We start from the raw sequence: 69,473 nt of genomic DNA on the forward strand, positions 1-69,473 counted from the left end.
CCAGTATCCCTGTCTCCTTCCCCTATACATATCTACCTCCATCACTCCAGTATCCCTGTCCCCTATACATATCTACCTCCATCACTCCAGTATCCCTGTCTCCCTATACATATCTACCTCCCATCACTCCAGTATCCCTGTCCCCTTCCCCTATACATATCTACCTCCATCACCCCAGTATCCCTGTCCTCCTATACATATCTACCTCCATCACTCCAGTATCCCTGTCTCCTATACATATCTACCTCCATCACTCCAGTATCCCTGTCCCCTTCCCCTATACATATCTACCTCCATCACTCCAGTATCCCTGTCCTTCCCCATACATATCTACCTCCATCACTCCAGTATCCCTGTCTCCTTCCCCCTATACATATCTACCTCCATCACTCCAGTATCCCTGTCCCCTATACATATCTACCTCCATCACTCCAGTATCCCTGTCCCCTATACATATCTACCTCCATCACTCCAGTATCCCTGTCCCCTTCCCCTATACATATCTACCTCCATCACTCCAGTATCCCTGTCCCCTTCCCCTATACATATCTACCTCCATCACTCCAGTATCCCTGTCCCCTTCCCCTATACATATCTACCTCCATCACTCCAGTATCCCTGTCCCCTATACATATCTACCTCCATCACTCCAGTATCCCTGTCCCCTATACATATCTACCTCCATCACTCCGGTATCCCTGTCCCCTCCCCTATACATATCTACCTCCATCACTCCAGTATCCCTGTCCTTCCCCTATACATATCTACCTCCATCACTCCAGTATCCCTGTCCCTTCCCTATACATATCTACCTCCATCACTCCAGTATCCCTGTCCCTATACATATCTACCTCCATCACCCAGTATCCCTGTCTCCTTCCCCTATACATATCTACCTCCATCACCCAGTATCCCTGTCTCCCTATACATATCTACCTCCATCACTCCAGTATCCCTGTCTCCTTCCCCTATACATATCTACCTCCATCACTCCAGTATCCCTGTCCCCTTCCCCTATACATATCTACCTCCATCACCCAGTATCCCTGTCCCTTCCCCTATACATATCTACCTCCATCACTCCAGTATCCCTGTCCCCTATACATATCTACCTCCATCACTCCAGTATCCCTGTCCCCTCCCCTATACATATCTACCTCCATCACTCCAGTATCCCTGTCCTTCCCCCTATACATATCTACCTCCATCACTCCAGTATCCCTGTCCTCCTATACATATCTACCTCCATCACTCCAGTATCCCTGTCCTCCTATACATATCTACCTCCATCACTCCAGTATCCCTGTCCCCTCCCCTATACATATCTACCTCCATCACTCCAGTATCCCTGTCCCTTCCCCTATACATATCTACCTCCATCACTCCAGTATCCCTGTCTCCTTCCCCTATACATATCTACCTCCATCACTCCAGTATCCCTGTCCCCTATACATATCTACCTCCATCACTCCAGTATCCCTGTCCCCCTATACATATCTACCTCCATCACTCCAGTATCCCTGTCCCCTTCCCCTATACATATCTACCTCCATCACTCCAGTATCCCTGTCTCCTTCCCCCATACATATCTACCTCCATCACTCCAGTATCTCCCTGTCCCCTATACATATCTACCTCCATCACTCCAGTATCCCTGTCTCCTATACATATCTACCTCCATCACTCCAGTATCCCTGTCCCCTTCCCCTATACATATCTACCTCCATCACCCCAGTATCCCTGTCCCCCCTATACATATCTACCTCCATCACTCCAGTATCCCTGTCCTTCCTATACATATCTACCTCCATCACTCCAGTATCCCTGTCCCCTTCCCCCTATACATATCTACCTCCATCACTCCAGTATCCCTGTCTCCTATACATATCTACCTCCATCACTCCAGTATCCCTGTCCCCTTCCCCTATACATATCTACCTCCATCACTCCAGTATCCCTGTCCCCTATACATATCTACCTCCATCACTCCAGTATCCCTGTCCCTATACATATCTACCTCCATCACTCCAGTATCCCTGTCCCTTCCCCTATACATATCTACCTCCATCACTCCAGTATCCCTGTCCCTTCCCCTATACATATCTACTCTCCATCACTCCAGTATCCCTGTCCCCTTCCCCTATACATATCTACCTCCATCACTCCAGTATCCCTGTCCCCTATACATATCTACCTCCATCACTCCAGTATCCCTGTCCCCTATACATATCTACCTCCATCACTCCCAGTATCCCTGTCCCCTTCCCCTATACATATCTACCTCCATCACTCCAGTATCCCTGTCTCCTTCCCCCCATACATATCTACCTCCATCACTCCAGTATCCCTGTCCCCCCTATACATATCTACCTCCATCACTCCAGTATCCCTGTCCCCTATACATATCTACCTCCATCACTCCAGTATCCCTGTCTCCCTATACATATCTACCTCCATCACTCCAGTATCCCTGTCTCCTTCCCCTATACATATCTACACTCCATCACTCCAGTATCCCTGTCCCCTTCCCCTATACATATCTACCTCCATCACTCCAGTATCCCTGTCCCCTTACCCCTATACATATCTACCTCCATCACTCCAGTATCCCTGTCCCCTATACATATCTACCTCCATCACTCCAGTATCCCTGTCCCCTTCCCCTATACATATCTCACCTCCATCACTCCAGTATCCCTGACCCCTTCCCCTATACATATCTACCTCCATCACTCCAGTATCCCTGTCCCCTATACATATCTACCTCCATCACTCCAGTATCCCTGTCCCTATACATATCTACCTCCATCACTCCAGTATCCCTGTCCCTTCCCCTATACATATCTACCTCCATCACTCCAGTATCCCTGTCCCCTTCCCCTATACATATCTACCTCCATCACTCCAGTATCCCTGTCCTCCCCCTATACATATCTACCTCCATCACTCCAGTATCCCTGTCCCTCCCTCATATCTACCTCCATCACTCCAGTATCCCTGTCTCCTTCCCCCTATACATATCTACCTCCATCACTCCAGTATCCCTGCCCCCTTCCCCTATACATATCTACCTCCATCACTCCAGTATCCCTGTCTCCTTCCCCCTATACATATCTACCTCCATCACTCCAGTATCCCTGTCCCCTTCCCCTATACATATCTACCTCCATCACTCCAGTATCCCTGTCCCCTATACATATCTACCTCCATCACTCCAGTATCCCTGTCCCCTTCCCCTATACATATCTACCTCCATCACTCCAGTATCCCTGTCTCCTTCCCCCTATACATATCTACCTCCATCACTCCAGTATCCCTGTTCCTTCCCCTATACATATCTACTCTCCATCACTCCAGTATCCCTGTCTCCTATACATATCTACCTCCATCACTCCAGTATCCCTGTCCCTTCCCCTATACATATCTACCTCCATCACTCCAGTATCCCTGTCTTCCTATACATATCTACCTCCATCACTCCAGTATCCCTGTCCCTTCCCCTATACATATCTACCTCCATCACTCCAGTATCCCTGTCCCCTATACATATCTACCTCCATCACTCCAGTATCCCTGTCCCCTATACATATCTACCTCCATCACTCCAGTATCCCTGTCTCCTCCCCTATACATATCTACTCTCCATCACTCCAGTATCCCTGTCCCTTCCCCTATACATATCTACCCCATCACTCCAGTATCCCTGTCCCCTATACATATCTACCTCCATCACTCCAGTATCCCTGTCCCCTATACATATCTACTCTCCATCACTCCGATCCTGTCTCCTTCCCTATACATATCTACCTCCATCACTCCAGTATCCCTGACCCCTTCCCCTATACATATCTACCTCCATCACTCCAGTATCCCTGTCCCCTATATATCTACCTCCATCACTCCAGTATCCCTGTCTCCTATACATATGCTACCTCCATCACTCCAGTATCCCTGACCCCTTCCCCTATACATATCTACCTTCATCACTCCAGTATCCCTGTCCCTATACATATCTACCTCCATCACTCCAGTATCCCTATCCCCTATACATATCTACCTCCATCACTCCAGTATCCCTGTCCCCTATACATATCTACCTCCATCACTCCAGTGTCCCTGTCCTCCCCTATACATATCTACCTCCATCACTCCAGTATCCCTGACCCCTTCCCCCTATACATATCTACCTCCATCACTCCAGTATCCCTGTCTCCTTCCCCTATACATATCTACCTCCATCACTCCAGTATCCCTGTCCCCTTCCCCTATACATATCTACCTCCATCACTCCAGTATCCCTGTCTCCTTCCCCTATACATATCTACCTCCATCACTCCAGTATCCCTGTCCCCTTCCCCTATACATATCTACCTCCATCACTCCAGTATCCCTGTCCCCTATACATATCTACCTCCATCACTCCAGTATCCCTGTCTCCTTCCCCCCATACATATCTACCTCCATCACTCCAGTATCCCTGTCTCCTTCCCCTATACATATCTACCTCCATCACTCCAGTATCCCTGTCCCCTTCCCCCTATACATATCTATCTCCATCACTCCAGTATCCCTGTCTCCTTCCCCTATACATATCTACCTCCATCACCCAGTATCCCTGTCCCCTTCCCCTATACATATCTACCTCCATCACTCCAGTATCCCTGTCCCCTATACATATCTTACCTCCATCACTCCAGTATCCCTGTCTCCTTCCCCTATACATATCTACCTCCATCACTCCAGTATCCCTGTCTCCTTCCCCTATACATATCTACCTCCATCACTCCAGTATCCCTGTCCCCTTCCCCTATACATATCTACCTCCATCACTCCAGTATCCCTGTCCCCTTCCCCTATACATATCTACCTCCATCACTCCAGAATCCCTGTTCCCTATACATATCTACCTCCATCACTCCAGTATCCCTGTCCCTTCCCCTATACATATCTACCTCCATCACTCCAGTATCCCTGTCCCCTATACATATCTACCTCCATCACTCCAGTATCCCTGTCCCCTTCCCCTATAATATCTACCTCCATCACTCCAGTATCCCTGTCCCCTTCCCTATACATATCTACCTCCATCACTCCAGTATCCCTGTCTCCTTCCCCTATACATATCTACCTCCATCACTCCAGTATCCCTGTCCCCTATACATATCTACCTCCATCACTCCAGTATCCCTGTCCCCTATACATATCTACCTCCATCCTCCAGTATCCCTGTCCCCTTCCCCTATACATATCTACCTCCATCACTCCAGTATCCCTGTCTCCTTCCCCTATACATATCTACCTCCATCACTCCAGTATCCCTGTCCCCTATACATATCTACCTCCATCACTCCAGTATCCCTGTCTCCTATACATATCTACCCCATCACTCCAGTATCCCTGTCCCCTTCCCCCTATACATATCTACCTCCATCACTCCAGTATCCCTGTCCCCTATACATATCTACCTCCATCACTCCAGTATCCCTGTCTCCTATACATATCTACCTCCATCACTCCAGTATCCCTGTCCCCTTCCCCTATACATATCTACCTCCATCACTCCAGTATCCCTGTCTCCTATACATATCTACCTCCATCACTCCAGTATCCCTGTCCCTTCCCCCCTATACATATCTACCTCCATCACTCCAGTATCCCTGTCCCCTATACATATCTACCTCCATCACTCCAGTATCCCTGTCCCCTATACATATCTACCTCCATCACTCCAGTATCCCTGTCCCTTCCCCTATACATATCTACCTCCATCACTCCAGTATCCCTGTCCCCTTCCCCTATACATATCTACCTCCATCACTCCAGTATCCCTGTCCTTCCCCTATACATATCTACCTCCATCACCCAGTATCCCTGTCCCCTATACATATCTACCTCCATCACTCCAGTATCCCTGTCCCCTATACATATCTACCTCCATCACTCCCATATCCCTGCCCCTTCCCCTATACATATCTACCTCCATCACTCCAGTATCCCTGTCTCCTTCCCCCCATACATATCTACCTCCATCACTCCAGTATCCCTGACCCCTTCCCCCTATACATATCTACCTCCATCACTCCAGTATCCCTGTCCCCTATACATATCTACCTCCATCACTCCAGTATCCCTGTCTCCTTCCCCCTATACATATCTACCTCCATCACTCCAGTATCCCTGTCTCCTATACATATCTACCTCCATCACTCCAGTATCCCTGTCTCCTTCCCCTATACATATCTACCTCCATCACTCCAGTATCCCTGTCCCCTTCCCCTATACATATCTACCTCCATCACTCCAGTATCCCTGTCCCCTTCCCCTATACATATCTACCTCCATCACTCCAGTATCCCTGTCCCCTATACATATCTACCTCCATCACTCCAGTATCCCTGTCCCTTCCCCTATACATATCTACCTCCATCACTCCAGTATCCCTGACCCCTTCCCCCTATACATATCTACCTCCATCACTCCAGTATCCCTGTCCCCTATACATATCTACCTCCATCACTCCAGTATCCCTGTCTCCTATACATATCTACCTCCATCACTCCAGTATCCCTGTCCCTTCCCCCTATACATATCTACCTCCATCACTCCAGTATCCCTGTCCCTTCCCCTATACATATCTACCTCCATCACTCCAGTATCCCTGTCTCCTTCCCCTATACATATCTACCTCCATCACTCCAGTATCCCTGTCCCCTATACATATCTACCTCCATCACTCCAGTATCCCTGTCCCCTATACATATCTACCTCCATCCCTCCAGTATCCCTGTCCCCTTCCCCCTATACATATCTACCTCCATCACTCCAGTATCCCTGTCTCCTTCCCCTATACATATCTACCTCCATCACTCCAGTATCCCTGTCCCCTATACATATCTACCTCCATCACTCCAGTATCCCTGTCTCCTATACATATCTACCTCCATCACTCCAGTATCCCTGTCCCTTCCCCCTATACATATCTACCTCCATCACCCCAGTATCCTGTCCCCTATACATATCTACCTCCATCACTCCAGTATCCCTGTCTCCTATACATATCTACCTCCATCACTCCAGTATCCCTGTCCCCTTCCCCCTATACATATCTACCTCCATCACCCAGTATCCCTGTCTCCTATACATATCTACCTCCATCACTCCAGTATCCCTGTCCCCTTCCCCCCCATACATATCTACCTCCATCACTCCAGTATCCCTGTCCCCTATACATATCTACCTCCATCACTCCAGTATCCCTGTCCCCTATACATATCTACCTCCATCACTCCAGTATCCCTGTCCCCTTCCCCTATACATATCTACCTCCTTCACTCCAGTATCCCTGTCCCCTTCCCCCTATACATATCTACCTCCATCACTCCAGTATCCCTGTCCCCTTCCCCTATACATATCTACCTCCATCACTCCAGTATCCCTGTCCCTCATACATATCTACCTCCATCACTCCAGTATCCCTGTCCCCTATACATATCTACCTCCATCACTCCCGTATCCCTGCCCCCTTCCCCTATACATATCTACCTCCATCACTCCAGTATCCCTGTCTCCTTCCCCTATACATATCTACCTCCATCACTCCAGTATCCCTGTCCCCTTCCCCCTATACATATCTACCTCCATCACTCCAGTATCCCTGTCCCCTATACATATCTACCTCCATCACTCCAGTATCCCTGTCTCCTATACATATCTACCTCCATCACTCCAGTATCCCTGTCTCCTTCCCCTATACATATCTACCTCCATCACTCCAGTATCCCTGTCCCCTTCCCCCTATACATATCTACCTCCATCACTCCAGTATCCCTGTCCCCTTACCCCTATACATATCTACCTCCATCACTCCAGTATCCCTGTCCCCTATACATATCTACCTCCATCACTCCAGTATCCCTGTCCCCTTCCCCCCTATACATATCTACCTCCATCACTCCAGTATCCCTGACCCCTTCCCCTATACATATCTACCTCCATCACTCCAGTATCCCTGTCCCCTATACATATCTACCTCCATCACTCCAGTATCCCTGTCTCCTATACATATCTACCTCCATCACTCCAGTATCCCTGTCCCTTCCCCTATACATATCTACCTCCATCACTCCAGTATCCCTGTCCCTTCCCCTATACATATCTACCTCCATCACTCCAGTATCCCTGTCTCCTTCCCCTATACATATCTACCTCCATCACTCCAGTATCCCTGTCCCTTCCCCTATACATATCTACCTCCATCACTCCAGTATCCCTGTCTCCTTCCCCCTATACATATCTACCTCCATCACTCCAGTATCCCTGTCCCCTTCCCCTATACATATCTACCTCCATCACTCCAGTATCCCTGTCTCCTTCCCCTATACATATCTACCTCCATCACTCCAGTATCCCTGTCCCCTTCCCCTATACATATCTACCTCCATCACTCCAGTATCCCTGTCCCCTATACATATCTACCTCCATCACTCCAGTATCCCTGTCCCCTTCCCCTATACATATCTACCTCCATCACTCCAGTATCCCTGTCTCCTTCCCCTATACATATCTACCTCCATCACTCCAGTATCCCTGTCTCCTTCCCCTATACATATCTACCTCCATCACTCCAGTATCCCTGTCTCCTATACATATCTACCTCCATCACTCCAGTATCCCTGTCCCTTCCCCTATACATATCTACCTCCATCACTCCAGTATCCCTGTCTCCTATACATATCTACCTCCATCACTCCAGTATCCCTGACCCCTTCCCCCTATACATATCTACCTCCATCACTCCAGTATCCCTGTCCCCTATACATATCTACCTCCATCACTCCAGTATCCCTGTCTCCTATACATATCTACCTCCATCACTCCAGTATCCCTGTCTCCTTCCCCCTATACATATCTACCTCCATCACTCCAGTATCCCTGTCCCCTTCCCCTATACATATCTACCTCCATCACTCCAGTATCCCTGTCCCCTATACATATCTACCTCCATCACTCCAGTATCCCTGTCCCCTATACATATCTACCTCCATCACTCCAGTATCCCTGTCTCCTATACATATCTACCTCCATCACTCCAGTATCCCTGACCCCTTCCCCCTATACATATCTACCTCTATCACTCCAGTATCCCTGTCCCCTATACATATCTACCTCCATCACTCCAGTATCCCTGTCTCCTATACATATCTACCTCCATCACTCCAGTATCCCTGACCCCTTCCCCCTATACATATCTACCTCCATCACTCCAGTATCCCTGTCCCCTATACATATCTACCTCCATCACTCCAGTATCCCTATCCCCTATACATATCTACCTCCATCACTCCAGTATCCCTGTCCCCTATACATATCTACCTCCATCACTCCAGTGTCCCTGTCCCCTTCCCCCTATACATATCTACCTCCATCACTCCAGTATCCCTGACCCCTTCCCCCTATACATATCTACCTCCATCACTCCAGTATCCCTGTCTCCTTCCCCCTATACATATCTACCTCCATCACTCCAGTATCCCTGACCCCTTCCCCCTATACATATCTACCTCCATCACTCCAGTATCCCTGTCTCCTTCCCCTATACATATCTACCTCCATCACTCCAGTATCCCTGTCCCCTTCCCCTATACATATCTACCTCCATCACTCCAGTATCCCTGTCCCCTATACATATCTACCTCCATCACTCCAGTATCCCTGTCTCCTTCCCCTATACATATCTACCTCCATCACTCCAGTATCCCTGTCTCCTTCCCCTATACATATCTACCTCCATCACTCCAGTATCCCTGTCCCCTTCCCCTATACATATCTATCTCCATCACTCCAGTATCCCTGTCTCCTTCCCCCCTATACATATCTACCTCCATCACTCCAGTATCCCTGTCCCCTTCCCCCTATACATATCTACCTCCATCACTCCAGTATCCCTGTCCCCTATACATATCTACCTCCATCACTCCAGTATCCCTGTCTCCTTCCCCTATACATATCTACCTCCATCACTCCAGTATCCCTGTCTCCTTCCCCCTATACATATCTACCTCCATCACTCCAGTATCCCTGTCCCCTTCCCCTATACATATCTACCTCCATCACTCCAGTATCCCTGTCCCTTCCCCTATACATATCTACCTCCATCCCTCCAGTATCCCTGTCCCCTATACATATCTACCTCCATCACTCCAGTATCCCTGTCCCCTATACATATCTACCTCCATCCCTCCAGTATCCCTGTCCCCTATACATATCTACCTCCATCACTCCAGTATCCCTGTCCCCTATACATATCTACCTCCATCCCTCCAGTATCCCTGTCCCCTATACATATCTACCTCCATCACTCCAGTATCCCTGTCCCCTATACATATCTACCTCCATCACTCCAGTATCCCTGTCCCCTATACATATCTACCTCCATCACTCCAGTATCCCTGTCCCCTTCCCCTATACATATCTACCTCCATCACTCCAGTATCCCTGTCCCTTCCCCTATACATATCTACCTCCATCACTCCAGTATCCCTGTTCCCTTCCCCTATACATATCTACCTCCATCACTCCAGTATCCCTGTCCCTTCCCCTATACATATCTACCTCCATCACTCCAGTATCCCTGTCCCCTTCCCCCTATACATATCTACCTCCATCACTCCAGTATCCCTGTCCCCTTCCCCCTATACATATCTACCTCCATCACTCCAGTATCCCTGTCCCCTTCCCCTATACATATCTACCTCCATCACTCCAGTATCCCTGTCCCCTTCCCCTATACATATCTACCTCCATCACTCCAGTATCCCTGTCCCCTTCCCCCTATACATATCTACCTCCATCACTCCAGTATCCCTTCCCCCTATACATATCTACCTCCATCACTCCAGTATCCCTGTCCCCTTCCCCCTATACATATCTACCTCCATCACTCCACTTCCCTACCTTGTTATCTTTAATGCTACATTGATATTGATTACTGCATTGTTGGTTTTGGAACTTGCAAGAAAGGCATTTCACTATACTTGGACAGGTGACATGAAAACTGGAAATCTTATGTTTGGGGCAGATTCAATACGTCACTGAGTAACGAACTGCCTCCTTATTTTTCCAGCATGGTGGCGGCTGCATCATGGTATGGGTATGCTTGTCATCGGCAAATACTGAGGAGTTTTTCAGGATGAAAAGAAATGGAATAAAGCTAAGCACAGGAAAAATTCTAGATGAAAACCTGGTTCAGTCTGCTTTCCACCAGACACTGGGAGATGAATTCACATTTCAGCAGGACAATAACCTGAAACACAAGGCCAAATCTACACCGTAGATGCTTACCAAGAAGACAGTGAATGTTCATGAGTGGTCGAGTTAGTTTTGCTTGAAAATCTATGGCTGTCTAGCCATGATTCCCAACACCTTGATAAATGGTGCACAATTCAGGTGTGCGAAGCTCTTAGAGACTTACTCAGAGAGACTCACTGCTGTAATCGCCGCCAAAGGTGTTTCTGTCTAACCTGTACTGACTCAAAGAGTTGAAAATTCATGCAACAACTATATTTTAGTTATATAATTCCTAATAATCTTTAAAAAAATATATACATTTTTTGTTTTTACATTGACAGAATATTTTGTGTACATTGTTGAGAAAAAAAGTTCAATTAAATCCATTTGAATCCTTTGTAACATGTCAAGAAATCCAAGGGGTCTGAACCTGTTCTCTAGATGGATTCTATATTCTGAACCTGTTCTCTAGATGGATTCTATATTCTGAACCTGTTCTCTAGATGGATTCTATATTCTGAACCTGTTCTCTAGATGGATTCTATATTCTGAACCTGTTCTCTCGATGGATTCTATATTCTGAACCTGTTCTCTAGATGGATTCTATATTCTGAACCTGTTCTCTCGATGGATTCTATAATTCTGAACCTGTTCTCTAGATGGATTCTATATTCTGAACCTGTTCTCTAGATGGATTCTATATTCTGAACCTGTTCTCTCGATGGATTCTATATTCTGAACCTGTTCTCTCGATGGATTCTATAATTCTGAACCTGTTCTCTAGATGGATTCTATATTCTGAACCTGTTCTCTCGATGGATTCTATATTCTGAACCTGTTCTCTAGATGGATTCTATATTCTGAACCTGTTCTCTAGATGGATTCTATATTCTGAACCTGTTCTCTCGATGGATTCTATAATTCTAATTAAAAGGTATTTAAAGGCATTGCTGAAGACACATGTACTGAAAACCCCTACTGTATGAAAAATCCACAAGAAAATCTGTCGCCCAGCATTGTGTGAGGGTTTTCAGCGGTTTAATTAAATGTATTCAGAGAAATGCACGTTACACACCTTCATAAGTTAAGTCTGAATACCAACTACTGAAATGGGTATGAAAGGCGTCCTAAGTCGGAATCGGACTTTCATGAATCGGAAATATTCACTTCCTGAATTGACTTCATTGAAAAGTGAATTGACCCCAACTCGGATTCAAACGCATAAAAGGTATATGATAACTACACTGAACAAAAATATAAACACAACATTTGAAGTTGTGCACAAATTAGTTTTACATCCCTGTTAGTGAGCATTTCTCCTTTGCCAAGATAATCCATCCACCTGACAGGTGTGGCATATCAAGAAGCTGATTAAACAGCAGGATCATTACACAGGTGCACCTTGTGCTTGGGGGACAATAAAAGGCCACTCTAAAATCTGCAGTTTTGTTACACAACACAATGGCCACAGATGTGTCTCAAGTTTTGAGGGAGCGTGCAGTTGGCATGCTGACTGTAGGGAATGTCCACCAGAACTGTTGCCAGAGAATTGAATGTTCATTTCTCTACCATAAGCAGCCTCCAACGTCGTTTTAGAGAATTTGGCAGTACGTCCAACTGGCCTCACAACATCAGACCACGTGTAACCACGCCAGCCCAGGACCTCCACATCCAGCATCTTCACCTGCAGGATCGTCTGAGACCAGCCACCCGGATAGGTGATGAAACTGAGGAGTATTTCTGTCTGTAATAAAGCCCTTTTGTGGTAAAAAAAAACTCATTCTGATTAGCTGGGCCTGGCACCCAAGTGCGTGGGCCTATGCCCTCCCAGGCCCACCCATGGCTGTGCCCCTGCCCAGTCATGCAAAATCCATAGATTAGGGCCTAATGAATTTATTTCGATTGAGTTAATATGAACTGTAACTCAGTAAAATTGTTGATATTGTGTTTATATCTTTGTTCAGTATACATAGGGTGAGTCCCAAATGGCACCCTATTCCAGATATAGTGCACTACTTTTGACCTAAATGGCACCCTATTCCAGATATAGTGCAGTACTTTTGACCCAAATGGCACCCTATTCAAGATATAGTGCACTACTTTTGACCCAAATGGCACCCTATTCCAGATATAGTGCACTACTTTTGACCTAAATGGTACCCTATTCCAGATATAGTGCACTACTTTTGACCCAAATGGCACCCTATTCAAGATATAGTGCACTACTTTTGACCCAAATGGCACCCTATTCCAGATATAGTGCACTACTTTTGACCTAAATGGCACCCTATTCAAGATATAGTGCACTACTTTTGACCCAAATGGCACCCTATTCCAGATATAGTGCACTACTTTTGACCTAAATGGCACCCTATTCCAGATATAGTGCAGTACTTTTGACCCAAATGGCACCCTATTCAAGATATAGTGCACTACTTTTGACCCAAATGGCACCCTATTCCAGATACAGTGCACTACTTTTGACCCAAATGGCACCCTATTCCAGATATAGTGCACTACTTTTGACCAGAGCCCTGGAAGACAATAGGGTGCCATTCCGGAGGCAAACACACTGCGCTTCATCTTCAACTCTGACTGAGAGACAATCTCAGCTCCTCCTCCCTGGCACTCCTATCCAATCGGTGTGTCTCTGACTCCAGCACAGAGGGGATTGGTTGCTGCGAGACCAACACCAGAGAATCAGTCAAGTCTTGACGAAGAGACACCAGCCATTGGTTGTTCCTGGAGGAGTGTTGGATAAACTCCACCCTTTCCCGGTGGTCGAGGACGAGCGTCAGCTGTAGTTGGTGTACCTGCGAGGTTTGGGAACATTTAACGTTTAAATAAAGGTGAATCGTTCAAAACACCTTGATAAATGAATAACCACACCTGAAATGACACCCTTACAGGATTCGCGGTCAATAGTTACGATCTATAATGATCAGACGCCGCGGTCAATAGTTCTGATCTATAATGATCAGACGCCGCGGTCAATAGTTACGATCTATAATGATCAGACGCCGCGGTCAATAGTTACGATCTATAATGATCAGACGCCGCGGTCAATAGTTCCGATCTATAATGATCAGACGCCGCGGTCAATAGTTCCAATCTATAATGATCAGACGCCGCGGTCAATAGTTACGATCTATAATGATCAGACGCCGCGGTCAATAGTTCCGATCTATAATGATCAGACGCCGCGGTCAATAGTTACGATCTATAATGATCAGACGCCGCGGTCAATAGTTACGATCTATAATGATCAGACGCCGCGGTCAATAGTTACGATCTATAATGATCAGACGCCGCGGTCAATAGTTCCGATCTATAATGATCAGACGCCGCGGTCAATAGTTACGATCTATAATGATCAGACGCCGCGGTCAATAGTTACGATCTATAATGATCAGACGCGCGGTCAATAGTTACGATCTATAATGATCAGACGCCGCGGTCAATAGTTCCGATCTATAATGATCAGACGCCGCAGTCAATAGTTATGATCTATAATGATCAGACGCCGCGGTCAATAGTTACGATCTATAATGATCAGACGCCGCGGTCAATAGTTACGATCTATAATGATCAGACGCCGCGGTCAATAGTTACGATCTATAATGATCAGACGCCGCGGTCAATAGTTCTGATCTATAATGATCAGACGCCGCGGTCAATAGTTACGATCTATAATGATCAGACGCCGCGGTCAATAGTTCTGATCTATAATGATCAGACGCCGCGGTCAATAGTTACGATCTATAATGATCAGACGCCGCGGTCAATAGTTACGATCTATAATGATCAGACGCCGCGGTCAATAGTTCCGATCTATAATGATCAGACGCCGCAGTCAATAGTTACGATCTATAATGATCAGACGCCGCGGTCAATAGTTACGATCTATAATGTAATGATCAGACGCCGCGGTCAATAGGACACCGTTCTGAACTCCGATGAGCCCTTTTAAGGGAATTGGATCCAGATTGGGACACGAGCCACGGTGGGTGACCTACCTGGTCCTCCAGCTTCTTCACCTTGGTCCGAAGGCGTCTCAACTCCTCTGTTTCCAGACCAACCAAACCCCTGGATTCCTGCACAACAGAAAGGAGTTAACGCTCTGTCTAAATTCAGCACATTTCAGGGGATTTTTTTCCCTCTCCTCCTCACCACTGAGTAAGCCTCCGTACAGATTTACCACTCACATATTTACACAAGTTATTTGGGATGCAAAGTGATTTGTAGATGAGTTATTTGGTGCAGTCTAACCGCACTGTAATAGCAGATTGACTTGTAACTGTTAATGATATGACAACAACCAGAGTAGTTAGTAGACGGGTAACTAACCTGTCCTCCGTCTCTGCTGGACGGGTTTATGACTAACCTGTCCTCTGTCTCTGCTGGACGGGTTTATGACTAACCTGAGCTCTGTCCTCCGTCTCTGCTGGACGGGTTTATGACTAACCTGAGCTCTGTCCTCCGTCTCTGCTGGACGGGTTTATGACTAACCTGTCCTCTGTCTCTGCTGGACGGGTTTATGACTAACCTGGGCTCTGTCTCCGTCTCTGCTGGAGGACTGGGACAGCTCACGACGTGACGATCCTCTCTCCGTCTTTTTAAAACAAACCACAGCAGAAGCGTAATTGTAAATAGTAAGGTAACTGTTCTGAATTATCCAAGTCTTGGGACTTAAAATTAAAAAAAAAAAAACATTTTAAAACAGGCAAGTGTGGAAGGCACCTCTTTTCTATTCGGGATCCGAAATCAGGTTGAACTGACGTTTTGGTTCTGCAGGTAAATAAGGTGAGACTGATCAGAATACCTGTATCAGCAGCTCTCTGAGGCGTTTCCTCTCGGTCTTCAGTCTGTCAGCTCGTTGTTCCAGTTGTGTATTCCTCCTCTGTAGCCGTCGATGGTCCAACTCTAGCTGGGCCACGGACCTCTGCAGGACAGACAGACGGTCCTGGACCACAGGGTCCATCTCTAGCTGGACCGCGGACCTCTGCAGGACAGACAGACGGTCCTGGACCACAGGGTCCATCTCTAGCTGGGCCACGGACCTCTGCAGGACAGACAGACGGTCCTGGACCACAGGGTCCATCTCTAGCTGGACCGCGGACCTCTGCAGGACAGACAGACGGTCTTTTACACCAGAGTCGTGTAGTGAACTGTACAGCACTACTGTCTCCTGTATGGACAGACAGGTCTGACAGGTACTCACCAGACACACACTGAATTGCTGCTCACAACTGGAAAACTGTCCCTTGGGGGGGTTATAATGTCCCTTGGGGGGTTATAATGTCCCTTGGGGGTTATAATGTCCCTTGGGGGGGTTATAATGTCCCTTGGGGGGTTATAATGTCCCTTGGGGGTTATAATGTCCCTTGGGGCGGTTATAATGTCCTTGGGGGTTATAACATTTCTTGGGGGTTATAATGTCCCTTGGGGGTTATAATGTCCCTTGGGGGGTTATAATGTCCCTTGGGGGGGTTATAATGTCCCTTGGGGGTTATAACATTTCTTGGGGGTTATAATGTCCCTTGGGGGGTTATAATGTCCCTTGGGGGGTATAACATTTCTTGGGGGTTATAATGTCCCTTGGGCAGTTATAAAGTCCCTTGGGGGGTTATAATGTCCCTTGGGGGTTATAACATTTCTTGGGGGTTATAATGTCCCTTGGGGGTTATAACATTTCTTGGGGGGTTATAATGTCCCTTGGGGGTTATAATGTCCCTTGGGGGGTTATAATGTTATAGTGCACTACTTTAGACCAGGGCCCTATGGCACCCTATTCCCTATATAGTGCACTACTTTAGACCAGGGCGCTATGGCACCCTATTCCCTATATATAGTGCACTACTATTGACCAGGGTCCATAGGGGCCATTTGGGGCGCAGTTGTACTAACCTCAGATCCCGCCCCTCTGCTCTGCTCCTGTTGGTGGGCTCTGTCCCGGTAGCCAATCATGGAAGCCTCAGTCTTCTCCAGGGCAGCTGTGATACGGTCTCTGTCCTTACTGAGTTCCTCTACTCTCTCTCTCAGGGTGTAAAGCTCTGTCTCTCTCTGTCTCAACAGTGTCTCCCTTTCCTCTCTGTCCAGGCGCTGGGAGGACACTCTCTTCCTCAGAGTAACTACCTCGTCCCGAAGCCAGACATCTCTTCCTGGACACTCCTGACTTCCTTCTCCTCTCTTCTGGTCCCCGGGCTCTCCAAGTCTCCTCTGTTCGTCCGTCTCTTCTTTCTGCAGACTCTGCAGTTTCACTTCCTCTGTGTCTCTCTTCCTCTCCTCTCTGTAAGCTTTCTCTCTCACCCTCTCCAGCTCTGTCTCCTTCTCTCTCAGCATGTCCGTGACTAACTCGACACGCTTCAGGCTCTCCTGCTCCCTTAGTTTCAGACTCTCCCTCCTCTGCTGCTCTTCCTGTCTCAACGTCTCCATCTCTCTCTTCTTCTCTTCTCTCACTCCCTCCATCTCTCTCTTCTTCTCTTCTCTCACTCCCTCCATCTCTCCCTCCACCTCTCTGATCCTCTCTCTGAGCTGTGTAACTGCCTGACTCTTCTCAGCAGCCAGACATCTGAGCTCTGTCTTCTGTTTCTCCAGGACATCCAGTCTGGCCCTGGTGCTGGTCAGCTCAGCCTCCTTCTCTCCCAACACCTCCTCCATCTCCTTCTGTCTCCTCTCCTTCTCTCCCAACACCTCCTCCATCTCCTTCTGTCTCCTCTCCTTCTCTCTCACTGCCTCCTCCAGCTCCTCCTGTCTCCTCTCCTTCTCTCCCAACACCTCCTCCAGCTCCTCCTGTCTCCTCTCCTTCTCTCCCAACACCTCCTCCAGCTCCTCCTGTCTCCTCTCCTTCTCTCCCAACACCTCCTCCATCTCCTTCTGTCTCCTCTCCTTCTCTCCCACTGCCTCCTCCAGCTCCTTCTGTCTCCTCTCCTTCTCTCCCACTGCCTCCTCCAGCTCCTTCTGTCTCCTCTCCTTCTCTCCCAATACCTCCTCCATCTCCACCTGTCTCCTCTCCTTCTCTCTCACTGCCTCCTCCAGCTCCTCCTGTCTCCTCTCCTTCTCTCCCAATACCTCCTCCATCTCCTTCTGTCTCCTCTCCTTCTCTCTCACTGCCTCCTCCAGCTCCTCCTGTCTCCTCTCCTTCTCTCCCAACACCACCTCCATCTCCTTCTGTCTCCTCTCCTTCTCTCCCAACACCTCCTCCAGCTCCTCCTCTCTGTCTCCGAGCTTCCTCTCCACCTCCCTTTTCTCTTGCTCCACAGCCCTGGTCCTCCCTCGGAGCTCCTCCACCTCCCCCCGGGCAGCACGCAGGCTCTCGTCCCTGCTCTTCACCATCTCCTCTTTCCTCTCCTGCATGAGGCTCCTTAGTCTCTCCCCCTCCCCGTGGCTCTCCTCCAGCAGCTGTTTCAGGCTAGACATCTCCTGCATGGCCGTCTTCAGCCCCTCTCTCATCTTCTGGTTGTCCCCTTCTTTCTCCTGCACCTCCTTCCTGCTTCTCTCCCTGCTCCTGGTCATCTCGGCTCCCTGCTCCTTCAGGATGGCCAGACTGAGGGCCAGCGCCTCCTTGCTCTCCTTCAACTCCTCCTCCATCCTTCTCAGTGAGGAGCCAGTCCTCTCCTTTTCTCTCCTCTCTTTGTGAGTCTCATCTTTCAGGATCCCAGCCTCTCTCTCCTTCTTCCTGATCTCAGCTAGGAGATGGTCTCTCTCCTCCTCCAGGGATTTAACCTGAGCACCCAGCCTCTCCACGCGACATCCTCTATCCTCCTGCAGGAGGCGTTGTCCTCTCTGCACCTCCTCTAGTCTGGACCTCAGTCTCTCTCCCTCCGCCTGTTCCTCTCTCAGCTGGGCACCCAACCATTCCCTCTCCTCCTTGTTCCTCCTCAACACGTCCTCCTGTCTCTGTCTTTCTCCACCGTTCTCTACCGTTCTCACCCTAAAGTCCTCCACCTCCTCCTCTCTCTCCTTCAGGAGCTGCGAGAGCCTTGCTACCTCTTTTATCCGTTCTTCCACTCTTTCTTTCCATTTCTTCACCTCCTCTTCCAGTCTCTCGTTTTGCTGCTCTGTTTCCTGTGCCCGTTCTCTCTCCCTCTCCCTCTCCTCCTTGGCCAAGTGTAGTGCTTTATTCCTGTCTCTGCTCTGACTCCTCTCCGTCTCTAGTAAAGACTCGGTCTCTATCAGAAGGTGTGAAACATGTTTCTCTGAGAGCTCTGACTGGTGCATTCTGTCTTTCAGATTCCTCAACTCTTCCTCTCTCTGCTGTAGCCTAGCCCTTGCCTCCTCTTCCTCCTCCCTCAGTTTCTCTACCTCCTCTTCTCTTTCCCTCAGCTGAGCCATCTGTCTCTCCATCTTCCCCTCTAGTGTCTGCCGCTCTCTCTTCCCCTCATCCCTCTCTTCTTCCAAGACGATCAACTTCACTCTCAAGACTTCAACCTCTCCTTCTCTCAGCTCCAGCGTTCCTCTCAGTCTCTCCTCTCGCTCCCTTCCCTCTGACTCCTTCCTCTTCTTTCTCAGACTCTCCTCCTGGTATCTTTCTCTCTCCCTCTCTCTGAGCTGTGTGTTCTCTCTCTCCGCGGCAAACATTTTGTTCTTCAATAGTTCATTTTTATTCAGTTCTGCCTCCAGATTGTCTCTTTCGTCCTCCAGTGAGATCATTCTAGTTTTCATCTCCTCTGATCTCTTCCTTCCGTCTACCTCCTCCTTTTTCAGTTGTTCCGCTATCTTCTCACTCTCTCTTTTTACAGCTTTTAGTTGTTCGCTGTTATTCTTCTCTTTTTCAGTGAGCCGCTGACTCAGTCTCGCGTTTTCTCTCTCCCACTCCTCTGCTTTCTCCCTCCATCTCTCTCTCTCTTCTGCTCTCTCCTCTGCTCTCTCCCTCCATCTCTCTCCCTCCTCTGCTTTCTCCCTCCATCTCTCTCCCTCCTCTGCTTTCTCCCTCCATCTCTCTCCCTCCTCTGCTCTCTCCCTCCATCTCTCCACCTCTTTTGCTATCTCCTCTGCTTTCTCCCTCCATCTCTCTCCCTCCTCTGCTCTCTCCTCTGCTTTCTCCCTCCATCTCTCTCCCTCCTCTGCTTTCTCCCTCCATCTCTCTCCCTCCTCTGCTCTCTCCCTCCATCTCTCTCTCTCTTCTGCTCTCTCCTCTGCTTTCTCCCTCCATCTCTCTCCCTCCTCTGCTTTCTCCCTCCATCTCTCCCCCTCCTGTGCTCTCTCCCTCCATCTCTCTCCCTCCTCTGCTCTCTCCCTCCATCTCTCTCCCTCCTGTGCTCTCTCCTCTGCTTTCTCCCTCCATCTCTCTCCCTCCTGTGCTCTCTCCCTCCATCTCTCTCCCTCCTCTGCTCTCTCCCTCCATCTCTCTCCCTCCTCTGCTCTCTCCTCTGCTTTCTCCCTCCATCTCTCTCCCTCCTCTGCTCTCTCCCTCCATCTCTCCCCCTCCTCCTTCAGTGTTCTCTCTCTGTGTTGGTGACTCTTGTGTTCTGCGGTTAGTCTCTCCAGCTCTGCATCTCTCTCTTCCAACAGACACGACATCTCCTCCTCCTCTTTCTCCAATTCCTCCATCCTGCTCCGGAGCTCCTGTACTTCCACGTCTTTCTGTGCCAACTCTTCTTTCAATCTCTCAGTCCTCTCCCTCTCTCCTGCCTCTCTCTTTTCCGTCTTCTTCTCTTCCTCTATCTCCTTGTCCCGGAGTTTGGCGTTGGCCTCTTCTAAAGCCTGAAGGTTTGCCTTTAATATCTCAATGTCTTTCAACTCTTCCTCCAGAGACATGACCATGGCTTTCAGCTGTGTCATCTCTTCCTCTCTCTTTCTCATCTCTCTTTCCTTTGTTCTCGAAGTTCTGCCACCTTCTCCATCTCTCTTCTTCTGTCTTCCAGTTGTTCACTCTGTTTATTCTTTGTTTCTTTAAACCTCTGACTCATTTCATCCATTTCCCTCTCCAGATTGTCTCTTTCGTCCTCCAGTGAGATCATTCTAGTTTTCATCTCCTCTGATCTCTTCCTTCCGTCTACCTCCTCCTTTTTCAGTTGTTCCGCTATCTTCTCACTCTCTCTTTTTACAGCTTTTAGTTGTTCGCTGTTATTCTTCTCTTTTTCAGTGAGCCGCTGACTCAGTCTCGCGTTTTCTCTCTCCCACTCCTCTGCTCTCTCCCTCCATCTCTCTACCTCCTCTGCTCTCTCCTCTGCTCTCTCCCTCCATCTCTCTCCCTCCTCTGCTTTCTCCCTCCATCTCTCTCTCTCTTCTGCTCTCTCCTCTGCTTTCTCCCTCCATCTCTCTCCCTCCTCTGCTTTCTCCCTCCATCTCTCTCCCTCCTCTGCTTTCTCCCTCCATCTCTCCACCTCTTTTCCTCTCTCCTCTGCTTTCTCCCTCCATCTCTCTCCCTCCTCTGCTCTCTCCTCTGCTTTCTCCCTCCATCTCTCTCCCTCCTCTGCTTTCTCCCTCCATCTCTCTCTCTCTTCTGCTCTCTCCTCTGCTTTCTCCCTCCATCTCTCTCCCTCCTCTGCTCTCTCCCTCCATCTCTCCACCTCTTTTGCTATCTCCTCTGCTTTCTCCCTCCATCTCTCTCCCTCCTCTGATCTCTCCTCTGCTTTCTCCCTCCATCTCTCTCCCTCCTCTGCTTTCTCCCTCCATCTCTCTCCCTCCTCTGCTCTCTCCCTCCATCTCTCTCTCTCTTCTGCTCTCTCCTCTGCTTTCTCCCTCCATCTCTCTCCCTCCTCTGCTTTCTCCCTCCATCTCTCTCTCTCTTCTGCTCTCTCCTCTGCTTTCTCCCTCCATCTCTCTCCCTCCTCTGCTCTCTCCCTCCATCTCTCCACCTCTTTTGCTATCTCCTCTGCTTTCTCCCTCCATCTCTCTCCCTCCTCTGCTCTCTCCTCTGCTTTCTCCCTCCATCTCTCTCCCTCCTCTGCTCTCTCCCTCCATCTCTCCCCCTCCTCCTTCAGTGTTCTCTCTCTGTGTTGGTGACTCTTGTGTTCTGCGGTTAGTCTCTCCAGCTCTGCATCTCTCTCTTCCAACAGACACGACATCTCCTCCTTCTCTTTCTCCAATCCCTCCATCCTGTTCTTCATCGCCACCACCTCTCCGTCTCTGTGCCCCAGTTCCGAGCTCAACGCCATCCTCTCGCTCTGCCATCCTTCCTTCTCTTCTCTCCGTTCCTCCTCTTCTCTCGTCCCTTTCTCTGTCGTCTGATCTACCAGTAACTGTAGCCTTTCCAGGTCAGCATGCCAGACCTCGCTCTCTCTCTGGCTCCTCTCTCTCTCCTCTCGTTCCTCCTGTTTCTCCTTCTCCGTCTGTCTCCTCCCTCTCTCCATCTCTCCCCTCAGACACTGGACCTCCCCTGGAGGATATAGATATCAGGGACCAATACGACAAAACCATGATGAGTTGAATAACTCTTGAAAATCAACAGGTACAAGATGTGGATAAATGGGCTGGTTCTGGAGAACCCAACTCACAGAGAGTTAAATCTGTGGCACTTTTGCAATATTTTTTAATGTAGGCTACAGTAGGCTTAGATTCTGGAAGTAAGCTCCTTGACTTTCTGTCTCCTGCCAAATGGAAATTGGGATTAATCTTTAAGGCAACGAGTGTCAGTGCTCACCCTGCAACACATCCTTGGTCTGGAGCAGCGTGGTGACCTGGACCTGTAGCTGCAGACTCTCTACCTCCAGCCCGGAGACCTGCTGTTGGGCCTGGGTTAACTGGTGCTGCTGGGACACCGTCAGGATCCTGGAGAGACAAATACAACTCATACATACAGGGAGAGACCACAACAATAATACTACTATAATACTACAATACTACTACTACCCCCACAACAATACTACTACCACTACGATGCTACTACCACTACGATGCTACTACTACTACTACCACTACGATACTACTACCACTACGATGCTACTACCACTACGATGCTACTACCACCACTACGATGCTACTACCACCACTACGATACTACTACTACCACTACGATACTACTACCACTCACGATGCTACTACCACCACTCACGATACTACTACTACCACTACGATACTACTACTACCACTACGATACTACTACCACCACTACGATGCTACTACCACCACTACGATGCTACTACCACCACTACGATACTACTACTACCACTCACGATGCTACTACCACCACTCACGATGCTACTACCACTCACGATACTCACTACCACCACTCACGATGCTACTACCACCACTCACGATACTACTACCACCACTCACGATACTACTACTACCACTCACGATACTACTACTACCACTCACGATACTACTACTACCACTCACGATAATACTACCACCACTACGAGTGCTACTACCACTACGATACTACTACTACCACTCACGATACTACTACTACCACTCACGATACTACTACCACTACGATACTACTACCACCACTCACGATACTACTACCACCACCACGATGCTACCACCACCACTACGATACCACTACCACCACTCACGATACTACTACCACCACCACGATACTACTACTACCACTCACGATACTACTACCACTACGATACTACTACCACCACTACGATACTACTACTACCACTACGATACTACTACTACCACTACGATACTACTACTACCACTACGATACTACTACTACCACTACGATACTACTACTACCACTACGATACTACTACCACCACTACGATACTACTACTACCACTACGATACTACTACTACCACTACGATACTACTACTACCACTACGATACTACTACTACCACTACGATACTACTACTACCACATCACTCCCAGTTAGGGGGAGTGATGAGCTCTACAGCAGAGTCTCACAACTCAATCGCTGGTTGAAAACTGTTTTCTGCCCCTCCCAAAAGATAGAATTTGTAGATAATTGGCCCTCTTTCTGGGACTCACCCACAAACAGGACCAAGCCTGGCCTGTTGAGGAGTGACGGACTCCATCCTAGCTGGAGGGGTGCTCTCATCTTATCTACGAACATAGACAGGGCTCTAACTCCTCTAGCTCCACAATGAGATAGGGTGCAGGCCAGGCAGCAGGCTGTTAGCCAGCCTGCCAGCTTAGTGGAGTCTGCCACTAGCACAGTCAGTGTAGTCAGCTCAGCTATCCCCATTGAGACCGTGTCTGTGCCTCGATCTAGGTTGGGCAAAATTAAAGATGGCGGTGTTCCATCTAGCAATCTCACTAGAATAAAGACCTCCTCCATTCCTGCCATTATTGAAAGAGATTGTGATACCTCACATCTCAAAATTGGGTTACTTAATGTTAGATCCCTCACTTCCAAGGCAGTTATAGTCAATGAACTAATCACTGATCATAATCTTGATGTGATTGGCCTGACTGAAACATGGCTTAAGCCTGATGAATATACTGTTACTACTAAATGAGGCCTCACCCCCAGGTTACATTAGTGACCATACCCCCCGTGCATCCGGCAAAGGCGGAGGTGTTGCTAACATTTACGACAGCAAATTTCAATTTACAAAAAAAAAAAACAATGACGTTTTCGTCTTTTGAGCTTCTAGTCATGAAATCTATGCAGCCTACTCACTCACTTTTTATAGCTACTGTTTATAGGCCTCCTGGGCCATATGCAGCGTTCCTCACTGAGTTCCCTGAATTCCTATCGGATCTTGTAGTCATAGCAGATAATATTCTAATTTTTGGTGACTTTAACATTCACATGGAAAAGTCCACAGACCCACTCCAAAAGGCTTTCGGAGCCATCATCGACTCAGTGGGTTTTGTCCAACATGTCTCTGGACCTACTCACTGCCACAGTCATACTCTGGACCTAGTTTTGTCCCATGGAATAAATGTTGTGGATCTAAATGTTTTTCCTCATAATCCTGGACTATCGGACCACCATTTTATTACGTTTGCAATTGCAACAAATAATCTGCTCAGACCCCAACCAAGGAGCATTAAAAGTCGTGCTATAAATTCTCAGACAACCCAAAGATTCCTTGATGCCCTTCCAGACTGCCTCTGCCTACCCAAGGACGTCAGAGGACAAAAATCAGTTAACCACCTAACCGAGGAACTCAATTTAACCTTGCGCAATACCCTAGATGCAGTTGCACCCCTAAAAACTAAAAACATCTGTCATAAGAAACTAGCTCCCTGGTATACAGAAAATACACGAGCTCTGAAGCAAGCTTCCAGAAAATTGGAACGGAAATGGCGCCACACCAAACTGGAAGTCTTCCGACTAGCTTGGAAAGACAGTACCGTGCAGTATCGAAGAGCCCTCACTGCTGCTCGATCATCCTATTTTTCCAACTTAATTGAGGAAAATAAGAACAATCCGAAATTTATTTTTGATACTGTCGCAAAGCTAACTAAAAAGCAGCCTTCGCAAATGGAGGATGGCTTTCACTTCAGCAGTAATACATTTATGAACTTCTTTGAGGAAAAGATCATGATCATTAGAAAGCAAATTACAGACTCCTCTTTAAATCTGGGTATTCCTCCAAAGCTCCATTGTCCTGAGTCTGCACAACTCTGCCAGGACCTAGGATCAAGGGAGATACTAAAGTGTTTTAGTACTATATCTCTTGACGCAATGATGAAAATAGTCATGGCCTCCAAACCCTCAAGCTGCATACTGGACCCTATTCCAACTAAACTACTGAAAGAGCTGCTTCCTGTGCTTGGCCCTCCTATGTTGAACATAATAAACGGCTCTCTATCCACCGGATGTGTACCAAGCTCACTAAAAGTGGCAGTAATAAAGCCTCTCTTGAAAAAGCCGAATCTTGATCCAGAAATTATAAAAACTATCGGCCTATATCGAATCTTCCATTCCTCTCCAAAATTTTAGAAAAAGCTGTTGCACAGCAACTGACTGCCTTCCTGAAGACAAACAATGTATACGAAACGCTTCAGTCTGGTTTTAGACCCCATCATAGCACTGAGACTGCACTTGTGAAGGTGGTAAATGACCTTTTAATGACGTCAGACCGAGGCTCTGCATCTGTCCTCGTGCTCCTAGATCTTAGTGCCGCTTTTGATACCATCGATCACCACATTCTTTTGGAGAGATTGGAAACCCAAATTGGTCTACATGGACAAGTTCTGGCCTGGTTTAGATCTTATCTGTCGGAAAGATATCAGTTTGTCTCTGTGAATGGTTTGTCCTCTGACAAATCAATTGTAAATTTCGGTGTTCCTCAAGGTTCCGTTTTAGGACCACTATTGTTTTCACTATATATTTTACCTCTTGGGGATGTCATTCGAAAACATAATGTTAAATTTCACTGCTATGCAGACGACACACAGCTGTACATTTCAATGAAACATGGTGAAGCCCCAAAATTGCCCTCGCTAGAAGCCTGTGTTTCAGACATAAAGAAGTGGATGGCTGCAAACTTTCTACTTCTAAACTCGGACAAAACAGAGATGCTTGTTCTAGGTCCCAAGAAACAAAGAGATCTTCTGTTGAATCTGACAATTAATCTGGATGGTTGTACAGTCGTCTCAAATAAAACTGTGAAGGACCTCGGCGTTACTCTGGACCCTGATCTCTCTTTTGAAGAACATATCAAGACTGTTTCAAGGACAGCTTTTTTCCATCTACGTAACATTGCAATAATCAGAAATTTTCTGTCCAAAAATGACGCAGAAAAATTAATCCATGCTTTTGTTACTTCTAGGCTGGACTACTGCAATGCTCTACTTTCCGGCTACCCGGATAAAGCACTAAATAAACTTCAGTTAGTGCTAAATACGGCTGCTAGAATCCTGACTAGAACCAAAAAATTTGATCATATTACTCCAGTGTTAGCCTCCCTACACTGGCTTCCTGTTAAGGCAAGGGCTGATTTCAAGGTTTTACTGCTAACCTACAAAGCATTACATGGGCTTGCTCCTACCTATCTTTCCGATTTGGTCCTGCCGTACATAGCTACACGTACGCTACGGTCACAAGACGCAGGCCTCCTAATTGTCCCTAGAATTTCTAAGCAAACGGCTGGAGGTAGGGCTTTGTCCTATAGAGCTCCATTTTTATGGAATGGTCTGCCTACCCATGTGAGAGACGCAGACTCAGTCTCAACCTTTAAGTCTTTACTGAAGACTTATCTCTTCAGTAGGTCCTATGATTAAGTATAGTCTGGCCCAGGAGTGTGAAGGTGAACGGAAAGGCTGGAGCAACGAACCGCCCTTGCTGTCTCTGCCTTGCCAGTTCCCCTCTCTCCACTGGGATTCTCTGCCTCAAACCCTATTACAGGGGCTGAGTCACTGGCCTGCTGGTGTTCTTCCATGCCGTCCATGGGAGGGGTGCGTCACTTGAGTGGGTTGAGTCACTGACGTGGTCTTCCTGTCTGGGTTGGCGCCCCCCCCCCTTGGGTTGTGCCATGGCGGAGATCGTTGTGGGCTATACTCGGCCTTGTCTTAGGACGGTAAGTTGGTGGTTGGAGACATCCCTCTAGTGGTGTGGGGGCTGTGCTTTGGCAAAGTGGGTGGGGTTATATCCTGCCTGTTTGGCCCTGTCCGGGGTATCATCGGATGGGGCCACAGTGTCTTCTGATCCCTCCTGTCTCAGCCTCCAGTATTTATGCTGCAGTAGTTTATGTGTCGGGGGGCTAGGGTCAGTCTGTTACATCTGGAGTATTTCTCTTGTCTTATCCGGTGTCCTGTGTGTATTTAAATATGCTCTCTCTAATTCTCTCTTTCTGTCTTTCTCTCGGAGGACCTGAGCCCTAGGACCATGCCTCAGGACTACCTGGCTTGATGACTCCTTGCTGTCCCCAGTCCACCTGGCCGTGCTGCTGCTCCAGTTTCAACTGTTCTGCCTGCGGCTATGGAACCCTGACCTGTTCACCGGACGTGCTTGTTGCACCCTCGACAACTACTATGATTATTATTATTTGACCATGCTGGTCATTTATGAACATTTTAACATTTTAACATTTTGACCATGTTCTGTTATAATATCCACCCTGCACAGCCAGAAGAGGACTGGCCACCCCTCATAGCCTGGTTCCTCTCTAGGTTTCTTCCTAGGTTTTTGGCCTTTCTAGGGAGTTTTTCCTAGGGAGTTTTTCCTAGCCACCGTGCTTCTTTCACATGCTTTGCTTGCTGTTTGGGGTTTTAGGCTGGGTTTCTGTACAGCACTTTGAGAATATCAGCTGATGTACGAAGGGCTATATAAAAATAAATTTGATTTTATTTGATTTGATACTACTACTACCACTACGATACTACTACTACCACTACGATACTACTACTACCACTACGATACTACTACCACCACTACGATACTACTACCACCACTACGATACTACTACTACCACTACGATACTACTACTACCACTACGATACTACTACTACCACTACGATACTACTACCACTACGATACTACTACTACCACTACGATACTACTACCACCACTACGATGCTACTACTACGAGTGACAAACTGTCAAGCCTTTTACATAGACTGATTACAGGGTGAGAGGAAAAGCATGTTTGGATCAACTATCCCTTTAAGGTAGTGTTTTCCTTATAACATTTTCTGCTTTTAATCTTTACTTTATACATTTATAAAGCATGAAAAGGATATTCACCTGAGTTCCTCAATGTCCTGTCCCAGCTGGTCTCTCTCTCTCTCCAGCGAGAGGACAGTCCCCGCCACTTCCTGGTTCTCTCTTAGTAGTTCCTCAGCCTCTCTCTCTGCCCTCCTCTGCTGCTCTGTCGCTTGACACAACTCTGCCTGTAGACCTCTCAACTCCTCACACACTGCATCGTGCTGCACAGACAGCTGTAACCCACATCAAGAACAATATGCAGCAACAACAACAAATAAATCAAAGTGAACAGAAGGAAGGAAGACTCGATGCCGCTCTACTCCTTCACCTGTTCCAGTCGTTCTCCATCCTTTCCTCTCTCCTCCAGCAGAGCGGTGACTTCTCTCTCCTTCTCCTCCCGTAGGGTCTCAACTTCTCTCTCCAGCTCCCTCTCTCTGTCCCTCAGCTGCTGCAGGGAGCTCAGCTCTGATCCTCTACGGGTCCTGCACACGGCCAAATACATTGATTGATAAGATACCGATTGATTGTCACGCGCACAGCCTATTACGGAACACTGACCGGAACTATCACGATCGCAAATCGGCCCTCACAGACAGGCACTGAGGAAAACTTAATGTTCATATATATTCTTCAAAACAGATGTAATTAACATTATTCCAAACAGTTGTAAGGGACTTAAAGGTCTGTTTACTTTGAGGAAGTCGCATCATGTCCTACCTTAACTCTGTGCTCTCACTGGACTGGGTGTTAAGCTCCTTACGAAGGGTCACGACCTTTGACTCTAGTCCCTGTAGCTGGCCCTGGAGGTCAGCCATCTCCATCTCAAGCTTGAGGGTAAGAAGAACAAGACCATTCTCTGTATTTCTAGACTAGTTGTCTGACACAGTTCAGCAGCATTTATTTATGTGGAACATTTATTTATGTGGAACATTTATTTGACAGTGGACATGACATTTTCAACATCGATGTAAAAGTGCAACAAAGCACTGGGCGTCAGGGTTTAGTCTACCTGTAGCGGCTGGGCGTTAGGGTTTAGTCTACCTGTAGTGGCTGGGCGTTAGTCTACCTGTAGCGGCTGGGCGTTAGGGTTTAGTCTACCTGTAGTGGCTGGACGTTAGGGTTTAGTCTACCTGTAGCGGCTGGGCGTTAAGGTTTAGTCTACCTGTATTGGCTGGGCGTTAGGGTTTAGTCTACCTGTAGCGGCTGGGCGTTAGGGTTTAGTCTACCTGTAGCGGCTGGGCGTTAGGGTTTAGTCTACCTGTAGTGGCTGGGCGTTAGGGTTTAGTCTACCTGTAGTGGCTGGGCGTTAGTCTACCTGTAGTGGCTGGGCGTTAGGGTTTAGTCTACCTGTAGCGGCTGGGCGTTAGGGTTTAGTCTACCTGTAGCGGCTGGGCGTTAGGGTTTAGTCTACCTGTAGTGGCTGGGCATTAGGGTTTAGTCTACCTGTAGTGGCTGGGCGTTAGGGTTTAGTCTACCTGTAGCGGCTGGGCGTTAGGGTTTAGTCTACCAGTAGCGGCTGGGCGTTAGGGTTTAGTCTACCTGTAGCGACTGGGCGTTAGGGTTTAGTCCTCCTGTAGTGGCTCGGCATTAGGGTTTAGTCCACCTGTAGTGGCTGGGCGTCAGGGTTTAGTCCACCTGTAGCGGCTGGGCGTTAGGGTTTAGTCTACCTGTAGCGGCTGGGCGTTAGGGTTTAGTCTACCTGTAGTGGCTGGGCATCAGGGTTTAGTCTACCTGTAGTGGCTGGGCGTTAGGGTTTAGTCTACCTGTAGTGGCTGGGCGTTAGGGTTTAGTCTACCTGTAGTGGCTGGGCGTTAGGGTTGAGTCTACCTGTAGTGGCTGGGCGTTAGGGTTTAGTCTACCTGTAGCGGCTGGGCGTTAGGGTTTAGTCTACCTGTAGTGGCTGGGCGTTAGGGTTTAGTCTACCTGTAGTGGCTGGACGTTAGGGTTTAGTCTACCTGTAGTGGCTGGGGGTTAGGGTTTAGTCTACCTGTAGTGGCAGGGCGTTAGGGTTTAGTCCACCTGTAGCGGCTGGGCGTTAGGGTTTAGTCCACCTGTAGCGGCTGGGCGTTAGGGTTTAGTCTACCTGTAGGGGCTGGGCGTTAGGGTTTAGTCTACCTGTAGTGGCTGGACGTTAGGGTTTAGTCTACCTGTAGCGGCTGGGCGTTAGGGTTTAGTCTACCTGTATTGGCTGGGCGTTAGGGTTTAGTCTACATGTAGTGGCTGGGCATTAGGGTTTAGTCTACCTGTAGTGGCTGAGCGTTAGTCTACCTGTAGTGGCTGGGCGTTAGGGTTTAGTCTACCTGTAGTGGCTGGGCGTTAGGGTTTAGTCTACCTGTAGTGGCTGGGCGTTAGTCCACCTGTAGTGGCTGGGCATTAGTCCACCTGTAGCGGCTGGGCGTTAGGGTTTAGTCTACCTTTAGTGGCTGGGCGTTAGGGTTTAGTCTACCTGTAGTGGCTGGGCGTTAGGGTTTAGTCCACCTGTAGTGGCTGGGCGTCAGGGTTTAGTCCACCTGTAGCGGCTGGGCGTTAGGGTTTAGTCTACCTGTAGTGGCTGGGCGTTAGGGTATAGTCTACCTGTAGTGGCTGGGCGTTAGTCCACCTGTAGTGAATGGGCATTAGTCCACCTGTAGTGGCTGGGCGTTAGGATTTAGTCTACCTGTAGCGGCTGGGCGTTAGGGTTTATTCTACCTGTAGCGGCTGGGCGTCAGGGTTTAGTCTACCTGTAGTGGCTGGGCGTTAGAGTTTAGTCTACCTGTAGTGGCTGGGCGTTAGTCTACCTGTAGCGGCTGGGCGTTAGGGTTTAGTCTACCTGTAGTGGCTGGGCGTTAGGCTTTAGTCTACCTGTAGTGGCTGGGCGTTAGGGTTTAGTCTACCTGTAGTGGCTGGGCGTTAAGGTTTAGTCTACCTGTAGTGGCTGGAGCTTAGGGTTTAGTCTACCTCTAGCGGCTGGGCGTTAGGGTTTAGTCCACCTGTAGCGGCTGGGCGTTAGGGGTTTAGTCTACCTGTAGTGGCTGGGCGTTAGGGTTTAGTCTACCTGTAGTGGCTGGGCGTTAGGGTTTAGTCTACCTGTAGTGGCTGGGCGTTAGGGTTTAGTCCACCTGTAGTGGCTGGGCGTTAGGGTTTAGTCTACCTGTACTGGATGGGCGTTAGGGTTTAGTCTACCTGTAGCGGCTGGGCGTTAGGGTTTAGTCTACCTGTAGCGGCTGGGCGTTAGGGTTTAGTCCACCTGTAGCGGTTGGGCGTTAGGGTTTAGTCCACCTGTAGTGGCTGGGCGTTAGGGTTTAGTCTACCTGTACTGGCTGGGCGTTAGGGTTTAGTCTACCTGTAGTGGCTGGGCGTTAGGGTTTAGTCTACCTGTAGCGGCTGGGCGTTAGGGTTTAGTCCACCTGTAGCGGTTGGGTGTTACGGTTTAGTCTACCTGTAGTGGCTGGGCATTAGGGTTTAGTTCACCTGTAGTGGCTGGGCGTCAGGGTTTAGTCCACCTGTAGCGGCTGGGCGTTAGGGTTTAGTCTACCTGTAGCGGCTGGGCGTTAGGGTTTAGTCTACCTGTAGTGGCTGGGCGTTAGTCTACCTGTAGTGGCTGGGTGTTAGGGTTTAGTCTACCTGTAGTGGCTGGCCGTTAGGGTTTAGTCTACCTGTAGTGGCTGGGCGTTAGGGTTTAGTCTAACTGTAGTGGCTGGGCGTCAGGGTTTAGTCTACCTGTAGTGGCTGGGCGTCAGGGTTTAGTCTACCTGTAGTGGCTGGGCGTTAGGGTTGAGTCTACCTGTAGTGGCTGGGCGTTAGGGTTTAGTCTACCTGTAGTGGCTGGGCGTTAGGGTTTAGTCTACCTGTAGCGGCTGGGCGTTAGGGTTTAGTCTACCTGTAGTGGCTGGGCGTCAGGGTTTAGTCTACCTGTAGCGGCTGGGCGTTAGGGTTTAGTCTACCTTTAGTGGCTGGGCGTTAGGGTTTAGTCTACCTGTAGCGGCTGGGCGTTAGGGTTTAGTCTACCTGTAGTGGCTGGGCGTTAGGGTTAGTCTACCGGTAGTGGCTGGGCGTTAGGGTTTAGTCTACCTGTAGTGGCTGGGCGTTAGTCCACCTGTAGTGGCTGGGCATTAGTCCACCTGTAGCGGCTGGGCGTTAGGGTTTAGTCTACCTTTAGTGGCTGGGCGTTAGGGTTTAGTCTACCTGTAGTGGCTGGGCGTTAGGGTTTAGTCCACCTGTAGTGGCTGGGCGTCAGGGTTTAGTCCACCTGTAGCGGCTGGGCGTTAGGGTTTAGTCTACCTGTAGTGGCTGGGCGTTAGGGTTTAGTCTACCTGTAGTGGCTGGGCGTTAGGGTATAGTCTACCTGTAGAAGCTGGGCGTTAGTCCACCTGTAGTGAATGGGCATTAGTCCACCTGTAGTGGCTGGGCGTTAGGATTTAGTCTACCTGTAGCGGCTGGGCGTTAGGGTTTATTCTACCTGTAGCGGCTGGGCGTCAGGGTTTAGTCTACCTGTAGTGGCTGGGCGTTAGAGTTTAGTCTACCTGTAGTGGCTGGGCGTTAGGGTTGAGTCTACCTGTAGCGGCTGGGCGTTAGTCTACCTGTAGCGGCTGGGCGTTAGGGTTTAGTCTACCTGTAGTGGCTGGGCGTTAGGCTTTAGTCTACCTGTAGTGGCTGGGCGTTAGGGTTTAGTTTACCTGTAGTGGCTGGGCGTTAAGGTTTAGTCTACCTGTAGTGGCTGGACCTTAGGGTTTAGTCTACCTCTAGCGGCTGGGCGTTAGGGTTTAGTCCACCTGTAGCGGCTGGGCGTTAGGGGTTTAGTCTACCTGTAGTGGCTGGGCGTTAGGGTTTAGTCTACCTGTAGTGGCTGGGCGTTAGGGTTTAGTCTACCTGTAGTGGCTGGGCGTTAGGGTTTAGTCCACCTGTAGTGGCTGGGCGTTAGGGTTTAGTCTACCTGTACTGGCTGGGCGTTAGGGTTTAGTCTACCTGTAGCGGCTGGGCGTTAAGGTTTAGTCTACCTGTAGTGGCTGGACGTTAAGGTTTAGTCTACCTGTATTGGCTGGGCGTTAAGGTTTAGTCTACCTGTAGTGGCTGGGCGTTAGGGTTTAGTCTACCTGTAGTGGCTGGGCGTTAGGGTTTAGTCTACCTGTAGTGGCTGGGCGTTAGTCTACCTGTAGTGGCTGGGCGTTAGGGTTTAGTCTACCTGTAGTGGCTGGGCGTTAGGGTTTAGTCCACCTGTAGCGGCTGGGCGTTAGGGTTTAGTCCACCTGTAGCGGTTGGGCGTTAGGGTTTAGTCCACCTGTAGTGGCTGGGCATTAGGGTTTAGTCCACCTGTAGTGGCTGGGCGTCAGGGTTTAGTCCACCTGTAGCGGCTGGGCGTTAGGGTTTAGTCTACCTGTAGCGGCTGGGCGTTAGGGTTTAGTCTACCTGTAGTGGCTGGGCGTCAGGGTTTAGTCTACCTGTAGTGGCTGGGCGTTAGGGTTTAGTCTACCTGTAGCGGCTGGGCGTTAGGGTTGAGTCTACCTGTAGCGGCTGGGCGTTAGGGTTTAGTCTACCTGAAGCGGCTGGGCGTTAGGGTTAGTCTACCTGTAGTGGCTGGGCGTTAGTCCACCTGTAGTGGCTGGGCATTAGTCCACCTGTAGCGGCTGGGCGTTAGGGTTTAGTCTACCTTTAGTGGCTGGGCGTTAGGGTTTAGTCTACCTGTAGTGGCTGGGCGTTAGGGTTTAGTCCACCTGTAGTGGCTGGGCGTCAGGGTTTAGTCCACCTGTAGCGGCTGGGCGTTAGGGTTTAGTCTACCTGTAGTGGCTGGGCGTTAGGGTTTAGTCTACCTGTAGTGGCTGGGCGTTAGGGTATAGTCTACCTGTAGTGGCTGGGCGTTAGTCCACCTGTAGTGGCTGGGCATTAGTCCACCTGTAGTGGCTGGGCTTTAGGATTTAGTCTACCTGTAGTGGCTGGGCGTTAGGGTTTAGTCTACCTGTAGTGGCTGGGCGTTAGGGTTTAGTCTACCTGTAGTGGCTGGGCGTTAGTCTACCTGTAGTGGCTGGGAGTTAGTCTATCTGTAGTGGCTGGGCGTTAGTCTACCTGTAGTGGCTGGGCGTTAGGGTTTAGTCTACCTGTAGTGGCTGGGCGTTAGGGTTTAGTCTACCTGTAGTGGCTGGGCGTTAGGGTTTAGTCTACCTGTAGTGGCTGGGCGTTAGGGTTTAGTCTACCTGTAGTGGCTGGGCGTTAGGGTTTAGTCTACCTGTAGTGGCTGGGCGTTAGTCTACCTGTAGTGGCTGGGAGTTAGTCTATCTGAAGTGGCTGGGCGTTAGTCTACCTGTAGTGGCTGGGCGTTAGGGTTTAGTCTACCTGTAGTGGCTGGGCATTAGTCCACCTGTAGTGGCTGGGCTTTCGGATTTAGTCTACCTGTAGTGGCTGGGCGTTACGGTTTAGTCTACCTGTAGTGGCTGGGCGTTAGGGTTTAGTCTACCTGTAGTGGCTGGGCGTTAGTCTACCTGTAGTGGCTGGGAGTTAGTCTATCTGTAGTGGCTGGGCGTTAGTCTACCTGTAGTGGCTGGGCGTTAGGGTTTAGTCTACCTGTAGTGGCTGGGCGTTAGGGTTTAGTCTACCTGTAGTGGCTGGGCGTTAGGGTTTAGTCTACCTGTAGTGGCTGGGCGTTAGGGTTTAGTCCACCTGTAGTGGCTGGGCGTTAGGGGTTAGTCTACCTGTAGTGGCTGGGCGTTAGGGGTTTAGTCTACCTGTAGTGGCTGGGCGTTAGGGTTCAGTCTACCTGTAGTGGCTGGGCGTTAGGGTTTAGTCTACCTGTAGTGGCTGGGCGTCAGGGTTTAGTCTACCTGTAGTGGCTGGGCTTTAGGGTTTAGTCTACCTGTAGTGGCTGGGCGTTAGGGTTTAGTCCAACTGTAGTGGCTGGGCGTTAGGGTTTAGTCTACCTGTAGTGGCTGGGCGTTAGGGTTTAGTCTACCTGTATGGGTGGGCGTTAGGGTTTATTCTACCTGTAGTGGCTGGGCGTCAGGGTTTAGTCTACCTGTAGCGGCTGGGCGTTAGGGTTTAGTCTACCTGTAGTGGCTGGGCGTTAGGGTTTAGTCTACCTGTAGTGGCTGGGCGTTAGGGTTGAGTCTACCTGTAGCGGCTGGGCGTTAGGGTTTAGTCTACCTGTAGTGGCTGGGCGTTAGGGTTTAGTCTACCTGTAGTGGCTGGGCGTTAGGGTTTAGACTACCTGTAGTGGCTGGGCGTTAGTCTACCTGTAGTGGCTGGGAGTTAGTCTATCTGTAGTGGCTGGGCGTTAGTCTACCTGTAGTGGCTGGGCGTTAGGGTTTAGTCTACCTGTAGTGGCTGGGCGTTAGGGTTTAGTCTACCTGTAGTGGCTGGGCGTTAGGGTTTAGTCTACCTGTAGTGGCTGGGCGTTAGGGTTTAGTCTACCTGTAGTGGCTGGGCGTTAGGGTTTAGTCTACCTGTAGTGGCTGGGCGTTAGTCTACCTGTAGTGGCTGGGAGTTAGTCTATCTGAAGTGGCTGGGCGTTAGTCTACCTGTAGTGGCTGGGCGTTAGGGTTTAGTCTACCTGTAGTGGCTGGGCATTAGTCCACCTGTAGTGGCTGGGCTTTAGGATTTAGTCTACCTGTAGTGGCTGGGCGTTAGGGTTTAGTCTACCTGTAGTGGCTGGGCGTTAGGGTTTAGTCTACCTGTAGTGGCTGGGCGTTAGTCTACCTGTAGTGGCTGGGAGTTAGTCTATCTGTAGTGGCTGGGCGTTAGTCTACCTGTAGTGGCTGGGCGTTAGGGTTTAGTCTACCTGTAGTGGCTGGGCGTTAGGGTTTAGTCTACCTGTAGTGGCTGGGCGTTAGGGTTTGGTCTACCTGTAGTGGCTGGGCGTTAGGGTTTAGTCCACCTGTAGTGGCTGGGCGTTAGGGGTTAGTCTACCTGTAGTGGCTGGGCGTTAGGGTTTAGTCTACCTGTAGTGGCTGGGCGTTAGGGTTAAGTCTACCTGTAGTGGCTGGGCGTTAGGGTTTAGTCTACCTGTAGTGGCTGGGCGTCAGGGTTTAGTCTACCTGTAGTGGCCGGGCGTTAGGGTTTAGTCTACCTGTAGTGGCTGGGCGTTAGGGTTTAGTCCACCTGTAGTGGCTGGGCGTTAGGGTTTAGTCTACCAGTAGTGGCTGGGCGTTAGGGTTTAGTCTACCTGTATGGGTGGGCGTTAGGGTTTATTCTACCTGTAGTGGCTGGGCGTCAGGGTTTAGTCTACCTGTAGCGGCTGGGCGTTAGGGTTTAGTCTACCTGTAGTGGCTGGGCGTTAGGGTTTAGTCTACCTGTAGTGGCTGGGCGTTAGGGTTGAGTCTACCTGTAGCGGCTGGGCGTTAGGGTTTAGTCTACCTGTAGCGGCTGGGCGTTAGGGTTAGTCTACCTGTAGTGGCTGGGCGTTAGGGTTTAGTCTACCTGTAGTGGCTGGGTGTTAGTCTACCTGTAGTGGCTGGGAGTTAGTCTATCTGTAGTGGCTGGGCGTTAGTCTACCTGTAGTGGCTGGGCGTTAGGGTTTAGTCTACCTGTAGTGGCTGGGCGTTAGAGTTTAGTCTACCTGTAGTGGCTGGGCGTTAGGGTTGAGTCTACCTGTAGCGGCTGGGCGTTAGTCTACCTGTAGCGGCTGGGCGTTAGGGTTTAGTCTACCTGTAGTGGCTGGGCGTTAGGCTTTAGTCTACCTGTAGTGGCTGGGCGTTAGGGTTTAGTCTACCTGTAGTGGCTGGGCGTTAAGGTTTAGTCTACCTGTAGTGGCTGGACCTTAGGGTTTAGTCTACCTCTAGCGGCTGGGCGTTAGGGTTTAGTCCACCTGTAGCGGCTGGGCGTTAGGGGTTTAGTCTACCTGTAGTGGCTGGGCGTTAGGGTTTAGTCTACCTGTAGTGGCTGGGCGTTAGGGTTTAGTCCACCTGTAGTGGCTGGGCGTCAGGGTTTAGTCCGTCTGTAGCGGCTGGGCGTTAGGGTTTAGTCTACCTGTAGTGGCTGGGCGTTAGGGTTTAGTCTACCTGTAGTGGCTGGGCGTTAGGGTATAGTCTACCTGTAGTGGCTGGGCGTTAGTCCACCTGTAGTGGCTGGGCATTAGTCCACCTGTAGTGGCTGGGCTTTAGGATTTAGTCTACCTGTAGTGGCTGGGCGTTAGGGTTTAGTCTACCTGTAGTGGCTGGGCGTTAGGGTTTAGTCTACCTGTAGTGGCTGGGCGTTAGTCTACCTGTAGTGGCTGGGAGTTAGTCTATCTGTAGTGGCTGGGCGTTAGTCTACCTGTAGTGGCTGGGCGTTAGGGTTTAGTCTACCTGTAGTGGCTGGGCGTTAAGGTTTAGTCTACCTGTAGTGGCTGGGCGTTAGGGTTTAGTCTACCTGTAGTGGCTGGGCGTTAGGGTTTAGTCTACCTGTAGTGGCTGGGCGTTAGGGTTTAGTCTACCTGTAGTGGCTGGGCGTTAGTCTACCTGTAGTGGCTGGGAGTTAGTCTATCTGAAGTGGCTGGGCGTTAGTCTACCTGTAGTGGCTGGGCGTTAGGGTTTAGTCTACCTGTAGTGGCTGGGCATTAGTCCACCTGTAGTGGCTGGGCTTTAGGATTTAGTCTACCTGTAGTGGCTGGGCGTTAGGGTTTAGTCTACCTGTAGTGGCTGGGCGTTAGGGTTTAGTCTACCTGTAGTGGCTGGGCGTTAGTCTACCTGTAGTGGCTGGGAGTTAGTCTATCTGTAGTGGCTGGGCGTTAGTCTACCTGTAGTGGCTGGGCGTTAGGGTTTAGTCTACCTGTAGTGGCTGGGCGTTAGGGTTTAGTCTACCTGTAGTGGCTGGGCGTTAGGGTTTAGTCTACCTGTAGTGGCTGGGCGTTAGGGTTTAGTCCACCTGTAGTGGCTGGGCGTTAGGGGTTAGTCTACCTGTAGTGGCTGGGCGTTAGGGTTTAGTCTACCTGTAGTGGCTGGGCGTTAGGGTTCAGTCTACCTGTAGTGGCTGGGCGTTAGGGTTTAGTCTACCTGTAGTGGCTGGGCGTCAGGGTTTAGTCTACCTGTAGAGGCTGGGCGTTAGGGTTTAGTCTACCTGTAGTGGCTGGGCGTTAGGGTTTAGTCCACCTGTAGTGGCTGGGCGTTAGGGTTTAGTCTACCTGTAGTGGCTGGGCGTTAGGGTTTAGTCTACCTGTATGGGTGGGCGTTAGGGTTTATTCTACCTGTAGTGGCTGGGCGTCAGGGTTTAGTCTACCTGTAGCGGCTGGGCGTTAGGGTTTAGTCTACCTGTAGTGGCTGGGCGTTAGGGTTTAGTCTACCTGTAGTGGCTGGGCGTTAGGGTTGAGTCTACCTGTAGCGGCTGGGCGTTAGGGTTTAGTCTACCTGTAGTGGCTGGGCGTTAGGGTTTAGTCTACCTGTAGTGGCTGGGCGTTAGGGTTTAGTCTACCTGTAGTGGCTGGGCGTTAGTCTACCTGTAGTGGCTGGGAGTTAGTCTATCTGTAGTGGCTGGGCGTTAGTCTACCTGTAGTGGCTGGGCGTTAGGGTTTAGTCTACCTGTAGTGGCTGGGCGTTAGGGTTTAGTCTACCTGTAGTGGCTGGGCGTTAGGGTTTAGTCTACCTGTAGTGGCTGGGCGTTAGGGTTTAGTCTACCTGTAGTGGCTGGGCGTTAGGGTTTAGTCTATCTGTAGTGGCTGGGCGTTAGTCTACCTGTAGTGGCTGGGAGTTAGTCTATCTGAAGTGGCTGGGCGTTAGTCTACCTGTAGTGGCTGGGCGTTAGGGTTTAGTCTACCTGTAGTGGCTGGGCATTAGTCCACCTGTAGTGGCTGGGCTTTAGGATTTAGTCTACCTGTAGTGGCTGGGCGTTAGGGTTTAGTCTACCTGTAGTGGCTGGGCGTTAGGGTTTAGTCTACCTGTAGTGGCTGGGCATTAGTCCACCTGTAGTGGCTGGGCTTTAGGATTTAGTCTACCTGTAGTGGCTGGGCGTTAGGGTTTAGTCTACCTGTAGTGGCTGGGCGTTAGGGTTTAGTCTACCTGTAGTGGCTGGGCGTTAGTCTACCTGTAGTGGCTGGGAGTTAGTCTATCTGTAGTGGCTGGGCGTTAGTCTACCTGTAGTGGCTGGGCGTTAGGGTTTAGTCTACCTGTAGTGGCTGGGCGTTAGGGTTTAGTCTACCTGTAGTGGCTGGGCGTTAGGGTTTAGTCTACCTGTAGTGGCTGGGCGTTAGGGTTTAGTCCACCTGTAGTGGCTGGGCGTTAGGGGTTAGTCTACCTGTAGTGGCTGGGCGTTAGGGTTTAGTCTACCTGTAGTGGCTGGGCGTTAGGGTTCAGTCTACCTGTAGTGGCTGGGCGTTAGGGTTTAGTCTACCTGTAGTGGCTGGGCGTCAGGGTTTAGTCTACCTGTAGTGGCCGGGCGTTAGGGTTTAGTCTACCTGTAGTGGCTGGGCGTTAGGGTTTAGTCCACCTGTAGTGGCTGGGCGTTAGGGTTTAGTCTACCTGTAGTGGGTGGGCGTTAGGGTTTAGTCTACCTGTATGGGTGGGCGTTAGGGTTTATTCTACCTGTAGTGGCTGGGCGTCAGGGTTTAGTCTACCTGTAGCGGCTGGGCGTTAGGGTTTAGTCTACCTGTAGTGGCTGGGCGTTAGGGTTTAGTCTACCTGTAGTGGCTGGGCGTTAGGGTTGAGTCTACCTGTAGCGGCTGGGCGTTAGGGTTTAGTCTACCTGTAGCGGCTGGGCGTTAGGGTTAGTCTACCTGTAGTGGCTGGGCGTTAGGGTTTAGTCTACCTGTAGTGGCTGGGCGTTAGTCTACCTGTAGTGGCTGGGAGTTAGTCTATCTGTAGTGGCTGGGCGTTAGTCTACCTGTAGTGGCTGGGCGTTAGGGTTTAGTCTACCTGTAGTGGCTGGGCGTTAGAGTTTAGTCTACCTGTAGTGGCTGGGCGTTAGGGTTGAGTCTACCTGTAGCGGCTGGGCGTTAGTCTACCTGTAGCGGCTGGGCGTTAGGGTTTAGTCTACCTGTAGTGGCTGGGCGTTAGGCTTTAGTCTACCTGTAGTGGCTGGGCGTTAGGGTTTAGTCTACCTGTAGTGGCTGGGCGTTAAGGTTTAGTCTACCTGTAGTGGCTGGACCTTAGGGTTTAGTCTACCTCTAGCGGCTGGGCGTTAGGGTTTAGTCCACCTGTAGCGGCTGGGCGTAAGGGGTTTAGTCTACCTGTAGTGGCTGGGCGTTAGGGTTTAGTCTACCTGTAGTGGCTGGGCGTTAGGGTTTAGTCTACCTGTAGTGGCTGGGCGTTAGGGTTTAGTCCACCTGTAGTGGCTGGGCGTTAGGGTTTAGTCTACCTGTACTGGTTGGGCGTTAGGGTTTAGTCTACCTGTAGCGGCTGGGCGTTAAGGTTTAGTCTACCTGTAGTGGCTGGGCGTTAAGGTTTAGTCTACCTGTATTGGCTGGGCGTTAAGGTTTAGTCTACCTGTAGTGGCTGGGCGTTAGGGTTTAGTCTACCTGTAGTGGCTGGGCGTTAGGGTTAGTCTACCTGTAGTGGCTGGGCGTTAGTCTACCTGTAGTGGCTGGGCGTTAGGGTTTAGTCTACCTGTAGTGGCTGGGCGTTAGGGTTTAGTCTACCTGTAGCGGCTGGGCGTTAGGGTTTAGTCCACCTGTAGCGGTTGGGCGTTAGGGTTTAGTCCACCTGTAGTGGCTGGGCATTAGGGTTTAGTCCACCTGTAGTGGCTGGGCGTCAGGGTTTAGTCCACCTGTAGCGGCTGGGCGTTAGGGTTTAGTCTACCTGTAGCGGCTGGGCGTTAGGGTTTAGTCTACCTGTAGTGGCTGGGCGTCAGGGTTTAGTCTACCTGTAGTGGCTGGGCGTCAGGGTTTAGTCTACCTGTAGTGGCTGGGCGTTAGGGTTGAGTCTACCTGTAGCGGCTGGGCGTTAGGGTTTAGTCTACCTGTAGCGGCTGGGCGTTAGGGTTAGTCTACCTGTAGTGGCTGGGCGTTAGTCCACCTGTAGTGGCTGGGCATTAGTCCACCTGTAGCGGCTGGGCGTTAGGGTTTAGTCTACCTTTAGTGGCTGGGCGTTAGGTTTAGTCTACCTGTAGTGGCTGGGCGTTAGGGTTTAGTCCACCTGTAGTGGCTGGGCGTCAGGGTTTAGTCCACCTGTAGCGGCTGGGCGTTAGGGTTTAGTCTACCTGTAGTGGCTGGGCGTTAGGGTTTAGTCTACCTGTAGTGGCTGGGCGTTAGGGTATAGTCTACCTGTAGTGGCTGGGCGTTAGTCCACCTGTAGTGGCTGGGCATTAGTCCACCTGTAGTGGCTGGGCTTTAGGATTTAGTCTACCTGTAGTGGCTGGGCGTTAGGGTTTAGTCTACCTGTAGTGGCTGGGCGTTAGGGTTGAGTCTACCTGTAGCGGCTGGGCGTTAGGGTTTAGTCTACCTGTAGCGGCTGGGCGTTAGGGTTAGTCTACCTGTAGTGGCTGGGCGTTAGGGTTTAGTCTACCTGTAGTGGCTGGGCGTTAGTCTACCTGTAGTGGCTGGGAGTTAGTCTATCTGTAGTGGCTGGGCGTTAGTCTACCTGTAGTGGCTGGGCGTTAGGGTTTAGTCTACCTGTAGTGGCTGGGCGTTAGAGTTTAGTCTACCTGTAGTGGCTGGGCGTTAGGGTTGAGTCTACCTGTAGCGGCTGGGCGTTAGTCTACCTGTAGCGGCTGGGCGTTAGGGTTTAGTCTACCTGTAGTGGCTGGGCGTTAGGCTTTAGTCTACCTGTAGTGGCTGGGCGTGGTTCCCTGTAGGGTGGGCGAGGTTAGTCTACCTGTAGTGGCTGGACGTTAAGGTTTAGTCTACCTGTAGCGGCTGGGCCTTAGGGTTTAGTCTACCTGTAGCGGCTGGGCGTTAGGGGTTTAGTCTACCTGTAGCGGCTGGGCGTTAGGGTTTAGTCTACCTGTAGTGGCTGGGCGTTAGGGTTTAGTCTACCTGTAGTGGCTGGGCGTTAGGGTTTAGTCCACCTGTAGTGGCTGGGCGTTAGGGTTTAGTCCACCTGTACTGGCTGGGCGTTAGGGTTTGAGTCTACCTGTAGTGGTTGGGCGTTAGGGTTTAGTCTACCTGTAGCGGCTGGGCGTTAAGGTTTAGTCTACCTGTATTGGCTGGGCGTTAAGGTTTAGTCTACCTGTAGCGGCTGGGCGTTAGGGTTTAGTCTACCTGTAGTGGCTGGGCGTTGGGGTTTGGTCTACCTGTAGTGGCTGGGCGTTCGGGTTGAGTCTACCTGTAGTGGCTGGGCGTTGGGTTTTAGTCTACCTGTAGCGGCTGGGCGTTGGGGTTTAGTCTGCCTGTAGCGGCTGGGCGTTCGGGTTTAGTCTACCTGTAGCGGCTGGGCGTTAAGGTTTAGTCTACCTGTAGTGGCTGGACGTTGGGTTTAGTCTACCTGTATTGGCTGGGCGTTAGGGTTTAGTCTACCTGTAGTGGCTGGGCGTTAGGGTTTAGTCTACCTGTAGCGGCTGGGCGTTAGGGTTTAGTCTACCTGTAGTGGCTGGGCGTTTAGTCTACCTGTAGTGGCTGGGCGTTAGGGTTTAGTCTACCTGTAGTGGCTGGGCGTTAGGGTTTAGTCTACCTGTAGCGGCTGGGCGTTAGGGTTTAGTCCACCTGTAGCGGTTGGCGTTAGGGTTTAGTCCACCTGTAGTGGCTGGGCGTTAGGTTTAGTCCACCTGTAGTGGCTGGGCGTCAAGGTTTAGTCTACCTGTAGCGGCTGGGCGTTAGGGTTTAGTCTACCTGTAGCGGCTGGGCGTTAGGGTTTAGTCTACCTGTAGTGGCTGGGCGTCAGGGTTTAGTCTACCTGTAGTGGCTGGGCGTTAGGGTTTAGTCTACCTGTAGTGGCTGGGCGTTTGAGTCTACCTGTAGCGGCTGGGCGTTAGGGTTTAGTCTACCTGTAGCGGCTGGGCGTTAGGGTTTAGTCTACCTGTAGTGGCTGGGCGTTAGTCCACCTGTAGTGGCTGGGCATTAGTCCACCTGTAGCGGCTGGGCGTTAGGGTTTAGTCTACCTGTAGTGGCTGGGCGTTAGGGTTTAGTCTACCTGTAGTGGCTGGGCGTTAGGGTTTGGTCCACCTGTAGTGGCTGGGCGTCAGGGTTTAGTCCACCTGTAGCGGCTGGGCTAGGGTTTAGTCTACCTGTAGTGGCTGGGCGTAGGTTTAGTCTACCTGTAGTGGCTGGGGTTAGTCTACCTGTAGTGGCTGGGCTAGTCCACCTGTAGTGGCTGGGCGTTGGATTTAGTCCACCTGTAGTGGCTGGGTTTATTTGGTCTGCCTGTGGTGGCTGGGCGTTAGGGTTTAGTCTACCTGTGTGGCTGGGCGGGTTTTGTCTACCTGTAGTGGCTGGGAGTTATATTGGGGTTAGTCTACCTGTAGTGGCTGGGCGTTAGGGGTTTAGTCTACCTGTGGTGGCTGGCGTTGGTTTAGTCTACCTGTAGTGGCTGGGCGTTAGGTTTAGTCTACCTGTAGTGGCTGGGCGTTAAGGTTTAGTCTACCTGTAGTGGCTGGGCGTTGGGTTTAGTCTACCTGTAGTGGCTGGGCGTTGGTTTAGTCTACCTGTAGTGGCTGGGCGTTAGGTTTAGTCTACCTGTAGTGGCTGGGCGTTAGGGTTTAGTCTACCTGTAGTGGCTGGGCGTTAGGGTTTAGTCTACCTGTAGTGGCTGGGCGAGGGTTTAGTCTACCTGTAGTGGCTGGGCGTTAGGGTTTAGTCTACCTGTAGTGGCTGGGCGTTAGGGTTTAGTCCACCTGTAGCGGCTGGGCGTTAGGGTTTAGTCCACCTGTAGTGGCTGGGCGTTAGGTTTAGTCTACCTGTAGTGGCTGGGCGTTAGGGTTTAGTCTACCTGTGGTGGCTGGGCGTTGGGTTTAGTCTACCTGTAGTGGCTGGGCGTTAGGTTTAGTCCACCTGTAGCGGCTGGGCGTTGGGTTTAGTCTACCTGTAGTGGCTGGGCGTAGGGTTTAGTCTACCTGTAGTGGCTGGGCGTTAGGTTTAGTCCACCTGTAGCGGCTGGGCTTAGGGTTTAGTCTACCTGTAGCGGCTGGGCGTTAGGGTTTAGTCTACCTGTAGTGGCTGGGCTGTTAGTCTACCTGTAGTGGCTGGGCGTTAGGGTTTAGTCCACCTGTAGTGGCTGGCCGTTAGGGTTTAGTCTACCTGTAGTGGCTGGGCGTTAGGGTTTAGTCTAACTGTAGTGGCTGGGCGTCAGGGTTTAGTCTACCTGTAGTGGCTGGGCGTCAGGGTTTAGTCTACCTGTAGTGGCTGGGCGTTAGGGTTGAGTCTACCTGTAGTGGCTGGGCGTTAGGGTTTAGTCTACCTGTAGTGGCTGGGCGTTAGGGTTTAGTCTACCTGTAGTGGCTGGGCGTTAGGGTTTAGTCTACCTGTAGTGGCTGGGCGCAGGGTTTAGTCTACCTGTAGCGGCTGGGCGTTAGGGTTTAGTCTACCTTTAGTGGCTGGGCGTTAGGGTTTAGTTCTACCTGTAGCGGCTGGGCGTTAGGGTTTAGTCTACCTGTAGTGGCTGGGCGTTGGGTTTAGTCTACCTGTAGTGGCTGGGCGTTAGGGTTTAGTCTACCTGTAGTGGCTGGGCATTAGTCCACCTGTAGTGGCTGGGCGTAGGGTTTAGTCTACCTTTAGTGGCTGGGCGTTGGTTTAGTCTACCTGTAGTGGCTGGGCGTTAGGTTTAGTCCACCTGTAGTGGCTGGGGTCAGGGGTTTAGTCCACCTGTAGCGGCTGGGCGTTAGGGTTTAGTCTACCTGTAGTGGCTGGGCGTTAGGGTTTAGTCTACCTGTAGTGGCTGGGCGTTAGGGTAATAGTCTACCTGTAGAAGCTGGGCGTTAGTCTACCTGTAGTGAATGGGATTAGTCTATCTGTAGTGGCTGGGCGTTAGGATTTAGTCTACCTGTAGCGGCTGGGCGTTAGGGTTTATTCTACCTGTAGCGGCTGGGCGTCAGGGTTTAGTCTACCTGTGGTGGCTGGGCGTTAGAGTTTAGTCTACCTGTAGTGGCTGGGCGTTAGGGTTGAGTCTACCTGTAGCGGCTGGGCGTTAGTCTACCTGTAGCGGCTGGGCGTTAGGGTTTAGTCTACCTGTAGTGGCTGGGCGTTAGGCTTTAGTCTACCTGTAGTGGCTGGGCGTTAGGGTTTAGTCTACCTGTAGTGGCTGGGCGTTAAGGTTTAGTCTACCTGTAGTGGCTGGACCTTAGGGTTTAGTCTACCTCTAGCGGCTGGGCGTTAGGGTTTAGTCCACCTGTAGCGGCTGGGCGTTGGGGGTTTAGTCTACCTGTAGTGGCTGGGCGTTAGGGTTTAGTCTACCTGTAGTGGCTGGGCGTTAGGGTTTAGTCTACCTGTAGTGGCTGGGCGTTAGGGTTTAGTCCACCTGTAGTGGCTGGGCGTTAGGGTTTAGTCACCTGTACTGGTTGGGCGTTAGGGTTTAGTCTACCTGTAGCGGCTGGGCGTTAAGGTTTAGTCTACCTGTAGTGGCTGGACGTTAGGGTTTAGTCTACCTGTATTGGCTGGGCGTTAGGTTTAGTCTACCTGTAGTGGCTGGGCGTTAGGGTTTAGTCTACCTGTAGTGGCTGGGCGTTAGGGTTTAGTCTACCTGTAGTGGCTGGGCGTTAGTCTACCTGTAGTGGCTGGGCGTTAGGGTTTAGTCTACCTGTAGTGGCTGGGCGTTAGGGTTTAGTCCACCTGTAGCGGCTGGGCGTTAGGGTTTAGTCCACCTGTAGCGGCTGGGCGTTAGGGTTTGAGTCCACCTGTAGTGGCTGGGCATTAGGGTTTAGTCCACCTGTAGTGGCTGGGCGTCAGGGTTTAGTCCACCTGTAGCGGCTGGGCGTTGGGGTTTAGTCTACCTGTAGCGGCTGGGCGTTAGGGGTTTAGTCTCACCTGTAGTGGCTGGGCGTCAGGGTTTAGTCTACCTGTAGTGGCTGGGCGTTAGGGTTTAGTCTACCTGTAGTGGCTGGGCGTTAGGGTTGAGTCTACCTGTAGCGGCTGGGCGTTAGGGTTTAGTCTACCTGTAGCGGCTGGGCGTTAGGGTTAGTCTACCTGTAGTGGCTGGGCGTTAGTCCACCTGTAGTGCTGGGCATTAGTCCACCTGTAGCGGCTGGGCGTTAGGGTTTAGTCTACCTTTAGTGGCTGGGCGTTAGGGTTTAGTCTACCTGTAGTGGCTGGGCGTTAGGGTTTAGTCCACCTGTAGTGGCTGGGCGTCAGGGTTTAGTCCACCTGTAGCGGCTGGGCGTTAGGTTTAGTCTACCTGTAGTGGCTGGGCGTTAGGGTTTAGTCTACCTGTAGTGGCTGGGCGTTGGGTATAGTCTACCTGTAGTGGCTGGGCGTTAGTCCACCTGTAGTGGTTGGGCATTAGTCCACCTGTAGTGGCTGGGCTTTAGGATTTAGTCTACCTGTAGTGGCTGGGCGTTAGGGTTTAGTCTACCTGTAGTGGCTGGGCGTTAGGGTTTAGTCTACCTGTAGTGGCTGGGCGTTAGTCTACCTGTAGTGGCTGGGAGTTAGTCTATCTGTAGTGGCTGGGCGTTAGTCTACCTGTAGTGGCTGGGCGTTAGGGTTTAGTCTACCTGTAGTGGCTGGGCGTTAGGGTTTAGTCTACCTGTAGTGGCTGGGCGTTAGGGTTTAGTCTACCTGTAGTGGCTGGGCGTTAGGGTTTAGTCTACCTGTAGTGGCTGGGCGTTAGGGTTTAGTCTACCTGTAGTGGCTGGGCGTTAGTCTACCTGTAGTGGCTGGGAGTTAGTCTATCTGAAGTGGCTGGGCGTTAGTCTACCTGTAGTGGCTGGGCGTTAGGGTTTAGTCTACCTGTAGTGGCTGGGCATTAGTCCACCTGTAGTGGCTGGGCTTTCGGATTTAGTCTACCTGTAGTGGCTGGGCGTTAGGGTTTAGTCTACCTGTAGTGGCTGGGCGTTAGGGTTTAGTCTACCTGGTGGCTGGGCGTTAGTCTACCTGTAGTGGCTGGGAGTTAGTCTATCTGTAGTGGCTGGGCGTTAGTCTACCTGTAGTGGCTGGGCGTTAGGGTTTAGTCTACCTGTAGTGGCTGGGCGTTAGGGTTTAGTCTACCTGTAGTGGCTGGGCGTTAGGGTTTAGTCTACCTGTAGTGGCTGGGCGTTAGGGTTTAGTCCACCTGTAGTGGCTGGGCGTTAGGGGTTAGTCTACCTGTAGTGGCTGGGCGTTAGGGTTTAGTCTACCTGTAGTGGCTGGGCGTTAGGGTTCAGTCTACCTGTAGTGGCTGGGCGTTAGGGTTTAGTCTACCTGTAGTGGCTGGGCGTCAGGGTTTAGTCTACCTGTAGTGGCTGGGCGTTAGGGTTTAGTCTACCTGTAGTGGCTGGGCGTTAGGGTTTAGTCCACCTGTAGTGGCTGGGCGTTAGGGTTTAGTCTACCTGTAGTGGCTGGGCGTTAGGTTTAGTCTACCTGTAGTGGGTGGGCGTTAGGGTTTATTCTACCTGTAGTGGCTGGGCGTCAGGGTTTAGTCTACCTGTAGTGGCTGGGCGTTAGGGTTTAGTCTACCTGTAGTGGCTGGGCGTTAGGGTTTAGTCTACCTGTAGTGGCTGGGCGTTAGGGTTGAGTCTACCTGTAGCGGCTGGGCGTTAGGGTTTAGTCTACCTGTAGTGGCTGGGCGTTAGGGTTTAGTCTACCTGTAGTGGCTGGGCGTTAGGGTTTAGACTACCTGTAGTGGCTGGGCGTTAGTCTACCTGTAGTGGCTGGGAGTTAGTCTATCTGTAGTGGCTGGGCGTTAGTCTACCTGTAGTGGCTGGGCGTTAGGGTTTAGTCTACCTGTAGTGGCTGGGCGTTAGGGTTTAGTCTACCTGTAGTGGCTGGCGAGGGTTTAGTCTACCTGTAGTGGCTGGGCGTTAGGGTTTAGTCTACCTGTAGTGGCTGGGCGTTAGGGTTTAGTCTACCTGTAGTGGCTGGGCGTTAGTCTACCTGTAGTGGCTGGGAGTTAGTCTATCTGAAGTGGCTGGGCGTTAGTCTACCTGTAGTGGCTGGGCGTTAGGGTTTAGTCTACCTGTAGTGGCTGGGCATTAGTCCACCTGTAGTGGCTGGGCTTTAGGATTTAGTCTACCTGTAGTGGCTGGGCGTTAGGGTTTAGTCTACCTGTAGTGGCTGGGCGTTAGGGTTTAGTCTACCTGTAGTGGCTGGGCGTTAGTCTACCTGTAGTGGCTGGGAGTTAGTCATCTGTAGTGGCTGGGCGTTAGTCTACCTGTAGTGGCTGGGCGTTAGGGTTTAGTCTACCTGTAGTGGCTGGGCGTTAGGGTTTAGTCTACCTGTAGTGGCTGGGCGTTAGGGTTTGGTCTACCTGTAGTGGCTGGGCGTTAGGGTTTAGTCCACCTGTAGTGGCTGGGCGTTAGGGGTTAGTCTACCTGTAGTGGCTGGGCGTTAGGGTTTAGTCTACCTGTAGTGGCTGGGCGTTAGGGTTCAGTCTACCTGTAGTGGCTGGGCGTTAGGGTTTAGTCTACCTGTAGTGGCTGGGCGTCAGGGTTTAGTCTACCTGTAGTGGCCGGGCGTTAGGGGTTTAGTCTACCTGTAGTGGCTGGGCGTTAGGGTTTAGTCCACCTGTAGTGGCTGGGCGTTAGGGTTTAGTCTACCTGTAGTGGCTGGGCGTTAGGGTTTAGTCTACCTGTATGGGTGGGCGTTAGGGTTTATTCTACCTGTAGTGGCTGGGCGTCAGGGTTTAGTCTACCTGTAGCGGCTGGGCGTTAGGGTTTAGTCTACCTGTAGTGGCTGGGCGTTAGGGTTTAGTCTACCTGTAGTGGCTGGGCGTTAGGGTTGAGTCTACCTGTAGCGGCTGGGCGTTAGGGTTTAGTCTACCTGTAGCGGCTGGGCGTTAGGGTTAGTCTACCTGTAGTGGCTGGGCGTTAGGGTTTAGTCTACCTGTAGTGGCTGGGCGTTAGTCTACCTGTAGTGGCTGGGAGTTAGTCTATCTGTAGTGGCTGGGCGTTAGTCTACCTGTAGGTGGCTGGGCGTTAGGGTTTAGTCTACCTGTAGTGGCTGGGCGTTAGAGTTTAGTCTACCTGTAGTGGCTGGGCGTTAGGGTTGAGTCTACCTGTAGCGGCTGGGCGTTAGTCTACCTGTAGCGGCTGGGCGTTAGGGTTTAGTCTACCTGTAGTGGCTGGGCGTTAGGGTTTAGTCTACCTGTAGTGGCTGGGCGTTAGGGTTTAGTCTACCTGTAGTGGCTGGGCGTTAAGGTTTAGTCTACCTGTAGTGGCTGGACCTTAGGGTTTAGTCTACCTCTAGCGGCTGGGCGTTAGGGTTTAGTCCACCTGTAGCGGCTGGGCGTTAGGGGTTTAGTCTACCTGTAGTGGCTGGGCGTTAGGGTTTAGTCTACCTGTAGTGGCTGGGCGTTAGGGTTTAGTCCACCTGTAGTGGCTGGGCGTCAGGGTTTAGTCCGTCTGTAGCGGCTGGGCGTTAGGGTTTAGTCTACCTGTAGTGGCTGGGCGTTAGGGTTTAGTCTACCTGTAGTGGCTGGGCGTTAGGGTATAGTCTACCTGTAGTGGCTGGGCGTTAGTCCACCTGTAGTGGCTGGGCATTAGTCCACCTGTAGTGGCTGGGCTTTAGGATTTAGTCTACCTGTAGTGGCTGGGCGTTAGGGTTTAGTCTACCTGTAGTGGCTGGGCGTTAGGGTTTAGTCTACCTGTAGTGGCTGGGCGTTAGTCTACCTGTAGTGGCTGGGAGTTAGTCTATCTGTAGTGGCTGGGCGTTAGTCTACCTGTAGTGGCTGGGCGTTAGGGTTTAGTCTACCTGTAGTGGCTGGGCGTTAAGGTTTAGTCTACCTGTAGTGGCTGGGCGTTAGGGTTTAGTCTACCTGTAGTGGCTGGGCGTTAGGGTTTAGTCTACCTGTAGTGGCTGGGCGTTAGGGTTTAGTCTACCTGTAGTGGCTGGGCGTTAGTCTACCTGTAGTGGCTGGGAGTTAGTCTATCTGAAGTGGCTGGGCGTTAGTCTACCTGTAGTGGCTGGGCGTTAGGGTTTAGTCTACCTGTAGTGGCTGGGCATTAGTCCACCTGTAGTGGCTGGGCTTTAGGATTTAGTCTACCTGTAGTGGCTGGGCGTTAGGGTTTAGTCTACCTGTAGTGGCTGGGCGTTAGGGTTTAGTCTACCTGTAGTGGCTGGGCGTTAGTCTACCTGTAGTGGCTGGGAGTTAGTCTATCTGTAGTGGCTGGGCGTTAGTCGACCTGTAGTGGCTGGGCGTTAGGGTTTAGTCTACCTGTAGTGGCTGGGCGTTAGGTTTAGTCTACCTGTAGTGGCTGGGCGTTAGGGTTTAGTCTACCTGTAGTGGCTGGGCGTTAGGGTTTAGTCCACCTGTAGTGGCTGGGCGTTAGGGGTTAGTCTACCTGTAGTGGCTGGGCGTTAGGGTTTAGTCTACCTGTAGTGGCTGGGCGTTAGGGTTCAGTCTACCTGTAGTGGCTGGGCGTTAGGGTTTAGTCTACCTGTAGTGGCTGGGCGTCAGGGTTTAGTCTACCTGTAGAGGCTGGGCGTTAGGGTTTAGTCTACCTGTAGTGGCTGGGCGTTAGGGTTTAGTCCACCTGTAGTGGCTGGGCGTTAGGGTTTAGTCTACCTGTAGTGGCTGGGCGTTAGGGTTTAGTCTACCTGTATGGGTGGGCGTTAGGGTTTATTCTACCTGTAGTGGCTGGGCGTCAGGGTTTAGTCTACCTGTAGCGGCTGGGCGTTAGGGTTTAGTCTACCTGTAGTGGCTGGGCGTTAGGGTTTAGTCTACCTGTAGTGGCTGGGCGTTAGGGTTGAGTCTACCTGTAGCGGCTGGGCGTTAGGGTTTAGTCTACCTGTAGTGGCTGGGCGTTAGGGTTTAGTCTACCTGTAGTGGCTGGGCGTTAGGGTTTAGTCTACCTGTAGTGGCTGGGCGTTAGTCTACCTGTAGTGGCTGGGAGTTAGTCTATCTGTAGTGGCTGGGCGTTAGTCTACCTGTAGTGGCTGGGCGTTAGGGTTTAGTCTACCTGTAGTGGCTGGGCGTTAGGGTTTAGTCTACCTGTAGTGGCTGGGCGTTAGGGTTTAGTCTACCTGTAGTGGCTGGGCGTTAGGGTTTAGTCTACCTGTAGTGGCTGGGCGTTAGGGTTTAGTCTATCTGTAGTGGCTGGGCGTTAGTCTACCTGTAGTGGCTGGGAGTTAGTCTATCTGAAGTGGCTGGGCGTTAGTCTACCTGTAGTGGCTGGGCGTTAGGGTTTAGTCTACCTGTAGTGGCTGGGCATTAGTCCACCTGTAGTGGCTGGGCTTTAGGATTTAGTCTACCTGTAGTGGCTGGGCGTTAGGGTTTAGTCTACCTGTAGTGGCTGGGCGTTAGGGTTTAGTCTACCTGTAGTGGCTGGGCATTAGTCCACCTGTAGTGGCTGGGCTTTAGGATTTAGTCTACCTGTAGTGGCTGGGCGTTAGGGTTTAGTCTACCTGTAGTGGCTGGGCGTTAGGGTTTAGTCTACCTGTAGTGGCTGGGCGTTAGTCTACCTGTAGTGGCTGGGAGTTAGTCTATCTGTAGTGGCTGGGCGTTAGTCTACCTGTAGTGGCTGGGCGTTAGGGTTTAGTCTACCTGTAGTGGCTGGGCGTTAGGGTTTAGTCTACCTGTAGTGGCTGGGCGTTAGGGTTTAGTCTACCTGTAGTGGCTGGGCGTTAGGGTTTAGTCCACCTGTAGTGGCTGGGCGTTAGGGGTTAGTCTACCTGTAGTGGCTGGGCGTTAGGGTTTAGTCTACCTGTAGTGGCTGGGCGTTAGGGTTCAGTCTACCTGTAGTGGCTGGGCGTTAGGGTTTAGTCTACCTGTAGTGGCTGGGCGTCAGGGTTTAGTCTACCTGTAGTGGCCGGGCGTTAGGGTTTAGTCTACCTGTAGTGGCTGGGCGTTAGGGTTTAGTCCACCTGTAGTGGCTGGGCGTTAGGGTTTAGTCTACCTGTAGTGGGTGGGCGTTAGGGTTTAGTCTACCTGTATGGGTGGGCGTTAGGGTTTATTCTACCTGTAGTGGCTGGGCGTCAGGGTTTAGTCTACCTGTAGCGGCTGGGCGTTAGGGTTTAGTCTACCTGTAGTGGCTGGGCGTTAGGGTTTAGTCTACCTGTAGTGGCTGGGCGTTAGGGTTGAGTCTACCTGTAGCGGCTGGGCGTTAGGGTTTAGTCTACCTGTAGCGGCTGGGCGTTAGGGTTAGTCTACCTGTAGTGGCTGGGCGTTAGGGTTTAGTCTACCTGTAGTGGCTGGGCGTTAGTCTACCTGTAGTGGCTGGGAGTTAGTCTATCTGTAGTGGCTGGGCGTTAGTCTACCTGTAGTGGCTGGGCGTTAGGGTTTAGTCTACCTGTAGTGGCTGGGCGTTAGAGTTTAGTCTACCTGTAGTGGCTGGGCGTTAGGGTTGAGTCTACCTGTAGCGGCTGGGCGTTAGTCTACCTGTAGCGGCTGGGCGTTAGGGTTTAGTCTACCTGTAGTGGCTGGGCGTTAGGCTTTAGTCTACCTGTAGTGGCTGGGCGTTAGGGTTTAGTCTACCTGTAGTGGCTGGGCGTTAAGGTTTAGTCTACCTGTAGTGGCTGGACCTTAGGGTTTAGTCTACCTCTAGCGGCTGGGCGTTAGGGTTTAGTCCACCTGTAGCGGCTGGGCGTAAGGGGTTTAGTCTACCTGTAGTGGCTGGGCGTTAGGGTTTAGTCTACCTGTAGTGGCTGGGCGTTAGGGTTTAGTCTACCTGTAGTGGCTGGGCGTTAGGGTTTAGTCCACCTGTAGTGGCTGGGCGTTAGGGTTTAGTCTACCTGTACTGGTTGGGCGTTAGGGTTTAGTCTACCTGTAGCGGCTGGGCGTTAAGGTTTAGTCTACCTGTAGTGGCTGGGCGTTAAGGTTTAGTCTACCTGTATTGGCTGGGCGTTAAGGTTTAGTCTACCTGTAGTGGCTGGGCGTTAGGGTTTAGTCTACCTGTAGTGGCTGGGCGTTAGGGTTAGTCTACCTGTAGTGGCTGGGCGTTAGTCTACCTGTAGTGGCTGGGCGTTAGGGTTTAGTCTACCTGTAGTGGCTGGGCGTTAGGGTTTAGTCTACCTGTAGCGGCTGGGCGTTAGGGTTTAGTCCACCTGTAGCGGTTGGGCGTTAGGGTTTAGTCCACCTGTAGTGGCTGGGCATTAGGGTTTAGTCCACCTGTAGTGGCTGGGCGTCAGGGTTTAGTCCACCTGTAGCGGCTGGGCGTTAGGGTTTAGTCTACCTGTAGCGGCTGGGCGTTAGGGTTTAGTCTACCTGTAGTGGCTGGGCGTCAGGGTTTAGTCTACCTGTAGTGGCTGGGCGTCAGGGTTTAGTCTACCTGTAGTGGCTGGGCGTTAGGGTTGAGTCTACCTGTAGCGGCTGGGCGTTAGGGTTTAGTCTACCTGTAGCGGCTGGGCGTTAGGGTTAGTCTACCTGTAGTGGCTGGGCGTTAGTCCACCTGTAGTGGCTGGGCATTAGTCCACCTGTAGCGGCTGGGCGTTAGGGTTTAGTCTACCTTTAGTGGCTGGGCGTTAGGGTTTAGTCTACCTGTAGTGGCTGGGCGTTAGGGTTTAGTCCACCTGTAGTGGCTGGGCGTCAGGGTTTAGTCCACCTGTAGCGGCTGGGCGTTAGGGTTTAGTCTACCTGTAGTGGCTGGGCGTTAGGGTTTAGTCTACCTGTAGTGGCTGGGCGTTAGGGTATAGTCTACCTGTAGTGGCTGGGCGTTAGTCCACCTGTAGTGGCTGGGCATTAGTCCACCTGTAGTGGCTGGGCTTTAGGATTTAGTCTACCTGTAGTGGCTGGGCGTTAGGGTTTAGTCTACCTGTAGTGGCTGGGCGTTAGGGTTGAGTCTACCTGTAGCGGCTGGGCGTTAGGGTTTAGTCTACCTGTAGCGGCTGGGCGTTAGGGTTAGTCTACCTGTAGTGGCTGGGCGTTAGGGTTTAGTCTACCTGTAGTGGCTGGGCGTTAGTCTACCTGTAGTGGCTGGGAGTTAGTCTATCTGTAGTGGCTGGGCGTTAGTCTACCTGTAGTGGCTGGGCGTTAGGGTTTAGTCTACCTGTAGTGGCTGGGCGTTAGAGTTTAGTCTACCTGTAGTGGCTGGGCGTTAGGGTTGAGTCTACCTGTAGCGGCTGGGCGTTAGTCTACCTGTAGCGGCTGGGCGTTAGGGTTTAGTCTACCTGTAGTGGCTGGGCGTTAGGCTTTAGTCTACCTGTAGTGGCTGGGCGTTAGGGTTTAGTCTACCTGTAGTGGCTGGGCGTTAAGGTTTAGTCTACCTGTAGTGGCTGGACCTTAGGGTTTAGTCTACCTCTAGCGGCTGGGCGTTAGGGTTTAGTCTACCTGTAGCGGCTGGGCGTAAGGGGTTTAGTCTACCTGTAGTGGCTGGGCGTTAGGGTTTAGTCTACCTGTAGTGGCTGGGCGTTAGGGTTTAGTCTACCTGTAGTGGCTGGGCGTTAGGGTTTAGTCCACCTGTAGTGGCTGGGCGTTAGGGTTTAGTCTACCTGTACTGGTTGGGCGTTAGGGTTTAGTCTACCTGTAGCGGCTGGGCGTTAAGGTTTAGTCTACCTGTAGTGGCTGGACGTTAAGGTTTAGTCTACCTGTATTGGCTGGGCGTTAAGGTTTAGTCTACCTGTAGTGGCTGGGCGTTAGGGTTTAGTCTACCTGTAGTGGCTGGGCGTTAGGGTTAGTCTACCTGTAGTGGCTGGGCGTTAGTCTACCTGTAGTGGCTGGGCGTTAGGGTTTAGTCTACCTGTAGTGGCTGGGCGTTAGGGTTTAGTCTACCTGTAGCGGCTGGGCGTTAGGGTTTAGTCCACCTGTAGCGGTTGGGCGTTAGGGTTTAGTCCACCTGTAGTGGCTGGGCATTAGGGTTTAGTCCACCTGTAGTGGCTGGGCGTCAGGGTTTAGTCCACCTGTAGCGGCTGGGCGTTAGGGGTTTAGTCTACCTGTAGCGGCTGGGCGTTAGGGTTTAGTCTACCTGTAGTGGCTGGGCGTCAGGGTTTAGTCTACCTGTAGTGGCTGGGCGTCAGGGTTTAGTCTACCTGTAGTGGCTGGGCGTTAGGGTTGAGTCTACCTGTAGCGGCTGGGCGTTAGGGTTTAGTCTACCTGTAGCGGCTGGGCGTTAGGGTTAGTCTACCTGTAGTGGCTGGGCGTTAGTCCACCTGTAGTGGCTGGGCATTAGTCCACCTGTAGCGGCTGGGCGTTAGGGTTTAGTCTACCTTTAGTGGCTGGGCGTTAGGGTTTAGTCTACCTGTAGTGGCTGGGCGTTAGGGTTTAGTCCACCTGTAGTGGCTGGGCGTCAGGGTTTAGTCCACCTGTAGCGGCTGGGCGTTAGGGTTTAGTCTACCTGTAGTGGCTGGGCGTTAGGGTTTAGTCTACCTGTAGTGGCTGGGCGTTAGGGTATAGTCTACCTGTAGTGGCTGGGCGTTAGTCCACCTGTAGTGGCTGGGCATTAGTCCACCTGTAGTGGCTGGGCTTTAGGATTTAGTCTACCTGTAGTGGCTGGGCGTTAGGGTTTAGTCTACCTGTAGTGGCTGGGCGTTAGGGTTTAGTCTACCTGTAGTGGCTGGGCGTTAGTCTACCTGTAGTGGCTGGGAGTTAGTCTATCTGTAGTGGCTGGGCGTTAGTCTACCTGTAGTGGCTGGGCGTTAGGGTTTAGTCTACCTGTAGTGGCTGGGCGTTAGGGTTTAGTCTACCTGTAGTGGCTGGGCGTTAGGGTTTAGTCTACCTGTAGTGGCTGGGCGTTAGGGTTTAGTCTACCTGTAGTGGCTGGGCGTTAGGGTTTAGTCTACCTGTAGTGGCTGGGCGTTAGTCTACCTGTAGTGGCTGGGAGTTAGTCTATCTGAAGTGGCTGGGCGTTAGTCTACCTGTAGTGGCTGGGCGTTAGGGTTTAGTCTACCTGTAGTGGCTGGGCATTAGTCCACCTGTAGTGGCTGGGCTTTAGGATTTAGTCTACCTGTAGTGGCTGGGCGTTAGGGTTTAGTCTACCTGTAGTGGCTGGGCGTTAGGGTTTAGTCTACCTGTAGTGGCTGGGCGTTAGTCTACCTGTAGTGGCTGGGAGTTAGTCTATCTGTAGTGGCTGGGCGTTAGTCTACCTGTAGTGGCTGGGCGTTAGGGTTTAGTCTACCTGTAGTGGCTGGGCGTTAGGGTTTAGTCTACCTGTAGTGGCTGGGCGTTAGGGTTTAGTCTACCTGTAGTGGCTGGGCGTTAGGGTTTAGTCTACCTGTAGTGGCTGGGCGTTAGGGTTTAGTCCACCTGTAGTGGCTGGGCGTTAGGGGTTAGTCTACCTGTAGTGGCTGGGCGTTAGGGTTTAGTCTACCTGTAGTGGCTGGGCGTTAGGGTTCAGTCTACCTGTAGTGGCTGGGCGTTAGGGTTTAGTCTACCTGTAGTGGCTGGGCGTCAGGGTTTAGTCTACCTGTAGTGGCTGGGCGTTAGGGTTTAGTCTACCTGTAGTGGCTGGGCGTTAGGGTTTAGTCCACCTGTAGTGGCTGGGCGTTAGGGTTTAGTCTACCTGTAGTGGCTGGGCGTTAGGGTTTAGTCTACCTGTATGGGTGGGCGTTAGGGTTTAGTCTACCTGTAGCGGCTGGGCGTCAGGGTTTAGTCTACCTGTAGCGGCTGGGCGTTAGGGTTTAGTCTACCTGTAGCGGCTGGGCGTTAGGGTTTAGTCTACCTGTAGTGGCTGGGCGTTAGGGTTTAGTCTACCTGTAGTGGTTGGGCGTTAGTCTACCTGTAGTGGCTGGGAGTTAGTCTATCTGTAGTGGCTGGGCGTTAGTCTACCTGTAGTGGCTGGGCGTTAGGGTTTAGTCTACCTGTAGTGGCTGGGCGTTAGGGTTTAGTCTACCTGTAGTGGCTGGGCGTTAGGGTTTAGTCTACCTGTAGTGGCTGGGCGTTAGGGTTTAGTCTACCTGTAGTGGCTGGGCGTTAGGGTTTAGTCTACCTGTAGTGGCTGGGCGTTAGTCTACCTGTAGTGGCTGGGAGTTAGTCTATCTGAAGTGGCTGGGCGTTAGTCTACATGTAGTGGCTGGGCGTTAGGGTTTAGTCTACCTGTAGTGGCTGGGCATTAGTCCACCTGTAGTGGCTGGGCTTTAGGATTTAGTCTACCTGTAGTGGCTGGGCGTTAGGGTTTAGTCTACCTGTAGTGGCTGGGCGTTAGGGTTTAGTCTACCTGTAGTGGCTGGGCGTTAGTCTACCTGTAGTGGCTGGGCGTTAGGGTTTAGTCTACCTGTAGTGGCTGGGCGTTAGGGTTTAGTCTACCTGTAGTGGCTGGGCGTTAGGGTTTAGTCTACCTGTAGTGGCTGGGCGTTAGGGTTTAGTCCACCTGTAGTGGCTGGGCGTTAGGGGTTAGTCTACCTGTAGTGGCTGGGCGTTAGGGTTTAGTCTACCTGTAGTGGCTGGGCGTTAGGGTTCAGTCTACCTGTAGTGGCTGGGCGTTAGGGTTTAGTCTACCTGTAGTGGCTGGGCGTCAGGGTTTAGTCTACCTGTAGTGGCTGGGCGTTAGGGTTTAGTCTACCTGTAGTGGCTGGGCGTTAGGGTTTAGTCCACCTGTAGTGGCTGGGCGTTAGGGTTTAGTCTACCTGTAGTGGCTGGGCGTTAGGGTTTAGTCTACCTGTATGGGTGGGCGTTAGGGTTTATTCTACCTGTAGTGGCTGGGCGTCAGGGTTTAGTCTACCTGTAGCGGCTGGGCGTTAGGGTTTAGTCTACCTGTAGTGGCTGGGCGTTAGGGTTTAGTCTACCTGTAGTGGCTGGGCGTTAGGATTGAGTCTACCTGTAGCGGCTGGGCGTTAGGGTTTAGTCTACCTGTAGTGGCTGGGCGTTAGGGTTTAGTCTACCTGTAGTGGCTGGGCGTTAGGGTTTAGTCTACCTGTAGTGGCTGGGCGTTAGTCTACCTGTAGTGGCTGGGAGTTAGTCTATCTGTAGTGGCTGGGCGTTAGTCTACCTGTAGTGGCTGGGCGTTAGGGTTTAGTCTACCTGTAGTGGCTGGGCGTTAGGGTTTAGTCTACCTGTAGTGGCTGGGCGTTAGGGTTTAGTCTACCTGTAGTGGCTGGGCGTTAGGGTTTAGTCTACCTGTAGTGGCTGGGCGTTAGTCTACCTGTAGTGGCTGGGAGTTAGTCTATCTGAAGTGGCTGGGCGTTAGTCTACCTGTAGTGGCTGGGCGTTAGGGTTTAGTCTACCTGTAGTGGCTGGGCATTAGTCCACCTGTAGTGGCTGGGCTTTAGGATTTAGTCTACCTGTAGTGGCTGGGCGTTAGGGTTTAGTCTACCTGTAGTGGCTGGGCGTTAGTCTACCTGTAGTGGCTGGGAGTTAGTCTATCTGTAGTGGCTGGGCGTTAGTCTACCTGTAGTGGCTGGGCGTTAGGGTTTAGTCTACCTGTAGTGGCTGGGCGTTAGGGTTTAGTCTACCTGTAGTGGCTGGGCGTTAGGGTTTAGTCTACCTGTAGTGGCTGGGCGTTAGGGTTTAGTCCACCTGTAGTGGCTGGGCGTTAGGGGTTAGTCTACCTGTAGTGGCTGGGCGTTAGGGTTTAGTCTACCTGTAGTGGCTGGGCGTTAGGGTTCAGTCTACCTGTAGTGGCTGGGCGTTAGGGTTTAGTCTATCTGTAGTGGCTGGGCGTCAGGGTTTAGTCTACCTGTAGTGGCCGGGCGTTAGGGTTTAGTCTACCTGTAGTGGCTGGGCGTTAGGGTTTAGTCCACCTGTAGTGGCTGGGCGTTAGGGTTTAGTCTACCTGTAGTGGCTGGGCGTTAGGGTTTAGTCTACCTGTATGGGTGGGCGTTAGGGTTTATTCTACCTGTAGTGGCTGGGCGTCAGGGTTTAGTCTACCTGTAGCGGCTGGGCGTTAGGGTTTAGTCTACCTGTAGTGGCTGGGCGTTAGGGTTTAGTCTACCTGTAGTGGCTGGGCGTTAGGGTTGAGTCTACCTGTAGCGGCTGGGCGTTAGGGTTTAGTCTACCTGTAGCGGCTGGGCGTTAGGGTTAGTCTACCTGTAGTGGCTGGGCGTTAGGGTTTAGTCTACCTGTAGTGGCTGGGCGTTAGTCTACCTGTAGTGGCTGGGAGTTAGTCTATCTGTAGTGGCTGGGCGTTAGTCTACCTGTAGTGGCTGGGCGTTAGGGTTTAGTCTACCTGTAGTGGCTGGGCGTTAGGGTTTAGTCTACCTGTAGTGGCTGGGCGTTAGGGTTTAGTCTACCTGTAGTGGCTGGGCGTTAGGGTTTAGTCCACCTGTAGTGGCTGGGCGTTAGGGGTTAGTCTACCTGTAGTGGCTGGGCGTTAGGGTTTAGTCTACCTGTAGTGGCTGGGCGTTAGGGTTCAGTCTACCTGTAGTGGCTGGGCGTTAGGGTTTAGTCTACCTGTAGTGGCTGGGCGTCAGGGTTTAGTCTACCTGTAGTGGCCGGGCGTTAGGGTTTAGTCTACCTGTAGTGGCTGGACCTTAGGGTTTAGTCTACCTCTAGCGGCTGGGCGTTAGGGTTTAGTCCACCTGTAGCGGCTGGGCGTAAGGGGTTTAGTCTACCTGTAGTGGCTGGGCGTTAGGGTTTAGTCTACCTGTAGTGGCTGGGCGTTAGGGTTTAGTCTACCTGTAGTGGCTGGGCGTTAGGGTTTAGTCCACCTGTAGTGGCTGGGCGTTAGGGTTTAGTCTACCTGTACTGGCTGGGCGTTAGGGTTTAGTCTACCTGTAGCGGCTGGGCGTTAAGGTTTAGTCTACCTGTAGTGGCTGGACGTTAAGGTTTAGTCTACCTGTATTGGCTGGGCGTTAAGGTTTAGTCTACCTGTAGTGGCTGGGCGTTAGGGTTTAGTCTACCTGTAGTGGCTGGGCGTTAGGGTTAGTCTACCTGTAGTGGCTGGGCGTTAGTCTACCTGTAGCGGCTGGGCGTCAGGCTTTAGTCCACCTGTAGCGGCTGGGCGTTAGGGTTTAGTCTACCTGTAGCGGCTGGGCGTTAGGGTTTAGTCTACCTGTAGCGGCTGGGCGTTAGGGTTTAGTCTACCTGTAGTGGCTGGGCGTCAGGGTTTAGTCTACCTGTAGTGGCTGGGCGTTAGGGTTTAGTCTACTTGTAGTGGCTGGGCGTTAGGGTTGAGTCTACCTGTAGCGGCTGGGCGTTAGGGTTTAGTCTACCTGTAGCGGCTGGGCGTTAGGGTTAGTCTACCTGTAGTGGCTGGGCGTTAGTCCACCTGTAGTGGCTGGGCATTAGTCCACCTGTAGCGGCTGGGCGTTAGGGTTTAGTCTACCTTTAGTGGCTGGGCGTTAGGGTTTAGTCTACCTGTAGTGGCTGGGCGTTAGGGTTTAGTCCACCTGTAGTGGCTGGGCGTCAGGGTTTAGTCCACCTGTAGCGGCTGGGCGTTAGGGTTTAGTCTACCTGTAGTGGCTGGGCGTTAGGGTTTAGTCTACCTGTAGTGGCTGGGCGTTAGGGTATAGTCTACCTGTAGTGGCTGGGCGTTAGTCCACCTGTAGTGGCTGGGCATTAGTCCACCTGTAGTGGCTGGGCTTTAGGATTTAGTCTACCTGTAGTGGCTGGGCGTTAGGGTTTAGTCTACCTGTAGTGGCTGGGCGTTAGGGTTTAGTCTACCTGTAGTGGCTGGGCATTAGTCCACCTGTAGTGGCTGGGCGTTAGGGTTTAGTCTACCTGTAGTGGGTGGGCGTTAGGGTTTAGTCTACCTGTATGGGTGGGCGTTAGGGTTTATTCTACCTGTAGTGGCTGGGCGTCAGGGTTTAGTCTACCTGTAGCGGCTGGGCGTTAGGGTTTAGTCTACCTGTAGTGGCTGGGCGTTAGGGTTTAGTCTACCTGTAGTGGCTGGGCGTTAGGGTTGAGTCTACCTGTAGCGGCTGGGCGTTAGGGTTTAGTCTACCTGTAGCGGCTGGGCGTTAGGGTTAGTCTACCTGTAGTGGCTGGGCGTTAGGGTTTAGTCTACCTGTAGTGGCTGGGCGTTAGTCTACCTGTAGTGGCTGGGAGTTAGTCTATCTGTAGTGGCTGGGCGTTAGTCTACCTGTAGTGGCTGGGCGTTAGGGTTTAGTCTACCTGTAGTGGCTGGGCGTTAGAGTTTAGTCTACCTGTAGTGGCTGGGCGTTAGGGTTGAGTCTACCTGTAGCGGCTGGGCGTTAGTCTACCTGTAGCGGCTGGGCGTTAGGGTTTAGTCTACCTGTAGTGGCTGGGCGTTAGGCTTTAGTCTACCTGTAGTGGCTGGGCGTTAGGGTTTAGTCTACCTGTAGTGGCTGGGCGTTAAGGTTTAGTCTACCTGTAGTGGCTGGACCTTAGGGTTTAGTCTACCTCTAGCGGCTGGGCGTTAGGGTTTAGTCCACCTGTAGCGGCTGGGCGTAAGGGGTTTAGTCTACCTGTAGTGGCTGGGCGTTAGGGTTTAGTCTACCTGTAGTGGCTGGGCGTTAGGGTTTAGTCTACCTGTAGTGGCTGGGCGTTAGGGGTTTAGTCCACCTGTAGTGGCTGGGCGTTAGGGTTTAGTCTACCTGTACTGGTTGGGCGTTAGGGTTTAGTCTACCTGTAGCGGCTGGGCGTTAAGGTTTAGTCTACCTGTAGTGGCTGGACGTTAAGGTTTAGTCTACCTGTATTGGCTGGGCGTTAAGGTTTAGTCTACCTGTAGTGGCTGGGCGTTAGGGTTTAGTCTACCTGTAGTGGCTGGGCGTTAGGGTTAGTCTACCTGTAGTGGCTGGGCGTTAGTCTACCTGTAGTGGCTGGGCGTTAGGGTTTAGTCTACCTGTAGTGGCTGGGCGTTAGGGTTTAGTCTACCTGTAGCGGCTGGGCGTTAGGGTTTAGTCCACCTGTAGCGGTTGGGCGTTAGGGTTTAGTCCACCTGTAGTGGCTGGGCATTAGGGTTTAGTCCACCTGTAGTGGCTGGGCGTCGGGGTGGGAGGGTTTAGTCCACCTGTAGCGGCTGGGCGTTAGGGTTTAGTCTACCTGTAGTGGCTGGGCGTCAGGGTTTAGTCTACCTGTAGTGGCTGGGCGTTAGGGTTTAGTCTACCTGTAGTGGCTGGGCGTTAGGGTTGAGTCTACCTGTAGCGGCTGGGCGTTAGGGTTTAGTCTACCTGTAGCGGCTGGGCGTTAGGGTTAGTCTACCTGTAGTGGCTGGGCGTTAGTCCACCTGTAGTGGCTGGGCATTAGTCCACCTGTAGCGGCTGGGCGTTAGGGTTTAGTCTACCTTTAGTGGCTGGGCGTTAGGGTTTAGTCTACCTGTAGTGGCTGGGCGTTAGGGTTTAGTCCACCTGTAGTGGCTGGGCGTCAGGGTTTAGTCCACCTGTAGCGGCTGGGCGTTAGGGTTTAGTCTACCTGTAGTGGCTGGGCGTTAGGGTTTAGTCTACCTGTAGTGGCTGGGCGTTAGGGTATAGTCTACCTGTAGTGGCTGGGCGTTAGTCCACCTGTAGTGGCTGGGCATTAGTCCACCTGTAGTGGCTGGGCTTTAGGATTTAGTCTACCTGTAGTGGCTGGGCGTTAGGGTTTAGTCTACCTGTAGTGGCTGGGCGTTAGGGTTTAGTCTACCTGTAGTGGCTGGGCGTTAGTCTACCTGTAGTGGCTGGGAGTTAGTCTATCTGTAGTGGCTGGGCGTTAGTCTACCTGTAGTGGCTGGGCGTTAGGGTTTAGTCTACCTGTAGTGGCTGGGCGTTAGGGTTTAGTCTACCTGTAGTGGCTGGGCGTTAGGGTTTAGTCTACCTGTAGTGGCTGGGCGTTAGGGTTTAGTCTACCTGTAGTGGCTGGGCGTTAGGGTTTAGTCTACCTGTAGTGGCTGGGCGTTAGTCTACCTGTAGTGGCTGGGAGTTAGTCTATCTGAAGTGGCTGGGCGTTAGTCTACCTGTAGTGGCTGGGCGTTAGGGTTTAGTCTACCTGTAGTGGCTGGGCATTAGTCCACCTGTAGTGGCTGGGCTTTAGGATTTAGTCTACCTGTAGTGGCTGGGCGTTAGGGTTTAGTCTACCTGTAGTGGCTGGGCGTTAGGGTTTAGTCTACCTGTAGTGGCTGGGCGTTAGTCTACCTGTAGTGGCTGGGAGTTAGTCTATCTGTAGTGGCTGGGCGTTAGTCTACCTGTAGTGGCTGGGCGTTAGGGTTTAGTCTACCTGTAGTGGCTGGGCGTTAGGGTTTAGTCTACCTGTAGTGGCTGGGCGTTAGGGTTTAGTCTACCTGTAGTGGCTGGGCGTTAGGGTTTAGTCCACCTGTAGTGGCTGGGCGTTAGGGGTTAGTCTACCTGTAGTGGCTGGGCGTTAGGGTTTAGTCTACCTGTAGTGGCTGGGCGTTAGGGTTCAGTCTACCTGTAGTGGCTGGGCGTTAGGGTTTAGTCTACCTGTAGTGGCTGGGCGTCAGGGTTTAGTCTACCTGTAGTGGCTGGGCGTTAGGGTTTAGTCTACCTGTAGTGGCTGGGCGTTAGGGTTTAGTCCACCTGTAGTGGCTGGGCGTTAGGGTTTAGTCTACCTGTAGTGGCTGGGCGTTAGGGTTTAGTCTACCTGTATGGGTGGGCGTTAGGGTTTAGTCTACCTGTAGCGGCTGGGCGTCAGGGTTTAGTCTACCTGTAGCGGCTGGGCGTTAGGGTTTAGTCTACCTGTAGCGGCTGGGCGTTAGGGTTTAGTCTACCTGTAGTGGCTGGGCGTTAGGGTTTAGTCTACCTGTAGTGGTTGGGCGTTAGTCTACCTGTAGTGGCTGGGAGTTAGTCTATCTGTAGTGGCTGGGCGTTAGTCTACCTGTAGTGGCTGGGCGTTAGGGTTTAGTCTACCTGTAGTGGCTGGGCGTTAGGGTTTAGTCTACCTGTAGTGGCTGGGCGTTAGGGTTTAGTCTACCTGTAGTGGCTGGGCGTTAGGGTTTAGTCTACCTGTAGTGGCTGGGCGTTAGGGTTTAGTCTACCTGTAGTGGCTGGGCGTTAGTCTACCTGTAGTGGCTGGGAGTTAGTCTATCTGAAGTGGCTGGGCGTTAGTCTACATGTAGTGGCTGGGCGTTAGGGTTTAGTCTACCTGTAGTGGCTGGGCGTTAGGGTTTAGTCTACCTGTAGTGGCTGGGCGTTAGGGTTTAGTCTACCTGTAGTGGCTGGGCGTTAGTCTACCTGTAGTGGCTGGGCGTTAGGGTTTAGTCTACCTGTAGTGGCTGGGCGTTAGGGTTTAGTCTACCTGTAGTGGCTGGGCGTTAGGGTTTAGTCTACCTGTAGTGGCTGGGCGTTAGGGTTTAGTCCACCTGTAGTGGCTGGGCGTTAGGGGTTAGTCTACCTGTAGTGGCTGGGCGTTAGGGTTTAGTCTACCTGTAGTGGCTGGGCGTTAGGGTTCAGTCTACCTGTAGTGGCTGGGCGTTAGGGTTTAGTCTACCTGTAGTGGCTGGGCGTCAGGGTTTAGTCTACCTGTAGTGGCTGGGCGTTAGGGTTTAGTCTACCTGTAGTGGCTGGGCGTTAGGGTTTAGTCCACCTGTAGTGGCTGGGCGTTAGGGTTTAGTCTACCTGTAGTGGCTGGGCGTTAGGGTTTAGTCTACCTGTATGGGTGGGCGTTAGGGTTTATTCTACCTGTAGTGGCTGGGCGTCAGGGTTTAGTCTACCTGTAGCGGCTGGGCGTTAGGGTTTAGTCTACCTGTAGTGGCTGGGCGTTAGGGTTTAGTCTACCTGTAGTGGCTGGGCGTTAGGATTGAGTCTACCTGTAGCGGCTGGGCGTTAGGGTTTAGTCTACCTGTAGTGGCTGGGCGTTAGGGTTTAGTCTACCTGTAGTGGCTGGGTGTTAGGGTTTAGTCTACCTGTAGTGGCTGGGCGTTAGTCTACCTGTAGTGGCTGGGAGTTAGTCTATCTGTAGTGGCTGGGCGTTAGTCTACCTGTAGTGGCTGGGCGTTAGGGTTTAGTCTACCTGTAGTGGCTGGGCGTTAGGGTTTAGTCTACCTGGTGTGGCTGGGCGTTAGGGTTTAGTCTACCTGTAGTGGCTGGGCGTTAGGGTTTAGTCTACCTGTAGTGGCTGGGCGTTAGTCTACCTGTAGTGGCTGGGAGTTAGTCTATCTGAAGTGGCTGGGCGTTAGTCTACCTGTAGTGGCTGGGCGTTAGGGTTTAGTCTACCTGTAGTGGCTGGGCATTAGTCCACCTGTAGTGGCTGGGCTTTAGGATTTAGTCTACCTGTAGTGGCTGGGCGTTAGGGTTTAGTCTACCTGTAGTGGCTGGGCGTTAGTCTACCTGTAGTGGCTGGGAGTTAGTCTATCTGTAGTGGCTGGGCGTTAGTCTACCTGTAGTGGCTGGGCGTTAGGGTTTAGTCTACCTGTAGTGGCTGGGCGTTAGGGTTTAGTCTACCTGTAGTGGCTGGGCGTTAGGGTTTAGTCTACCTGTAGTGGCTGGGCGTTAGGGTTTAGTCCACCTGTAGTGGCTGGGCGTTAGGGGTTAGTCTACCTGTAGTGGCTGGGCGTTAGGGTTTAGTCTACCTGTAGTGGCTGGGCGTTAGGGTTCAGTCTACCTGTAGTGGCTGGGCGTTAGGGTTTAGTCTATCTGTAGTGGCTGGGCGTCAGGGTTTAGTCTACCTGTAGTGGCCGGGCGTTAGGGTTTAGTCTACCTGTAGTGGCTGGGCGTTAGGGTTTAGTCCACCTGTAGTGGCTGGGCGTTAGGGTTTAGTCTACCTGTAGTGGCTGGGCGTTAGGGTTTAGTCTACCTGTATGGGTGGGCGTTAGGGTTTATTCTACCTGTAGTGGCTGGGCGTCAGGGTTTAGTCTACCTGTAGCGGCTGGGCGTTAGGGTTTAGTCTACCTGTAGTGGCTGGGCGTTAGGGTTTAGTCTACCTGTAGTGGCTGGGCGTTAGGGTTGAGTCTACCTGTAGCGGCTGGGCGTTAGGGTTTAGTCTACCTGTAGCGGCTGGGCGTTAGGGTTAGTCTACCTGTAGTGGCTGGGCGTTAGGGTTTAGTCTACCTGTAGTGGCTGGGCGTTAGTCTACCTGTAGTGGCTGGGAGTTAGTCTATCTGTAGTGGCTGGGCGTTAGTCTACCTGTAGTGGCTGGGCGTTAGGGTTTAGTCTACCTGTAGTGGCTGGGCGTTAGGGTTTAGTCTACCTGTAGTGGCTGGGCGTTAGGGTTTAGTCTACCTGTAGTGGCTGGGCGTTAGGGTTTAGTCCACCTGTAGTGGCTGGGCGTTAGGGGTTAGTCTACCTGTAGTGGCTGGGCGTTAGGGTTTAGTCTACCTGTAGTGGCTGGGCGTTAGGGTTCAGTCTACCTGTAGTGGCTGGGCGTTAGGGTTTAGTCTACCTGTAGTGGCTGGGCGTCAGGGTTTAGTCTACCTGTAGTGGCCGGGCGTTAGGGTTTAGTCTACCTGTAGTGGCTGGACCTTAGGGTTTAGTCTACCTCTAGCGGCTGGGCGTTAGGGTTTAGTCCACCTGTAGCGGCTGGGCGTAAGGGGTTTAGTCTACCTGTAGTGGCTGGGCGTTAGGGTTTAGTCTACCTGTAGTGGCTGGGCGTTAGGGTTTAGTCTACCTGTAGTGGCTGGGCGTTAGGGTTTAGTCCACCTGTAGTGGCTGGGCGTTAGGGTTTAGTCTACCTGTACTGGCTGGGCGTTAGGGTTTAGTCTACCTGTAGCGGCTGGGCGTTAAGGTTTAGTCTACCTGTAGTGGCTGGACGTTAAGGTTTAGTCTACCTGTATTGGCTGGGCGTTAAGGTTTAGTCTACCTGTAGTGGCTGGGCGTTAGGGTTTAGTCTACCTGTAGTGGCTGGGCGTTAGGGTTAGTCTACCTGTAGTGGCTGGGCGTTAGTCTACCTGTAGCGGCTGGGCGTCAGGGTTTAGTCCACCTGTAGCGGCTGGGCGTTAGGGTTTAGTCTACCTGTAGCGGCTGGGCGTTAGGGTTTAGTCTACCTGTAGCGGCTGGGCGTTAGGGTTTAGTCTACCTGTAGTGGCTGGGCGTCAGGGTTTAGTCTACCTGTAGTGGCTGGGCGTTAGGGTTTAGTCTACTTGTAGTGGCTGGGCGTTAGGGTTGAGTCTACCTGTAGCGGCTGGGCGTTAGGGTTTAGTCTACCTGTAGCGGCTGGGCGTTAGGGTTAGTCTACCTGTAGTGGCTGGGCGTTAGTCCACCTGTAGTGGCTGGGCATTAGTCCACCTGTAGCGGCTGGGCGTTAGGGTTTAGTCTACCTTTAGTGGCTGGGCGTTAGGGGTTTAGTCTACCTGTAGTGGCTGGGCGTTAGGGTTTAGTCCACCTGTAGTGGCTGGGCGTCAGGGTTTAGTCCACCTGTAGCGGCTGGGCGTTAGGGTTTAGTCTACCTGTAGTGGCTGGGCGTTAGGGTTTAGTCTACCTGTAGTGGCTGGGCGTTAGGGTATAGTCTACCTGTAGTGGCTGGGCGTTAGTCCACCTGTAGTGGCTGGGCATTAGTCCACCTGTAGTGGCTGGGCTTTAGGATTTAGTCTACCTGTAGTGGCTGGGCGTTAGGGTTTAGTCTACCTGTAGTGGCTGGGCGTTAGGGTTTAGTCTACCTGTAGTGGCTGGGCATTAGTCCACCTGTAGTGGCTGGGCGTTAGGGTTTAGTCTACCTGTAGTGGGTGGGCGTTAGGGTTTAGTCTACCTGTATGGGTGGGCGTTAGGGTTTATTCTACCTGTAGTGGCTGGGCGTCAGGGTTTAGTCTACCTGTAGCGGCTGGGCGTTAGGGTTTAGTCTACCTGTAGTGGCTGGGCGTTAGGGTTTAGTCTACCTGTAGTGGCTGGGCGTTAGGGTTGAGTCTACCTGTAGCGGCTGGGCGTTAGGGTTTAGTCTACCTGTAGCGGCTGGGCGTTAGGGTTAGTCTACCTGTAGTGGCTGGGCGTTAGGGTTTAGTCTACCTGTAGTGGCTGGGCGTTAGTCTACCTGTAGTGGCTGGGAGTTAGTCTATCTGTAGTGGCTGGGCGTTAGTCTACCTGTAGTGGCTGGGCGTTAGGGTTTAGTCTACCTGTAGTGGCTGGGCGTTAGAGTTTAGTCTACCTGTAGTGGCTGGGCGTTAGGGTTGAGTCTACCTGTAGCGGCTGGGCGTTAGTCTACCTGTAGCGGCTGGGCGTTAGGGTTTAGTCTACCTGTAGTGGCTGGGCGTTAGGCTTTAGTCTACCTGTAGTGGCTGGGCGTTAGGGTTTAGTCTACCTGTAGTGGCTGGGCGTTAAGGTTTAGTCTACCTGTAGTGGCTGGACCTTAGGGTTTAGTCTACCTCTAGCGGCTGGGCGTTAGGGTTTAGTCCACCTGTAGCGGCTGGGCGTAAGGGGTTTAGTCTACCTGTAGTGGCTGGGCGTTAGGGTTTAGTCTACCTGTAGTGGCTGGGCGTTAGGGTTTAGTCTACCTGTAGTGGCTGGGCGTTAGGGTTTAGTCCACCTGTAGTGGCTGGGCGTTAGGGTTTAGTCTACCTGTACTGGTTGGGCGTTAGGGTTTAGTCTACCTGTAGCGGCTGGGCGTTAAGGTTTAGTCTACCTGTAGTGGCTGGACGTTAAGGTTTAGTCTACCTGTATTGGCTGGGCGTTAAGGTTTAGTCTACCTGTAGTGGCTGGGCGTTAGGGTTTAGTCTACCTGTAGTGGCTGGGCGTTAGGGTTAGTCTACCTGTAGTGGCTGGGCGTTAGTCTACCTGTAGTGGCTGGGCGTTAGGGTTTAGTCTACCTGTAGTGGCTGGGCGTTAGGGTTTAGTCTACCTGTAGCGGCTGGGCGTTAGGGTTTAGTCCACCTGTAGCGGTTGGGCGTTAGGGTTTAGTCCACCTGTAGTGGCTGGGCATTAGGGTTTAGTCCACCTGTAGTGGCTGGGCGTCAGGGTTTAGTCCACCTGTAGCGGCTGGGCGTTAGGGTTTAGTCTACCTGTAGCGGCTGGGCGTTAGGGTTTAGTCTACCTGTAGTGGCTGGGCGTCAGGGTTTAGTCTACCTGTAGTGGCTGGGCGTTAGGGTTTAGTCTACCTGTAGTGGCTGGGCGTTAGGGTTGAGTCTACCTGTAGCGGCTGGGCGTTAGGGTTTAGTCTACCTGTAGCGGCTGGGCG

General features: G+C 51.4%; 1 protein-coding gene across 1 annotated transcript; it reads right to left on the reverse strand.

Moving 5' to 3' along the window:
• Nucleotides 1-13,812: 13,812 nt before the first annotated feature.
• Nucleotides 13,813-29,642, reverse strand: LOC106586951 (trichohyalin). Its single transcript, XM_045711212.1, has 12 exons — nucleotides 29,527-29,642; nucleotides 29,138-29,291; nucleotides 28,849-29,042; nucleotides 22,874-23,001; nucleotides 22,089-22,609; nucleotides 19,012-19,455; nucleotides 18,526-18,816; nucleotides 17,194-18,096; nucleotides 16,109-16,408; nucleotides 15,833-15,898; nucleotides 15,303-15,380; nucleotides 13,813-14,099 (listed from the first exon to the last, which is right to left on the reverse strand). Exons 1-12 carry the CDS (start codon nucleotides 29,628-29,630, stop codon nucleotides 13,872-13,874), a joined length of 3,411 nt encoding a protein of 1,136 aa, XP_045567168.1. The 5' UTR covers nucleotides 29,631-29,642; the 3' UTR covers nucleotides 13,813-13,871.
• Between the last annotated feature and the right edge of the window lie 39,831 nt (nucleotides 29,643-69,473).

The sequence above is a fragment of the Salmo salar genome, unplaced genomic scaffold, assembly GCF_905237065.1.
Source record: "Salmo salar unplaced genomic scaffold, Ssal_v3.1, whole genome shotgun sequence".
Lineage (NCBI taxonomy): Eukaryota > Metazoa > Chordata > Actinopteri > Salmoniformes > Salmonidae > Salmo > Salmo salar.

Bases quoted from the DNA above. Each gene is read 5' to 3' on its own strand.
- LOC106586951 (XM_045711212.1), bottom strand. From the start codon at position 29,630: ATGGAGATGGCTGACCTCCAGGGCCAGCTACAGGGACTAGAGTCAAAG. The intron at 18,817-19,011 runs GTTAAATCCCTG...GCCATCCTGAAG, and splicing joins TGGAGAGGCTGGGTGCTCAG to GAGCAGGGAGCCGAGATGAC. The intron at 18,097-18,525 runs GTGGAGAGGAAG...GAGGTGTTGGGA, and splicing joins TGGAGCAAGAGAAAAGGGAG to GAGAAGGAGAGGAGACAGGA.